Source organism: Gracilinanus agilis, chromosome 5 (assembly GCF_016433145.1).
Source record: "Gracilinanus agilis isolate LMUSP501 chromosome 5, AgileGrace, whole genome shotgun sequence".
Lineage (NCBI taxonomy): Eukaryota > Metazoa > Chordata > Mammalia > Didelphimorphia > Didelphidae > Gracilinanus > Gracilinanus agilis.
In genome coordinates this window covers 180,881,788-180,953,876 of record NC_058134.1, presented here as the reverse complement: position 1 = coordinate 180,953,876, position 72,089 = coordinate 180,881,788, and the positions used below count along the sequence as shown (strand labels likewise).

Below are 72,089 nucleotides of genomic sequence, written 5' to 3'. Positions count from 1 at the left end.
AGTTCATTTTTTTGGGGAAATAATATTTTTACATTTCCCCTTTTGCCAGATTGTCCTGCGGTGGTATATGGGACACACACTGCAGTACTTTTTTTTCTTTAAAAACCCTTACTTTCTGTTTTAGAATCAATATTATATATTGGTTCCAAGGCAGAAGAGTAGTAATGATAATGATGGGCAACCTTTTGAGCTTGGTGTGTCAAAATTTGCCAAAAAAACAGAGCATAGCTCAGGTGGTGTGTCACTTCGAGAAAAAAACCATAATTTCATGGTATTTATAGTTTAAATAACAAAAATGTATAATTATAATATGTAACTATTTAATAAACCAAAATCAGTAAATTAATATGGGTAGAATTGTCATCTATAGTGCACAGAGTGTCTACACTACACTACAGCAAATGTTTCATCCTCGGCATGCAGCCCCTAACTTCTCTGTACACGGCTGTATGTCATCGAAAATGGCTACGTGTGTCAGTGCTGACACCCATATAATAGGTTTGCCATCACCTGGCTAGGTAATAGGGGTTAAGTGACTTGCCCAGGGTCACCCAGCTAGGAAGTGTCTGTGGCTAGAACCACTCGTCTCTAGGCTTGGATCTCAATCCACTGAGCCACCCAGGTGTCCCCTGCAGTACTTTTAAAGAAAAAAATGGAATGATTCCAAATTTGTATTTGGACAAAGTGATGTAATAGTCTTTTGCAAATGAAGTTAGATTTTTTTTTAAATTTAAAACAGACAGCACTTTAGCTCCTTCTATACCTAGTGCATCTGTCTGATAATTATTCTAGTAATTTGGGTGGTTACAAAGCTTTCTTTGTAGAAATAGATTCACTTCAAAGTTCTGAAGATCTTAGGTGAGACCCAGATGCCTAAAAACAAAACAAAATTGATTGGCAATGTAATCTTGAACTAACAAAAGGTAGCAAAAATATGTTTGTTAGTAGCCTTTCAACTCTAATCAAGAAAAATTTAAACTCAAAAAGGAAGGGAAGGAAAAAACAGCCCTCATAAACTTGCCAATTCAGATAGCAGAGAGAGTAACAGCATTAAAAAAAAAAAAAGGAAGAAGATTATCAGCAGAAAGGACTAGTAATTCAGAGGGGACCATAGCTAGAAAGATCGTCAGTCATAAAAACCCAAATGGGCTCATTCTGGTCATAATCAGAATGATCTAGTCTAGACATTTTAACCCAAGGAAGAAAATTCCTTCTCATAGTTATTACTAACTTGAAAAATTCTAAGAATGTAAAAATATAATTTGAATGAGTAAGGAAGCTGACTAGAGAAACTAATGTGATCTATCATCTAATGTAAATTTTAATTAGACATACATAAAAATATAGAGCAGCTAGGTAGCATAATGGATAGAGTATCAGGCCAGAATCAGGAGGACCTGAGTTCAAATCTGATCTCAGACACTAGCTTTGCGACCCTGAAAAAATTATGTACCCCTGTTTACTTCAGTTTCCTCATCTGTAAAATGAGCTGGAGAAGGAAATGGCAAGCTACTCTAATATATTTGCCAAGAAAACTCCAAATGGACATTATCAGGGAGAGTCTGACCCAACTAAAATAACTTAACAATGATAGCATAAAAATATAGATACAAAAAAGAGATGGCATAATTGTGAGTCTTGAAACATAATAAACTTCAAACGATCAAAGTTGTCAATGGCCCAAAAGACAAGGGAGAGATTCATAATGATACCTAATCAATAGGAAAGTTCATGGACAATTTTCTTTTCTCTCATAGAGAGTCAGTGTATAGTATAGTGGATAGAGCTGACTACATTGTTGTAGTTGTATAGCTTGTTTACCTGTCTGCTTATTTCACTCTGCATCAGTTCATATAAATCTTTACATGCTTTTCTGTATTTGTATTTGTTATTTCTTACAGCACAGTAATATTCCATAAAATTCATATAGTACTAAATTTGTCAAGCTATACTCTAATTGGTAATCATCTATTTGTTTCCAATTTGCTTCCACTATACACATGCTATAATAAATATATTGGAACATATCTTCCCTGGGGCTTAGCAGTAGAATCTCTGGGTCAGTGGGTGTGGATATTTTAGTGACTGTCTTAGTATAGTTTCAACCTGCTTTCTGGAAGGTTGGAAACTACATGGTTCTACCAACAGTGTATTAGTGTGCCTACCATTCTCACAATCCTTCAACCTTGGTTATTCTCTTCTTTTCTCATTTTTGTCTTTTTGCTGGGCATAAGTAAAACCTAAGAACTGTTTTATTTGCATTTCTCTTACTTTTAGTGACTTGGAATGCTGTTTCATATGGTCGTAAATAGTTGGCAGTTCTTCTGAGAATGTTTCACATATTTTGAACTCTTATCCATTAGGTAATGAATGTTCGTCTTACATATGTTTTATTTCCTTATTCACTTTGGATATCAGATCCTTACCATAGATATTTGAAGCAAAGATTCCCCCCCCAAATAGCCCTTCTTATTAAAATTGGATTGATTTTGATAGCGAGTTTTTAAAAATTATGTAACCTATAAGATGAAATCTAATTAGAAGAAATAAAAAGTCTTATAATTCATTTGAGGAATCGACTTCTTAGGAACAAGATCAGAGAGGCATGGTTAATTAAGCAGCAGTTTGTCAGCAGTTTTAGTGAACTACAAGCTCAATAGAAATTAATAATAATAATAATAATAATAATTAATATTTATATAGAACTTTACATTTTGAAATGCACATCATATAGATGATCTCATTTGAGCCTTCAAATAAATGTACAAAGTAAGTACTACAGTCATAATCATCCCCATTTTACAGATGAAGAAACCAAGTCCTAGGTTAAGTAACTTGTCCAAGGTCACTCAGTTTGTAAGTGTCAGAGACAGGATGTACATTCAGTTCAGCCAGATTTCAGGTCTAGAATTCTATCTACTATGTCACTGCCTGCTAACAGTATCATCTGGCAGACATAAAAGGCAAATGCAAAAAGCAAATATTGGACTACACTTAGAGAAGCATAGTTTATAAGAATAAAGATGTTGTCCTTCCCTGGACTCTGCCCTCATTAAACTGCATCTTCAGTATTGTCAAATGTGAGTGTCACATTTTAGTCTCACCATGGCCCTTACTTAATAAACTCCACAAGCTCCCTATTACCCCTAGGTTAAGTTAAAATTCCTCTGTTTCTTATTGAAGGCTCTCCATAAACCTCCAACCTATTATTATAGTCTTATGATATATTACTCTCCTTTATACACTCTATGATGCTGCTAAACTGAACTTCCTGTTTCTCACACACAATATTCCATCTGTACTCTGTGCCTTCACACTGACTGTCCTCCATATCTAGAGTGTAATTCTTCCTCACTTCCCCCTCATATGTTCTCTGGTTTCCTTCTTAAGCACCACTTTCTACAGGAGGCTCTTCCTGATCCCTCCCACCTAATAGGGCTTCCAACAAATCACCTGATATTGATTTTGTGTGCATTTACACACAGATATATGTACATGTACATACACGTATGTACATGTATTCACATATATAACTTTGACTTATATGTACATTTTTTCTCTAGCCAATCAAAGATCTCTGAAGGTAGAAACTATTTTGTTTTCATATTTGTATACCACATAGCAAGTGCTCGATAAGTACTGGTTAACTACTTATCTCAGACACTCTAAGCAACAGTCTTATCTATTCTTTGATTCTCACTATTTCCCAAAATAGCTCTGAAAAGAAGAGAAAAAATTCTGGCTTTGCTGTCCTTGGACTTGCTTACTAGCCATTGCCCATTTTGAGCTGGTTTTAAAGGATCACACTATACTTTTTTATGTTTCACCTTTTTCAGTTGATTAAAGCATAGGCTTGTGACCTGTTCTTTCTTTCATCTTCTGTATATAGCTTTTAAGAGTTTAAGTTATTTGGTGATTCCGGCGTGCACACACATCAATATTTTCAGACAAATTCCATTTTTTTCATCTTCATTGAAATTGTTTTCCTTTGTGTCTTCCACATTTCTTATTTATTTGTTTGTTGGGTTACAATTTCCAGCTGTCTCTTATCCTCTCCCACCCACACTAGAGAAGGCTTCATTTGACAAAAGGATATGTGTATATATAAAACTATGTCTTGCTTGTTTCTATTTTATCAATTCTTTCTCTGGAGGTAGACATACCCAAGTCATTTTTCAAACAATTTTTTTTTTGTTGCTGTATGTAATATTCTCTTAGTTTTGCTCATAACTGCATGTAGGGTTTTCAGTGTTGATTTTTACATTAACCTCATCATTTCTCACGGTGCAGTCATATTCTATCACAATCTTACTCCACAACTTGTTTCACCCTTCCCCAACTGATGTGCATCCACTCAATTTCCAGTTCTTCCACAATGAGAGCTGCTATAAATATTTTAGAACATATAGATTCTTTTCTTTTCCCCCTTATCACGTTAGGAAATAAACCTCAAAGTGGTATTGCTTTGTGTCTTTAGAATCTCTTGATTTGTCCATTTCTCTTGGTTTGACTTCTCTAGAATTGTAGTATGTGATGTAATAGTTAAAATTAAAGTAGACTGAGGCATAAAATCCCAAGCACAATTTATACAAATACACAAATAAATAGGATCTCAATCAAAGACCCCAAATGAGGGAGACGGGTCTCTTCTATTTTGAGCTAGTATAGAAAATAGGAAGGCTAGCATCATAGATGGAAGCAACTATGATTGAATGAAAACTGGAAAATAAGGACCTGTAACAAACCCTTCCTTCCCTCCTCCTCTGACTAAGAAATGTTCGTTGTTTGAGTCCAGCTGCATCAGCAAGGACAGAGATAGCAAACCAGACTTCTATGGATAAAAATCCAGACATCCTTGAAGGCTATTGGTGGTAAAAAGATACTAGACCAGACTCCCTGGTGTCCACCTGCCTCCTTCAAGGATAATCGGCTTCCTTGACACAAGAATAGAACAGTGATTAATTAATAAGAGAACTAGATTTCTAAACTTTACTCATTATAGAACAGCTGAATTTTTGGACTAAGTTCAGAGACAACAACATGACTTAGTTACAGGACAAAATCAATGAACCGTAAACAGGAACAATAAAAAAGACAGAATCTCTCTGATTGTTTCAATGAGACCCTATTTATCCTTTTTCTCAACTTTAAAAGGTACGGTCCTCAAATCTAGGGTTTAAATCAGATTGTGCCTGCCTTACTTACTGATCACAAATTGAGGACAGTGTGCTCACTTCCTCCAAAAGTTCCCAGCATTTCTCTTAGCAAACAATTCTTCCAGTTGGTGAAAAATCGGATGGAGAAAAGTTTGTTATAGAAAGCCTGATGATTTTTTTCATTTTTTGTTTCTTTGTTTTTCTTCATCCAATTTTATCTTTAAATGCCTTTGCTGTGATCTGGTTTGAACTGATCTCTTGCCAAGCTTGCTATTAAAGTTGTTTTTCTCTCTACTGCTTCTTATGTTTTATTAGGTGATACTGCTCACAATCTTCTACCATCTTCCTCCTTAAAATTTTATAAACGTATTTATATTCTAAGCCAGTGCTGCCCCAGGCTTCCTTATCTGTCTACTTGGCAAGAAAATTGAATTTTGCAGGCTGAAATAGTTTCTGGTCTACTTTCTTGTCTCTCCTCATGGTAACTGAGCTAGATCAGTTGCATGTCCTTAGGAAATGAGGATAACCAATGTTGATGTCTGTTATTTGAGCACTTTTTTTTTTATATCAATAGTTTGATGACTCAGTGAGCTTACCTGTGAATACTCCTTCCAGAAATATAGATCAGCAGCTCCTCATTCTGCCTATCGCCTGCAATAGTTTTCCTTTGAAATTGTGCTTTCCCCCAATAATGTCACACTGAATAATATTATTGGGGGATAAATCTATGCTATCAGACTGAAAGTGTATATGCTGTTCCTATTTGGAAATAAAAATTGGAGTAGATGATCATTTGCTTGATTATCTCTGATTATTTTTACTTGAACCCACCCCAATATTGCCTGCTTGCACTATGCTTTAAAACAAAACAAAAACCTCTTACCTTCTGTCTTGGAATGAATACCAAGGCGAAAGAATGGCAAGGACTAGGAGTCAAGTGACTTGCCCAGGGTCACACAGATAGGAAGTGTCTAAGGCCAGATTGGAACCCAGGCCTTCCTGATTCCAGGTCTGGCTCTCTGTCCACAGAGCATTGCACTCTGCTTTTGAATACGTGACATCAATCCTCCAAGGATCTGTAGTTCATCCTCCACCAGGACATATTATACCTCCTCTCTGACTTCACAGATGATCTTCAAGAGTTCCTATGGCCAAAGAATTCATCACCCTGCAGCCAAGCCAAGGCCAATCTTCTCCAAAATTAGGTGCGTGTGTCCTTGGCCAAAAGGGATATAGTCCATCACAAGGAACCTACTCAAAGCTTTCCTGGCTTTGGGAGACTTGCCCAAACGTACAGCTCACTGGTATAATCTTCTAGAACCCAGCGTCACTTCCACAAGCTACTAAGGTATCAGAGTAGGGGATTAGTAATGCAGTCACTAAATATTTGGTAATAGTTTTAGTCCAGTTCTGTGACATCATGTGTGTAGGGAACTCCCAAGGGAACAAACACCCCTTCCAACTCAGACATACACTTGCTCTACAATTAGTAGTCTTAGGCAATGTGACTGGCCCAGGATCCTACAGCCAGTATGTGTCAGAGGTAACTCTGAGGCTAGCTCTGCAACATTGCTTCTCTTGAAAATAATATCAGTTGTGAAAATGTAACCGTTGCCTCCACCCCTTTCTTTGAGTTTTAAAGATTAACTTTGTATTCTAAAAAGGGGGAGTTTTGATATTAAGTTTTTAGTTACAATGTGCCCCCCTCCCTTATTGAATTAAGAATGCAGACAAAGCCTCTTCTTTATCGTTAAACAATCTCTTAAAAGAGTGGGTAAAGGAAAGATAGTGGGGGTAGAGAGGAGTCCTGGCATGTGCCCTCTGTAGCCATTCTAAAGGTCTCATGCCTCCCTGGCATCCACTGCCTCTGGCCTAGAGTGATGTTGGAGGTCTCCAATTGGAGGGACTTTGGAATTCGATGCCATGAAAAAGTATAGAATTGAGTGTGGAGAAGTAAGGGCTTTTTTCCAAGGAATCCAAGGAGAGAAGGTGTGCATAGCCCGGTGCTTGGCTCTCTACTGGTCCTTTGAGGAGACTTGCTAAGGAAACAGCTTGCCACATATGGCTGGAGGCCTTTTCTTTCTCTGGCCCACTTTTTATTATTTAATAAATACTTATTGATTAGGATATTGATTAATAAATACTTATTGATTAGGATAGAGTCTCCAGAGAATTTTAATCTTAAAACAGTTTAATATCTGAATATTCTTTTCAATCTTTTATAGAATGTCCTTTAGAATCTGTTGAAATTCAAGAGTGATGATGCCAGAGGGAGCTAGGTGGCAAGTGGGTAGTGCACCAGGCCTGGAGTTGAGAGAACCTGGGTTCTAATCTGACCAAGACACTTCCTATCTGTGTGACGCTGGGAAAGTCACTTTGTCCCATTTGCCTAGCCCTTGCCCTTCTGTCCTAGAGTTATTATTACTAAGATAGAAAGTGAGGTTAAAAATAAAAGTGATGGGGGCAGCTGGGTAGCTCAGTGGATTGAGAGTCAGGCCTAGAGATAGGAGGTCCTAGGTTCAAATCTGGCCTCAGACACTTCCCAGCTGTGTGACCCTGGGCAAGTCACTTGACCCCCATTGCCCACCCTTACCACTCTTCCACCTAGGAGCCAATGCACAGAAGTTAAGGGTTTAAAAAAATAATAAAAAGAATGAAAAATAAAATAAAAGTGATACTGCCCCTCAGTGTGTTATAACTGCAGCAGTTAATATATTAATTTTGTTTTGTTTATAACTTAGGTGGCTATGTAAATTCAGCCATGACGGCCATATTATGCCATTTTATATTTGACTTTGTTGTGACTTAACGCTATGTAACTTGATCTACCAAACACTTCACTGGCCCTGTTCCTCATAATCACGGTATCCATCTCCATTCAAGTGGCCAGACCACTGCCTAATCCCATCAAATTCTGGCTCTTGCCCTCTGATGGTTCCCTGGAACTTAGTCTATTAGTCTGACAGATCTTTTGTCCCTTTAAGACTCAGCTAGAATTTTTTCGTGAAAGACTTCCTTCACTGCATCTGTCCAAGATGGCCCTTTGCAGAGTTATTTTATCTGCCGTGTGACTTCCAAGATGGGCTGTTCTTTTCATTGCATCCTGAGTGACTACAAGCTTATACTCCCTAAATTCGGGCATGGATTAGCATTTCAGTATACAAGAGATTGTTGTGGGCGGTAGTAAGAAGTTAATAATGTCTGTCCTGATCCTTAGGAGCAGTTTATTCATCACCAATTTCCACATGAAGCTGTCTTGAAACATAAGAATGGTCAAATGTATTGTAGACCCCTAGTGAGCACAAAGTAACTGTAAAAACCAAGAGAAAATCATTTACAGCAACCGAAATCCTGTTTGAAGAATGACTTGTATATGTCCACCTCCAGAGAAAGAACTGATAGACAGAAATCAGTAAGATATCATTTTATAAACACACCGATCTTTTTGTCAGATGATGCCTTCTCTAGTGAGAAGAGGGGAGAGAGGGAGAGAGTCACCTGGGATCTTCATGTAACAAACAAACAGATTTTTAAAAAATAGTACTACAATCTCTATACTTTTATATCAGTGTTAGTCTCCCAGAATCACATGTTGACTGAGAAGATCTTCTGCATATTTTGTAAGATGAAATGGTAACAGTAGTTAAATGGATATAGTGTGTGAAAACCCTAAGAAATAACAGAATTCCTTTATCTTTCTTCCTAAATCTTCTCTTTACCTGCTACCTTCCCTGGTACTATAGAGAGTAACGTCATCCTCCCAGTCCCTCAGGATCATCACCTAGGAGTCACCCTCAATTCCTCACTTTCTCTTACCTCCATATCCACTCGGTTGCCAAGGCCAGGCAATTTTCCCTCTGCAACATCTCTCAAATAGACACCCTCCTCTCCTCTGACATAGCCAGATCCTCTTCACCTAAACCTTGGATTATTGAGCTAGCCTGATGATAGGTCTTCTCAGCTCCACTCTTTCTTCCATTCAGCCACTAAAGTGATTTTTCCTGAAGCTTAAGTCTAACCAGGCCATCCCCCTACTCCATAAACTCCAGTGGTTTCCTATTGCTTCCAAAGTCCAACACAAACTTTCCTCCTTTGTAGATTGATTTGGCATTCAAAGCCCTTCATAACTTATCCCCCTCCTACCTTTCAGTCTTCTTATGTCATTCCCTGTCACGTAGTCTTCAATCCAGTGGTACCATTCCAGGAATAAGCCACTATCTCTCAGCATTTTCTCTGGCCATCCCCCATGCCTAGAATACACTCCCTCCCCTCATCTCCACCAATCTACTACCTTGTCTGACTTCCTATAAATTCCAATTAAAATCTCTTTTTCTGTAGAAAATCTTTCCCGACTCTCTTAATTCTAGTGCCTTATATTATGAAATTAACAAAGTATATGTGTTTTTGTCTAGCAACGGATGAGATGGATAGAGTGTAATAGAAGTATCGACCATGAACTTGGGCAGGCATCAGAGGATAGAAATGCCTAGTGTGCTATGATCCACAGGATCACAAAGAGTCTGACACAACTGAATGAACAACATGTGTTTTTATTATGGCTACTAGATGGTAAATTCCTAATGAGCCAATATCGTATCTTATTTATCTCTAGTTTTTCCAATATTTGTCTATAGTGGACCCTTAATAAATGTTTTTTGAATGAATGAATGATAGATGATTCTTTTTTTTTTTTAAACCCTTACCTTCTGTCTTGGAACCAATACAATGTATTGGTTCCAAGGCAGAAGAGTGGTGAGGGACAGGCAATGGGAATTAAGTGACTTGCCCAGGGTCACACAGCTGGGAAGTGTCTGAGGTCAAATTTGAATCCAGGACCTCTCATCTCTGGGCCTGGCTCTCAATCCACTGAGCCACCCAGCTGCCCCCAAGATGATTCTTTTTTTTTTTTTTTTAAACCCTTGTACTTCAGTGTATTTTCTCATAGGTGGAAGATTGGTAAGGGTGGGCAATGGGGGTCAAGTGACTTGCCCAGGGTCACACAGCTGGGAAGTGGCTGAGGCCGGGTTTGAACCTAGGACCTCCTGTCTCTAGGCCTGACTCTCACTCCACTGAGCTACCCAGCTGCCCTGATTCTTTTTTTTAAAAAAAGCAGAGTACATGAAAGTCTTCACAAACACAGCAAGAGAAGAATATGGTGTAGCAGAAGGAGGACCAAGTCTGGTATGGGAGAACTTGGATCATTTCTGTCTCTGCTACTTATTTGTGTGAGTAGGCAACTAGGAGATATAGTGGATGGAGCCCTAGAGTCAAGAAAAACTTTAGGTCATATCTTCCTCAGACACTAAGTAGTCATATGTGGGCAATTTCCTCAACTGTATAATGGGAATGTTAATAATAATAATAATAATAATAATACCCATTTTACTGTGAAGATTAGTCATTGTAACATTCCTGGCCCATGGTAGATGCTGTTAAATACAGTTTTCAGAAGAGTCTACCTTGACTCCAGTGGGCTCTTGGTTGGAGTTGAGCTTGGTGACATCTCTGGAAACTTGCTCCTCTTAGAGCCTTTGATTTTAACCCCTTTGATCTCTTCACTCCTTCCTGTTGCTACAATCACATATATAGCCTTTAATCTCACTAAATGTAAGCCACTCTTCCCATACCTGCCTCTTCTGATCACTTTTTCCCACTGAAGTTTACTTAAACCTGAGGTCCCTCCACCTTGTGGGGGCATTCCTATATGCTCCAATGCTGTGACCCTAAAATGCATCCTCCACCCTGATTAAAGACCCTTGTTACTTACTATTCTGGTAGTACTATTTATTTTCAGGATGATAGTGCTGAATAAATGCTTATTTTCTTCCTTTCTTTGGGCATGCCACAATCTCTCTGTGCCTCCATTTCTTCATTTTATAAAATGAGATTGCTGAACTAGATGACTTCTTTAGGTCATTTATAACTCTAAATCCTATGATTTCAGTCATTAAGTGCCTTGACTAGAGAGGGAGTCCTTTCAAAAGAGCCTCAAGTTCAACCAGAAATGCCTTGCCTGTCTTGTCTAACAGTTGTCTAGAGTTCCAGATTGCCCTAACTATTAGGAATACAAAGAAAAAGAAAAGACAGTCCTTGTTCTCAAGGAACTGTGAGGATTAAAATAGATTTTGGTCAAAATAAGAGTTACAAAAAGTTGTGGTTGCCACTTATAATAATTAAAAATTAAACTATGAGTCTGTTAGCAGCTTTAGTAGTTTTATCACAGCAAAGTAGAGATAGTAAAGAGAGGGAAATGTAGGAAGGAGATAGGGAATTGTCCAGCCTACTACTCTAAGTCTGCTCCGAAGAAGCTCACTATCCCGACAAAGTTCCAAACTCTGGCCAGAAAAGTGGGAGAGTCCCAGCCTCCAGGTTCCAATCTCCAGGTGGAAGTCCGTGAAAGTCTCTTCCACCTAAGTGAGTCACCAAAGCTGAACTCCTCTTTCAGCAAGAGCCACCTATGCAACAGAATGACTCAGAATGCCCTCGGCTGGCTTTTATAAGCAGTTTTCTCCAGGTCACTTCCTGTCTCTCTGGTTTCTACTTCCTTTCACAGTAGGCTGGTCTATCACATCTCAGGAACCAGTCATATTTTCTTAATTTACCTGGCACTGCTTGGGATCTTCCTCTGTCCTCTGAGGGTGTGAACTTTTATCAAAAGGATCCTCAAGTTCCTGACTAAGTTAAAAGGGTGGAGCACTCCAAGTACTTGATTGATTAAGTTAAAAAGAACAAAGGGAGTTTAAATTCCCTTTTTTAGAGCTTATAATAACTCAAAATGGGAAAAGTTCTTCTCTGTGCAAAGCACTGTGCTAGGCACTTAGAATCCCAAACTGAAAAACAAAAGAGGCACCATGCTTAGGGGATAGGGCACTAGATTTGGAGGGAGAAAGACTTGGATTTGAACTCTGACTCAGACATTTAATATTCTTGTGACTCTGGGATAACCACTCAATCTCCCTAAACCTTAATCTCCTTTTCTTTAGAATGCAGATTATAAATTGTACTTCAAGTGGTTTGTTGTGAGGATAAAATGAACTCATATATGTAAAGAGCTTTGCAAACCTGTGCGGAGAAGCAATAAATATATAAGAATGATACACTATAATGTGGCAAAGGGGAAAGATAGTTATAAACAAAATATTAGGAGAAATATTATAAAATATAATATAATACATAGCTATATTACACAAAAATATAAATAAAATATAAAAGCTAGTAACAAATTATATGTCTGTTTACTTAGCCCACAAACTCACTAAAACAGCACTACTCAGTGTATGGTCTGAAGTCCCCTGGCAGTCTTTGACCTCTTTTTAAAAGGTCCTCAAGGTCAAAAATATTTTCACAATAAAATTAAGATCCGGGGGCAATTAGTGGATAGAGATTCAGGTCTGGAGATAGGAGGTTCTGGGTTCAAATTTTACCCTAGACACTTTCTGACTGTGTGACCTTGGGCAAGACACTTAATGCCCATTGCCTAGCCCTAACTGCCCTTCTTCCTTGGAACCAATATTTAATAATGGTTTTCAATGGAAGATAAGGTTTAAAAATAATAATAAGGGGGGCAGCTGGGTAGCTCAGTGGATTGAGAGCCAGGCCTAGAGACGAGAGGTCCTAGGTTCAAATCTGACCTCAGACACTTCCCAGCTGTGTGACCCTGGGCAAGTCACTTGACTCCCCATTGCCTACCCTTACCACTCTTCTGCCTTGAGGCCAATACACAGTATTGACTCCAAGATGGAAGGTGAGGTTTTAAAAAATAATAATAATAGTAAGATAAGTCATTACTTACCTATTAAAATATTTTTCCCTTTTCCAATTACATATCTACATGAAGACAGATTTTCTTCATATACTTCAACCAAAATGACATATCACAACAGATTGAATGGAGAAGCAGATATCAGAATCAAGCTGTCTTCTATGAAGCCAGACATTAAAAATATTTGCAAAAAATATGTAGACCACTTTTCTTACTATTTTTTTCCATTTAGGAAAAGAGTTCTTTTCATAAAAATATGTTATTTATGTTAATATGTAATGGATTTATTATGTGAACTAAGAAAAGAATATTTTCTTAGTTTTAACTTCAAATACAGTAAATACCAAGAGATATAACCTAGATGAACAAAAGCTCTTTGGAGTCCTCAGTAATGTTCCTGAATCCTGAGACCAAAAAGTTTGAAAGCTGCTAGCCTAAAATAAAGGCATAATTAACAAGTGAGAATGAGCTTAGGTTTCAGTACTATGTGTTTGTATTTCAGAGTAGAGTCATATTCAGCCTGAACTTCAATATATAACAACTATGATGAAAGCCCGTATTTGTTTAATTTAAACAAATCAACATTTATCTTTACACACTGAAGTCTTCTTAAGTATGTACGAGTACACAATTCCAGCCAGCCTACTGGGAAACATAATCTGTTTGTAGTATTATTCATTTTTTTTCTGCTTTACTCCCAATCATAAAATCAGTGTAAAAAGGAGAGAAAAGAGTACATTTTAATTTGTCCATCCTTTTTTATTTCTGCAGAGAAGCTGTTGAAATTATTATGGACCATCTACAAAGCAGGTAAACTATCAGCTATTTTCATACTAACTTAGTTATTTCTATGAGGCAAAAGGAAAGTTATTCTCATTAGCGTGCATGTTGTTTATGCTGCACTGTTCCTCTTTATTTCTGGAATGCGCAGTAATTTCTTTAAGAATACCTTCATTAGAGGATACTGTTAAGTCTCTTACAAGTAGAGATTGTTGTATTCATTGTAGGTCCTTAATAAATGCTTGCTGATTGATTAAACCCGACTCAAAAGTCATGTAGCCAATAAAATATTTAACACTGAGAAAGTGTTTTAAATTCATTTCATATTTGACTAATATTCTGATGGATGCATTTCTGATAGATAAGAGCATTAATAACTGAACCAGTTCAGCATCGATGCTATAGAGACCATTGTTTCACTTTTTATTAAAACTCTTATTTACCTAGTGATTTATTTTAGGCTTAATTCATTCTGTGGGTCAATATATTTACTGTTAGGTTAACTATTATTATTACGTTTTGAACTATCCAAGTATATGAAAGTGTTTGATAACCTATAAAACATATATATGATGATGTTTGTGAAATTAGCATTTAAAATTCCCTGTTAACTTTTTCTGTTGAGAAGATTCATTTCTAATACTGTATTTCTAAGTTTGAAATTGAGGCTTGGGTCTGTCCATCAGATCTCATTCCTCATTCCTTTGTTATTAATAAATCCAAGGAATGCTTTTCATATCCCTTATCCCATAGCATCTTCTAAATTAGGGCAACTGAAAAGCAAAATGGTGGTTCTATACTGCCCAGTAAACAAAAACTGGCTCAAGCCAAATATGTCTGCTTAGCAGGAGAGCCTCACTGGTTTCCTCATTGAAATAAGGTCGAAAAGGGCTATTTGAATCTTATGAGCAGGTATGACTCTCCCATTATCATGAAGGAATAGTGGAGAGACTGAGAGAAAAATTATTTCTCCTCCTTATTAGATATTAATCAGTTAGAGATGTCTTGGGCTATCTAGGGAGAGAGTTGAATAATGAACTTCCAAACTTGTATTCAGTGGCTCAGGATGCTCATATGTCTTTGTCTCTGTTCACCAAGAGAGAGCACAGACCAATTAATTTACTGGTTATTGCTACCTTGATCAATAAATTGATGGAAAACCCAGTCTCTCGCAATTTTAATTGTCAGACTATGAAACCTTCCTCTGCCCCCACATCTTACATTTCCTTCTCACTATGATAACGCAAGCTCATGTAGATATTGAACTTTATTTTATTGATTAAATATATTTTTTTGCCACTTTGCCTTTAGAAATAGTACCTCTTCTTAATTATTCTGTTTCCATTGTTGAGATTATAAAGTAAGTAGAGAATACGGTCTTTTAAGATTTGTAGGAACTTAAAAAGGCAAAAAGAAAGCTTAAAAAAGATTTCTGAAAGTAGGATAAGTTTGGCATGTAGATGTTAAGTCACTGTAATATTGTTTTTGTCCCTGGGAGGAGATTGGAGAGCCCTATGAGAGTGTTAACTGGAGGGTAGCTCCTGAATGTGACAATACATCAGAGACTCTGTTTGTCAGGGCATGGCTTCTCTAACCAAGGACTTAACAGGATTCAGCAGATTAGACTTGATTTCATGATACTTAAGTATTTGATTTCCAAGACTAAGAAGAAAAGCTTTTTTCATATCGTTTTATGTTTCATCCTATTCTCTTCTAGAATGGAAGATGGTGAACAAGTCAAAATGAAGTCCTTCAGGTATATTAATATGTGAGTTGGTCGATGTTTTGGTAATATTTGTTTCTAATGATGTTCTTGGAAAATGTCAGAAATGGATTGAGTTATTGACCTTTAACTTGGACCTTTTAATTCTTGTTAAGGAAGAGGAAACACTGAGCAGTATCGATTATCTGTTCTTTGCTGCTCTTCTTGATTATCTTAGATATCATTTCAGTTAAAATATTCAATGCCCATTATTTTTGCTCTTTAAAAAAATTCCTTTTGAACAGCTCTTGAAAGTGTATTATTATTTGGAATTTATAGTGGAAAATAGATCCAGGTTATATAACTAGCCCTTAAATATCCTTGGGAAGAGAAGTAAAATACTTACATAATACCTAAATATTATTTTAGTCATTAGTTTTGACCTTTTCTTCCATCAAACCGTAAGCCAGTTTTATAACACCTATTAACTGATAGGACTGAATCATTTCTATTTTATTTCCCCTCCATTTTGCTTCAGGATGGCGATGGTAATAAACACCTAACTGTTCCAGAAAAAGGCAAGAAGAAAAGCCATGGCCTTGATAATTCACAGAATAGTTCATTCATTTTTCTTTGAGGAAATCTTCCCTAAGTCTTTTTGGTTGACTGCTTCCCCTGGTTAATGGACTTCAGAAAGAAGCAGTTTATTCCATGCTTTCTTCTCAAAGCAATGATCTTAATCCTGCTCTGTAGACTTTCTGGTGTCCACCTTCTTGGGCCATCTTAGTGTTAAGGCTAATGTATAATCATGAAAGCAAAGAGGAAAACCAATGAATGGTAGCCATAAAGACAAGAAGAGTGTTTTAGTTCTGAAATTTCCTGGTAAAAAAGGCTAGAATTTTTGTGGGATATACAAATATTGAGAGGCACCATGGGATGGTGCAATGAAACTCAGACTGAAATAGAATGGGGGGGGGGGGGTGGGCAGGCATTAAACAGTACATAAGGATCCCTGTAGGCTGAATATTGGCTAAGGAGACCACATGTGAACATTATCTGTGTTTTATTACATTTTTATTTTGTTAGGTATTTCTTAATTATGCTTTACTTTAGTTCCTGCAGCACTTGGGAGTGTTACAGCAGTGAGTTTTGATACCTATGTAATACTGGATAGAGAATTAGCCTTGGACTCAGGAAGATGTGTTCAAGCCCTGCCTCTGTGGCTAGGGGAAGTGCTCACTGCCTTACCTACTGTCTAAGACAATGATGGTGAACTCTTTAGAGACCGAGTGCCCAGACTGCAACCCTCATGCCACATTTGAGCCCTTCTCCTTATCCCAGACAGGGGAAGGAGGAAGCGCTTCCATTGGGCTGCTGGGCAGAGGGGCGGGTGATAGGAGAAATGTCCTCAGGTGCCCGTGGACAGGGGGAAGGGAGCAGCCCCCTCTGCCACTCTAGTATGCATTCCATAGATTCACCAACATGGGTCTAAGACAATGAGTATCTATTCTATAATGGTAGAAAGCATTCCCACACCAGAAGTTACCTATAGTGATAAAGTCACAGGTCTGAAACCCACCTTGAAATTCCATTTCCATCATCATTAAATACCTAACATCTATATAGCACTTACCATGTGCCAGGCTTTGCAGATATTATCTCATCTGTCCTCACAACGCTGGGAGATAAGTGCCATTATTATTCCCATTTTATTGAGGAAAATGAGGAAAACAGAGATTAAGGGATTTGCCCAGGGTCCCACAACTTGTAAGTGTCTGAAGCCAGATTTGAACTCAGATCTTCCTGACTCAAAGCTTAGTACTCTATTCACTGTGCCATCTAGCTGCCCATGGCAATATCTTGGTGGCCATTACTTTTCACTTGAATATGAACTACCGGCAAATGCAGTGAAGTTCCTAAGCTATTGGGAATTAACATGTAGAGAAATATGGGGATAGAAAGAAAAAAGGTTCAAAAAGATTTTGTGAGTTTATAGCAATCCCAAGGAGTTTTTTTCTGCAGCCTGAAGTATAGAGCTCTGGACTTTGAGTCTAGAAGATCTGGTTTCAGATCCTACCTCACATACCAGCTGTACTTAGCAGACCTGGACAGGTCACTCAATCCTCTGGACTTCAGTTTCCTCATTTATAAAAGGAAGGAATTTGACTCAATGGCCTTTCCAAATCTAAATATATGATTCTATAATCCTGTTGTTGTTCAGTCATTTTTAATCATGTCCAACTCTTTATCACCCCATTCAGAGTTTTCTTGGCCAAGATACTAGAGGGGTTTGCCATTCCTTCTTCAGCTCATTTGACTCACAAGGAAACTGAGGCAAACAGGATTAAATGACTTGCCAGGGTCACATAGCTAGTAAATGTCTGAGGTTAGATTTGAATTGAGGAAGATGAGTCTTCATGACTTCACACCTAGCTACAGAAGAAAAGGAAAAATTCAAATAGTTATACTTTCTGGACTTGTCCTCTAAGATAATTCTTTTTTTTCACCCCAAAACCCCTCACCTTCCATCTTAAAATTAATACTCTGTTTTGGTTCCAAGGCAGAATAGCAGTAAGAGCTAAGCAATGGGGGTTAAGTGACTTGCCCAGGGTCAAACAGCTAGGAAGTGTCTTGAGGCCAGATTTGAACCCAGGACCTCCTGTCTCTAGGCCTGGCTCTTGATCCACTGAGCCACCCAGCTGCCCCCTGAGATAATTCTTTAGTCATTTGGGTTATTTTGAATCATATGCTGAAATGAAATTCTTTCTTTCCAGAGAAGCTCATAGTCAGACAGAAAAACGGAGGAGAGATAAGATGAATAACTTAATTGAAGAACTATCTGCCATGATCCCTCAATGCAATCCTGTGGCCCGTAAACTGGACAAATTGACTGTATTGAGAATGGCTGTACAGCATTTGAAGTCCTTAAAAGGTGAGTGTAAAAACTTTTTTTCAGTTATATGGCAATTTCTTGATCTGAATTAGTGGTATCTGCTTTACAGTCTCTAGTGATACATAAAAAAAATGGGCATTTTTAAGACTAGAAGGAAAGTAACTGTCAAGGGGATGGCTCCAGTGGGTGTGGACTAGGAGGTCCTCCTATAGAAAGTGGCATTTGGTCTGAGTCTTTAAAGAAGCCAGTGATGTCAAGAAACAGGGAAGAAAAGAAGAAGAGAGATAGTAAGGTGGCTCAGTGATAGAGTGCTGGGCCTCGAGTCTGGAAGATCTGAGTTCAAATCCTGCCACTGACATTTACTAGCTGTGTGACTCTGGGCAAGTCACTTGACCCAGTTTGCATCAGTTTCCTCATCTGTAAAATCAGCTTGGGGAGGAAATGGCAAACTACTTCTGTATCTTGGCCAAGAAAATCCCATTCAGGGTCATGAAGGGTCAGGCATTGCTGAACAACAACAAAAGGGGAAGAACATTCCAAGCATGAGGAACAAGCCAAAGGGATGGATGAGGGATGGAGCGCCATATTTGAGGCATGACAAGTAGGCCAGTATTCCAAGACTATTGGGTATGGAAAAGAGTCAAGTGTGAAGTAGCCAGCTTTCAAAAAGCCTTAAATGCCAAACAGAGAACTTCATATTTGATCCTCAAGATGTCTCCTCCCTTGCATTACAAAGTGCCCTTGGATCAAATACAAAAGCAATTTGTCAATAAAATCACTCTGAACACTGAAAAAAATAGGGAGTTATTGGCATTTATTGGGCAATTAGGTGACACAGTGGATAGAATGCTGAACCTCAAGTCAGAATGACCTGAGTTCAAATCTGGCCTAGACCCTTACTAGCTGTGTGATCCTGGGCAAGTCACTTAACTCTGTTGGCCTCAGTTTCCTCATCTATCAAGTGAGCTGGAGAAGGAAATAGCAAAAATACTCCAGTATCTTTACCAAGAAGACCCTAAATGGGGGTCATGTTAGATTCAGACATGTCTGAAAAGACTGGACAACAACAAAGTGGCATGGTCAGTTGGGTTTTGCTTTAGGAAAATAACTGGCAGATATGTGGAAGATGGATTGGAATGGGGAGATAAGTGAATCAGGGATACCAAATAAAAGGCTATTACAGGGACTGCTAGGTGGCTTAGTAGATAGACAACCAGGCCTAGAGATGAGGTCAAATCAGGCCTCAAGATACTTCCTGGCTGTGTGATCCTGGGCAAGTCATTTACCTCCAATTACCTAATTCTTACTGCTCTTTTGCCTTGGAACCAATTCTTATTATTGACTCTAAGACAGAAAGTAAAGATTTTTTTTAAGACCATTACACAAGTGTAGGAGAGAGGTGATGGGGGCCAGAGTTTGGTAGCTGTTGTTTAAGTATAAAGGACATTAAAAACTAATGTTGTGAAGGAAGAATCAACAAGATTTGGCAACTAGTTGGATATATGGTGGTCAATGAGAATAAAATTTGAGGAGGAAGCTGAGTGCCTGGAAGGATGTCGGATGCTCCATACAAATATGAAAGGTAGGATTTGGAGAGAAATATAACGAGATACATTGGGTTTCATATGCTTATGAGACATCCAGTTGAAATCATTCAATATGCAATTGGTGACAGTGGTCTGGAGCTCAGGAGAGAGACTAGGGATGGATATATAGGTCTGGGAATCATTTTTATAGAGATGAAAACTACACTCATGGAAACTGATAAGATCATAGAGTAAAAAAGAAAAGAGGGCTTAGAACAGAGCCCTGGAATACAATTAGTGGACATACTCTGGAGAAGACCAGAAAGAGTAATCAGACAGGTGAGAAGAGGTCCAAAAGAGAGGAGTGACAGGAAAACCCAGAAAGGAAAGAATATCTAGGAGAAGATGGTCAGCAATGTTAAATGCTGAGGAGAGATCAGAAAGGATAAAGGCTGAGAGTGAGCGATTAGATCTACAATTGAGAGAGAATTGGCAACTTGAGAAAGGGCACTTATAGTTAAATGATAAGATTGGGAGTCAAACTGAAATGGGTTTAGCAGAGAGTGGGAGGACATGAAGTGGAGGCACTTAGAAAGAGGAGAAGTAAAGGACAATAGCCAGCAGAAGTAATTGGATCAGGAATCCAAAGGAAGGTCCTAGGTACAAATTTGACCTCAGACACTTCCTCTCTGTATGACCCTGGGCAAAGTATTTAACCCACTTTGCCTACCACTCTTCTGCTTTATAACCAATACACATTATTGATTCTAAGATGAAAGGTAAGGATTAAAAAAAAAGTTAAGACTACAGTCTCACTTCTCTTAAGCCTTCTTTTGTCTAAGTTAAAGATCCTTGGTTCTTTTTAATGACTGACAAAACCTGAACTCATCTCCAATGTGACCTCTTCCACAAAGCCTATTCTGATCTGCGTCTTAATTCTTGATCTATAAAATGAAAGCATTGGGCTAGATATCCTCTGAGCTCCCTTTCAGCTCTAAATTTATGATGATGTTAGTTGAATTATTTAGTTGATGTTAGTTGAATTAGTTCAGGGGCAGGAGGTCCTCTTGATTTTACTTGGAGCTGTTGTTCAGTCAGTCTTAGTCATGTCCAACTCTTGGTGACTCTGTTTGGGGTTTTCTGGGTCCTCTGTCCTCTGCACCAAATAGAGCCTTTACTGGAAGCCCCACAATCTGGAAAATAGCATCCACCTCTGTAGTACTGCTTTCCTTTGTGATATTTTGAACACAGAAAAACAGTGCACCCAATTTGTGTTGTGTTACTTCCTCAGTCAGGCAAACAATATGAGAAATAAAAAAGCTGCTAGACAAAATTTTAATGCTTGCATATTGAACAAGGAAAAGAACACGCTGTTATTGATCACCTACTAGGTGTCAAACAATGACTATTGAACTATTTTCTTTGCTTATGAGTTAAAGAAATAAGTAATTAGTTCCTTCCATCTAGGAATTTGTCATCTGAAAACAAATAAATAAGAAATTCTCATAAAATAGGAAGAAAAAAGGATGACTTCAATGAGACATCTAGAGCAGGGGTCGGCAACGTATGGCTCTTTCTGCAGGAGCCATAAAGTCAATTTTTTTTCAGGCACTGTTACAGGAACTCACACTGTGAGCACTGTACAGCTCTCACGAAATTACATTTTAAAAAATGTGGTGTTTATGGCTCTCACGGCCAAAAAGGTTGCCGACCCCTGATCTAGAGGGTACAATATATAAAAAGTTGGGAACCTGAGTTCAAATCCTGATCTAGAAACTTTCGAGCTCTGTAATCCTAGACAAATCAGTCAACCTTTTTCAATTTCAGCTTCCTCATTTTTAAAATGAGATGGTTAGATTTGATGGCCTCTAAAGTCCCTTCCAGCTCTAAATCTATGATCTTTTAGAGACCACACTTGGTTAAAAGGAAACTCCCAAGTCCTATCCTTAGATAAATCATTTCATTGTATTTTTGTTGTTCAGTCATTTCAGTCATGTGAGATTCTTCTTAAGCCCATTTGAGGTTTTCTTGGTCAAGATAGTGAATTGGTTTGCTGTTTCCTTTTCCATCTTACTTTCCAGATGAGGAAATTGAGGCAGACAGAATTAAGTAACTTGCCCAGGATCAAATAGCTAGTATGTGTCCTGAGGCCAAATTTGAACTCAGGAAGATGAGTCTTTCTAACTTTAGGCCTAGTATTCTATTCACTGTACCATCTAGCTGTTGCACCCCAGTCATAGTTGCAGATTAAGTCGTTTATATTCCCTTCATTTCTGATTAGGAGGGAAAAAACAAGTTTGCCTCTAGGAGCAGAATTCCTTTTACCAACTTCTACTATAAGTGCTAAATATATTTGTCTATAAGTTTTCTGACAATACATGGTTTTAAAAAGATTTCTGGAAAAGAATATATCCTCAAATGTATTTTTAGGACCTTTTTATGTTTGCTGATTTTTAGGTTCAACCAGTTCTTATGCAGGAGATAATTACAAACCTACATTTATACACGATGATGAGCTGAGACATTTAATCCTTAAGGTAAGTCAAGACAGACATTTCTTCGATTCTTGCCATTATTTACACTTCCTTTTTGTTTGGCTAGTGGGGAAAAGGTCTTTAACTGGCTTCTTCTTTGGAACACTAAGCTTTGGAAGTACTTGGTAAAGAAAGGGAAACAGTATATGAGTTTCAGAGTCAACAGAGTATAAAAGGAGTGTGGGTAGACAAGGCTGGGCAAAATTGTGATGGCTGACCTTCCTTTTTGATTAGCCTAATATTCTACCTAAGAGATATGGTGCTTTTATACTTCCTTCCAAACTGCCACTCCACCAACTGCTCCACTGCTCAGATAGCTTTCCTGAATGTAAACATTTTGCAAACATTAAAGCAACATGTAGGTATCTATTATTATTATTATCTCTCCATTCCAGGGCCCACTCTCTCAAAACTTACACATGATCTATTTTCTATTCTTTCAAGACTTATATCTCTATAGAATCTCTGATTAAGTCATTGTCAGCAAATGGCTTGGGAGATTCACTATCATCTTTACTTCCTGTGTTTAGAATTTCAGTTTGCCTTTCTCAGAAGTTACCCCCCTTGAGTTTTCCCTCAAAACTCGACCTTATCTATGATTAGGGAACAGCATCACCAACCTGGCCATCTGTGTCGAGAGTTGTTTTGGCCCATATGATCTGAACTACCAATTTTCAGCTGTATCGATAATTAAGAAATTAGTCTGCTTTTCTAGTAAAACATTACTATGGAAGCTATTAAACAATATTCCTTACCGAACCTTTGAAGAGAGAGAGAGAGAGAGAGAGAGAGAGAGAGTTGAAAGAAGATAATGTAAGGGCAGCCACATGGAGAGAGAGCCAGGCCAAGAAATTTGAGAACCTGGATTTAAATGAGTACTTCTTAGTTGTGATCTTGGGTAAGTCACTTAACTCCAATTGCCTAGCCCTTACTGCTCTTCTGTGTCTTAGAACTGACACACAGTTTGGATTCTAAATCAGAAGGCTTTAAAAAGAAGAAAATATTATTTGATACCATTCTCACTAGTTCTTACCTCTTCTTGTCACAGCCTAATATCATGCTGATCTTGCTTACCAAACTCAAGAAGGCCTTCCAATTTGGGCTGAATGTCTTTCTAATTAGAAAGTATTAGCTATGTAAGTATTAGCTATGTAGGAATCTGATATGAGGATGCTATTGCTGCTATTGTCATTCCAGTCATGTCCAACTCTTCATGACCCCATTTGAGAATCTTCCTGGCAAAGATGCTAGAGTGGTTTGATCTTTCTTTCTCCAGCTCATTTGACAGATGAGGAAACTGAGGCAAACAGGGTTAAGTGTCTTGCCCAGGATCACACAGCTAGTAAGTGTCTCAGGCCACATTTGAACTCAGGTTTTCCTGACTCTAGGCCTGGTGCTCTATCCACTAAGCCACCCAGATACCCCTTCAGGTTAACATTCAAGAGGTTTAGTCACTCTTTAGACTGTGAGCCTGCAATAAGAATACATTGTCCCTAGAGGGTAGCAGGTGTTTTATTCATGTAGTATGAATAGCCAGGGTCAAGTTAACTACAAGTGTTGTTCACTGAAAGACTGGCAAACTTTTCAAACCCCTTTTAAAATAAAAATCTGACCCTCAAATGGGCATCCCTGACATTAGAAATGTCATCAGGATAATTGTTATGAAGAGAAACGTGATCATCTCTGAGACAAGACCAATGTATTCCACGTCTGAACTTTCTATATTCAGAAGCATGAGTCTGAGCTTAGATTTGGTTTGAGGATCTTCTACATGCTGCATTTTTGGAATTTTTCTTATGGTACACACATTAGATAAATGAAGACTCAGTTTATTCTATGGGCCACAACATGAAAAAAAACTATTTGTGACATTATTATTGTTGTTATTATTATTATAGGTTGCAGATGGGTTCCTATTTGTTGTTGGATGTGATCGAGGAAAAATTCTCTTTGTCTCAAAATCAGTCTCCAAAACACTTAATTATGATCAGGTATGCCATACTGCTTTTTTACTTTTTTTAATAAATATGTTATATCTAATGAATTTACCCCCCCCACCACCACCACCAATGCCAAAATTCCTAAAGCAATATTCCTTTGGGAAAAGTTCCTGTTCTAATCTTGAATATTACTGTTTCAAAAAATGCCCTTAAGTTAAGGACTGTGATAATGGCAACGGCTTCATTCCTAAAGGACTAATCTAACCCTTTGGGTTAAATTACTCACTAAGAAACTATTGTATTTAAAAAAAAAACAGGGAGTTCTGATTAATGGGAATATAGACGAGTCTTTTTTAAAAAAAAATTTATTGTCATGCAAAGCACCCTTCCATATTCATCATTGTTGTAAGGGCACACTCATACATAGTCAAAACTCCCAAATAAAATCATAAGTACACTGATTTGAAAGACAACTCCAATAGTTCTTTCTCTGGAGGTGGATAGCACTCTTCATCAGGTTTTTCAGCATTGCCCCAGATCATTGCATAGCTGAGAGTAGCCAAGTTTTCACAAATAATCATTATTCAATATTGCTATTACTGTGCTCTCCCAATTCTGCTTATTTCACTCTGCATCATTTCCTGCAGATCTTTCCAACTTTTTCTGAAATCATCTTGCTTATCATTTCTTATAGCACAATAGTATTCCATCACCAACATGTACCACAATTTGTTCAGTCATCCCCCAACTGATGGACATCCCTTCAATTTCCAAATCTTTGCTACTACAAAAAGAGCTGCTATAAATATTTTTGTACAAGTAGGTCTTTTCCCCGTTTTTATTATCTCTTTGGGATACAGACCCAGTAGGGGTGTTACCAGATCAAAGGGTATGAATAGTTTTATAATTCTTTAAGCATAGTTCCAAATTGCCCTCCAGAATGGTTGGATCAGGTCACAACTCCACCAACAATGCATTAGTGTCCCAATTTTGTCATATCGCCTCCAACATTTACTAGTTTCTTCACTGCCATATTGGCTAGTCTGCTAGGTGTGAGGTAGTGGTACCTCAGCATTGTTTAATTTGCATTTCTTTAGTCAAGAGAACATTTTTTTCATATGATTATTGATGTCTTTGATTTCTTCATCTGAAAATTGCTTGTTCATATCCTTTGACCATTTTTCAATTGGGAAATGGTAACAAGGAGTCTTAAAAGAAATAAATCATTGTGGGTAGAAGTGATTGGGTAAAGTAAAGAAGTGGAATCGAAGCAAATAGGAATTAAACAGAAAGGATGAAATCAGAGCTTTCCAGGTTTCATGAATGGTGTGAGACAAAGGTATGGAAGAAAGAATTTGTATGGCACACTCAATGGACAGCTGAGTTGCTCTTTTGGTTGTAGATTTGGTGTGGTTTGTGTATGGCCTTATACATCAACTTGTTCTTTCCTGGAAGACTAAATTACTATATAGGATTACTGCTATCCTTGTCTGTCACATTTTAATTAATAATATTTTTCTACTCTTCTGGGCTAAATGACTTTAGTGCATATCTTAGTATGATTAGAATACAAGTATATGGATTGGGAAATGCTTGGTACTAAATTAAATATATAAGATCTACTGATTTTGGAGGTGGGAGATAGAGTAGGGAATGGAGAGAACTTGGGAGAGGATAAAAAAGAAGTGAATAGTATTTATAGCAAATACAAAATGGATTAGGTTAAGGCCATACTGCATAGTGAAAATCTTTGGCTGCTATGAACTTCAACAAAGTGACAATATTTATTTTGTGTACGTGGGAGGGAAAGTAGGAATAGGACTTTATTATACTGCTTTGAAATGAACGGCCTGTTTTACAATTAGGCAACTTTGACCGGACAAAGTTTATTTGACTACTTACATCCAAAAGATGTTGCCAAAGTAAAGGAACAGCTTTCTTCTTCTGATATTTCACCAAGAGAGAAGCTGATAGATGCTAAAAGTAAGTTTAATATGATTACTGTTTTAAATGACTATCATTAGTTGTTAAAAAAAAGTTCAGATCAAGTAATCATACATCTCTGTACCAACTTAATCAAATATTCATATGCTATAAGGATATATTTAAACCTATAAACATTCTATTAAAAGCCATCTTATGAAAATTTATCTTTAAAAGCCTCCTTTATTTTGCATAACAAGGAGTATTTTCGCTGTTCAAATATTTTCTCTCCAAGATGAGATAATATTGTTTAAGAATCAGAGTCCTAGACTGTTGCCATACCCAGTAAACAGCTGTGATCTTATATTTATTTACCAAAAGATAATGATTTTCTCACCCACCCACAGCCACACAGTCTTATGTAGTAAACACCTATCAAAGATTTCTTCTGATGCCTTACTGTCTCATGTTGTGGAGGTGACCAAGGATTCATTAGATCATATGACATTCATGCCTTTATAATAAAAATATGAAAAGGATCGATAGTAGATAGAGAGTTGACTTCAGTTATAAAGATCTGAATTCAAGTCCCACTTCAGACACATACTGGCTGTATGACCTTGGGTAAGTCTCACTTCCCCAGGATACTCTAACACTGTAAGATGCAGAGAAGTTGCCAGTCTGTGTTGGTAGAGGAAGTTTTTTACTGGAAAATCCTGATACTAATGATACCATAGGCAGGAGAGAAAGAGATAGATACATAGAGAGACAGAGAGGGAGAGAAAGGAGAGAAACAGAAATGAGAGAGATAGCAACAGAGAAGAGAGAGAATGAAAGAAAAGAGAGAGACAGAGAGATGGAGAGAGGGGAGATAGAGAGAGAAGGAAGAGGGAGAGAAAGAAGGAATAGAAGGGGAGAGGAGAGAGAGAAGGATGAAGAGAAGGAAAGGAAGAGAGGAAAGGAAGATAGGATGGAGAGAGGGAGGAGGAGGGAGACAGACAAGAGACAGAGATGGAGGGGAGAGAGGCAGAAAGGAGAGATAGATACAGAGAGGAAAGAGAAGGGGGAGAAGAAAAGAGAGAAGGGGGCAGAAGGAGGAGAGGGAAAGAGGAAGGGGAGAGACAAGGAAAAAAGGAGAGAATAAGGGGGAGGGAGAGAGAGATCAAAGGACAGTTTATTGCTTCATGAGGTGGGGGTGACCATGGATTCTCAAAGGTTATGCCAGTAGAACATTAGCAGACCTTATCAAACAGAAAGGTTTTATATTCAGGTTTGGTAATAGACTATAAATATGTGGTGTGAGGAGCAGCTTGGCTAAGTTCAAAGAGGCTTCTCAACTGCAGTATAATAATTATCATATGATTTATTATGTTAGCCAAAACAAGTCATTAAACAGGCTCATGATCAAGTTCATCAGGTAACTGTATATTATACATCGCTTGATTTATACTTTAATTAATCATGATCTGCATCAATGGGGGAAGGCTCCACACTGATGAAATCATAGATCCCTGAAGTAAGAAAATGTTGGTGAAATATGAAATAGGCAAACTATCAAAGTTAGAAAATGATGGGGATTTTCTTTAGCTGATCATTGCTTTCTATCTCTACTGGGGAGTTTTCCCCTCTCACATTTGAAATATATTTATAAATGTTAACTAATTATTTTTTCCATATCTCAAAACAATTCAAAGAAAAAAATTAAAGCTTTTCAAATTCAAAATGAGATGACACAGAATTTGAATAGATTTCTCTTATAATTGCCATTCTTTTTCAAAACCCTTACCTTCTGTCTTAGAGGCAATACTGTGTATTTTTTCTAAGGCAGAAGAGCGGTAAGGGCTAGGCAATGGGGTTTAAGTGACTTGCTCAGGATCACACAGCTAGGAAGCATTTGAGGCCAGATTTAAACCCAGGACCTCCTGTCTCTGGGCCTGGCTCTCAATCTACTGAGCCACCCAGCTGCCCCCTATAGTTGTCATTTTTGACTCTATCTTGCAGTTAATTTGTTATTTTTGTTTGTTATTATTTTAAACCACAAAGGCAATTTTTGTCATTTACTGTAAACAGAGAAATGTAAGAAATAATTAGAAAGTATTAGAGAGTAAAAATTTCATTATTACTTACATTTTCTCCTAATTCTCTCGCCCATATCTATTGTGAAAGCTGGCTTTCAAGTCCAAGCAAGTTTCCCTCCTGGAACAACTCATCTATATTCTGGTGCAAGACGGTCCTTTTTTTGTCGGATAAAATCTTGTAGACCATCAATCAAAGAAGAACAAGAATGCTTATCCAACTCAAACAAGAAAGGTACCTTTGAAATGTCAAATGATTTTGGTTTTGAAAGTAAAATTAATGTTCCCAAGTAATAACCACAGAAAATGAGGTTTTTATCTAAACATCAATTCTTAAAAAGAGGGGAAACAATATATTTAACTTAATTATTCAGGTGGCTATCCCAGACTCATCAAATTCACTCCAGAATTAAATCAATTAAATAAAATTTATTCTACTCCCCACAATCTTAAAAGAAGTGGTGAAAACTTATTCATTTGAATCATCAGACAATAACTGGGGAAGGAGAGGAAATAACCATTTTATAATCATCTCTTCAAGTCACCTCCGTAGTCATCTGCTCCAACCTATAACTCTACAATATCCCCAGCAAGTGATCTTTGCTTATAAACTTTTTGTTAAGTAGAACCTACTACCTCCCAAGGAAGTTGAGTTCACTTTGGTTGCCTTTGTTTTGAAGATTTAATTTATACTGAGCCAAAACCTGTGTCTCTGCACCTCTGTGCCCCACTCACTGGTCCGAATTTTGGCCTTTGAGGCCAAGGAGAAAAAGCCTAACCCTTTTCTCATGTGACAGCCCTTCATATACTTTGAAGACAGCTTTCATTTACTCTTTTGTACTCTTCTTTTCTAATCAAAAATCCATTATTAGCCTTTTGATGGAATTTAATTCCTTTCAAAAATATATTCAATCACGATTCTATTTCACTGACTTTCTTTTAATGTAAGTTTTCTGTTTCATAATAAGGCCTATTCTTTGGTTAAGTTTCTGGTTACATTTCCTTGTGATTCCCTGATGGATTTTCTTTGTGGGCATATCTTCATATTGAATTGTTTTTATTCTTATCCATGAAATTGTGTCTGGAAAATTAAGGGCCTTCAGAGGTCCTTTGGCTTTTGGCCATGAGTATACTAAATACATTTAGCATAGAATTCCCAATTTCCATCAAATTGGTTTGTTATCAGAGTGATTTTATTCTGGGTAAATTCTCAATATCATTGTTATGTCCTATATCAGTATACAAACAGAGACATATGTAGGAATTCTATACTAGGTTTATCTTTTTATACCTTGATAAAGTACAAATGATCATAATTTATCAAGAAACACACTAATGCTGTGTGCTACTGTAAGGGTTAAAATAGGAGTTTTGACAAAATAAGAGAGCAGCTTTTAATAAAGTTTTAATGAGAATATAATAGAGTTGTAAATTAATATCCCTTTAAGCCAGAGAAAAGAAAGCTTCCAGTGGCTTTTAACAATGAACAATTTAGTTTAATTAAAATAGAGATAGTAAAAGAATATAGTAAAATGAATATAGTAAAGGAGAGAAATATAGCAAAGAGGTAGAGAAAGGAAATTTCCTACAATCTATACTAGTTATGCTATAACTACCTATAATTACTATCTAAAACTGCCTGTATCTACCTATAATAACAACCACCCCAAAAAGTTCCAACCCAATCCAGCTCAATCAAAATCAACCCAATCAGTGTTTAATCCAATCCCAATTAGGTCTGTCAATGAAGACCAGCCACCTTTCAAAAAAGTTCAAGAAAGAAAAAAATCCAACAGCCCAAACGCCAAAAGCCAAAAAACCTTTTAAAGGCTAAAGCCAAAAGCCCTCTAAAGGCTAAAGCCAAAAAGCCCTCTCCGTAAGCTCAGGCCCGCTTTTTATATTCTAGCAACTAAACGCCAATCACCAACTCATGCCCAGCAGCCAACTTCCCCACAACTGCCAGTCCTAACTGTGTACAACTAACAGTTCCAACTGTCCACAACTGACTCCTTTTATCACCTTTTCCTGCCTTACTTCCTGTCTCTATGGTTCTTCCTTCTTATCTCTATGGTTCCTCCTTCCTCTCTCTATATTTTCTACTTCCTGTCACTGTGGACTGATTAATCCCAAACATCTCTATGATAAGAGGACCTCCAGGTCCCCCGTTAAACTAAAAAAAGAATAAAGAATTCTGTTTTACACTACCAAACTGAATCCAATGGGAAGACTGGGCCATGATCATTTTTATGGTACCCATCAATATGGCAAAACAAAAAATATAGCAAAACAACTTAGAGTGGAAACAATAAATGACTATGGGTACTTATTTGTATAGAATATTAATTAACTAACTTTTGAATCAGTAGCCCCTCATCACTTTCTAAAGCACTTATATGAAAATACTTGAGAAGTATGGGAAAAGAGTACCTAGATGGTGGTGGCACATGCCTGTAATCCTAGTTCCTAAGAAAGCTGCTACTGGCAGATCCCTTAAACTCAGGAGTTCTGAGCTGTTGTGGGGTGTATCCATTCTGTGTTTACACTAAGAATGGGATTGATATTGTAGGGTTTGGGGTGGGGAGGGAGACAGGGGTGTGGCGGAGCACCAGGTTGCCTGCCGAGGAACAAACCTGCTTGGGTTTGAAATGGAATAGGCCAAAGCTTGAAAGACATTTGGAAGAAGTCATACTATATATAGTACTGACTTTGTCAACTCTAAATTTATAGCATCTAATCTCAACTGAACTCTCACTGTTACAAAATAGCCTTTTTATTCTTTGGTGATTAACAATTATATTCTCTGTAATGGCTATTCTAAAACTTCTTCTCCCTTATTAGATCTCCTACCCTGCCCCTATACTTATAAAGTGACCTCTTTCCTCCTGTTCTACACTTCAAAACTTTTTTTTTTCAATTGACCTTTCCCTCATCCTCAGACTCTCTTTCTTCAATTCTTCATGGTGTCCTCCTACCTGTCTGATTGTTTCTTTTCCTTTCCTAAATAAAACTCCAAACCCTTCCCCCTAACTGTGGTTGTCTCTCAAGATTCTGTTCTGGGAACCATTTTTTTTCTCTTTATATACACTCAATGATTAATTTATATGTTCTCTTTTTTTTTATAGGTTTTTTTTTTTTATTTTAAACCCTTAACTTCTGTGTATTGACTTATAGGTGGAAGAATTGGTAAGGGTAGGCAATGGGAGTTAAGTGACTTGCCCAGGGTCACACAGCTGGGAAGTGTCTGAGGCCGGATTTGAACCTAGGACCTCCCGTCTCTAGGCCTAGCTCTCAATGCACTGAGCTACCCAGCTGCCCCCTATATATTCTCTTGTCTCATCGGCTTCCATGGGTTCAAGTATCATCTCATTCTAACGACTCCCAGAACTTTAGACCCAGCCTTTTTCTGTCTTGCGCTCAAACCTCCTGAGAGGCTTCTCAAAATAAAATGTTCAAAAAAGTTATTACCTTCCCCCTTAAATTCATCCTTCTTGGAAATTCCTCTGCTTATTAAAAAATACTACAATCCTCTCAGCCATCCTGATTTTTTAAATTTAATTTTTTTTGGCTAATTGGTGTAAAAAGTGGATTTGGGAAATGTATAAAACTACATTTCCCGTGATCCAACATGGTCCAACTGATTTCCGTCTCCGAGGTCTTGACGCAGGGGAGAGCTTAAATCTCGTGGGTTAGGAGGGAGTGGTCTCTTTTGCCAGTAGGCTCTTTCTTTTGCGAGTAGGCCATGGCCAGGAAACAGGAGACAAAATGGAGGTGGCGGCAGTTTTGAATGCTTACAAGCGCGTGGTCTAATGATTTTATCTATCAACATGGCTTTAATTAAAATACTAATTTATATATTTATACAAGCATCTGTCATTTTTAATTCTTACATTGGTTCCTCCCATTTCATCTTCTCTCAATGAAGCACATTTTAAAAAAAATCTAAATACATAATACATAGTGTGGCAGGGAAAAGTCCCACATGAGCCAAAATGTGTGTTTCTGAATTTTAAGTTCATCATCATCTCTCTTGCCAAAGGTGAGCTGCATATTTCATCTTCATTCATGGAGACCTTCCCTATTTTCTCTAAAATTATCCATTTAATAATTTCTTATGGCTCAATTATAATCCATTACATTCATATACCAAAATTTATTTGACCACTCCCCAATAGAAAAACATCTCTTTAGTTTTCAGTACTTGACTATTGTGAAAAAAACAGCTGTTACAGAATTTTTTTGTACATATAGATTCTTTTCCTCTCTGATTTCTTTGGGGCATAATCCTAGTAGTCATATAGCTGGGTCAAGGGAATGAGCAACTGAGTACTTTTGGAGGCATAGTTCCAAATGCTTCCTAGAATCAAGCCACTCTGTGTGACCCTGGGCAAGTCACTTAACCCCAATTGCCTAGCCCTTACCATTCTTCTGCCTTAAAAGCAATACCTAGTAATTGATTCTAGGACAGAATATAAAAGTTAAAAAAAAAAAAAAACAACAGATCATTTGTAACCTCAGAGAGAGTGGTTTCCATGGCATGGTAAGATCAGAAGCCCAAGTATAAGGAGATGATAGGTAAGGAGGAGGTAAAGGCAAGGAATTGATGGCTTTATTCTATGTATTTAATAATAAAATCAGAGAGAAGGATAAGGAATGATCCATCAGGATCCATCTAGCCATCTAGAACTCATTGCTAGGTATTCAATTTCTCTTCTGCAAATCTAATCAGATGCTAAGTCTACTTCCACTTCTACTTTTCCATCTATCTACTTTCCATTCATTTAGCCCACACCATGAATCAAGTTCCATCATGTCTCACTTGGACTATTGCAACAATAGCCTCATTCTTGTACTTCCTTCTAGTCTCTTCTGTCTCTAACCCATCCACCTGTCCAGCTTTCAAAACAATCTTCCTAAAACAAAGGTTTGAATATATCGCTTCTTTGCTTAAGAATATTTAGAAATTCCCTATTGCTTCTAGGATAAATACAAAATTCTTAGACTGGCATTTAAAAGCCTTCAGAGCTTGGATGCAGCCTTTCTTCCATACTCATTTCATATTACCAAAGCTTGTGCTTCTGTAATTGGTGGCCTTCCTTCTCTTTGTTCCCTGATAAAGCATTACATCTCCAGCCTAAACCATTGTAGGTTATTCTCCGTGTCTAGAAACTTCATGTCTTGGAATTTTAAATTTTCCTTCAAGGTTCAACTTGGGTACCTCCTACAAGATATCTTTTCTGATCCTACATAAGTAAAAATAATGTTTAAATTGCATCTTTTATGAAAAATAACCAATTTTTTCCAAAAGAAAACAATTTGATAAGAAGAGGAGCATGTTTTTTTATAGGCTTGCAAATCTCTTTCATAGCTAATCTAGACTTGAAGACAGTTGGACTCTCATATCTGATTCTGCATTCAATCTCTTGTAAGATGTTGCTTTGGTCAAAGTATATAATAAAATCTGACCTTTCTCAAATGTGTTGTTGGAAAATAGACGAGTATTTTAATAGGCAAATAACATTAGTGTTAGCATGAAAATTGTTTTAGCTTCATGGATTCCCTGAAAAAGTCTTGGAAACCTCCAAATATTCTCAGATCACATTTGATGAACTGCTGGCCTAGATGATCTCTGAGGTTCCAGTTCTAAAATTCTATGGGTTTTGAATCAAGAAGTAATAAAATGTAGTTTTATTCTTCAGGAATTTATAGTCTATGTGGAAAATTCATGAGAAAGTAAATAAGAATGTGATAGATCTATGATTCTGAGATGTATGTCAAGAGACTATTCATGCTTACCAGCCAAATGAATGGGTCCTATAATAAGTGTGATGAATTCAAAAGAGGTAGAGACCACTGTATAGCCTGGAGAGTTATTTGAAGATTTTGTAAAAAAGGAGGGAGTTGAACTGAAACTGGAAATAAACAAAAGTAAATAAAACAAAGCCTGCAAAATGCCTCAAATAAGAATACATGATTTTTCTTAGTATATTATTTTCATCAAATATTTTTGGTAAAATAGATAAATTTTCTAGTTCATAACATTAAAAATATATTTGTCTCATGGGTAGAAGATAGGAGAGGGAGAGAACTTGGAATTCAAAATAAAATGTAATTGAATGATTAAAAATAATTCAAAAATTACCATCAAGCCTCATTGAAAATCTTGTTGAAAATGTAAAAATCAGTGGTTATTCTCCACCCTGATTATTTGATGGACTAGACCCAGAATCTAATAACAGACAAAGACAAAGTGTGGAACATTTTTTGGCTTTGGCACTTTAAATGGCACTGCAAAGTACCATTTAAATGTGGACAATGATTAGTAGCAAGGGGATTGATAATTATTATAGAGAATTAACCACTTTCATCATTTATAAATTTTATATAGTTATACTATTTTAGATAAGTATATATAGGTATTGTATGCAATTTATAATAAAAACATTCAATGAGCTATATTTTAATCTACATTATAATATCAACAGCACAACAATATCCTTAACTGTCTTGTTGCCTTTGGAAATGTCTTTCCATTTTAATCCCACAGAATTGTGGAGAGATTAAAGTTAGACCAACAGAATTTGTTCCCCACCATGTGATAACTGGAATATTTGTGTGGGCTAACAACAAACATATCTATAGACACTAACAATTAGAATTCAGAGTATTTTTGAAGGCTCAAGCATTTTTGGTTCTGACTGCAACTTTGTTCTTGTTAATATGAATCTGAGAGATCTGTGAAATGTTTAACCCAATTCTGAGCCCTTCTGTCAAGGATTTGACTAAGTCAGATAAAAGGATTACAAGTCTAGCTGTGTTGTCAGACCACTGAAAAGAAATCTCTTTGCTCCTCTATTTTAACTATATCTTTTCACTTTTAATTAGTTCCCTAATGCCTCTGGGATAAACCCACAATATATTCAAGACTCCACCCCCCAAAAAAACCAAACTAAATCTGATAAATTAATGAAAAATCCCTGAATGCATAATTAATAGGATGGGGGATGTGTTGTGAAATTATTTGTAATACATGTTAGTGACCTTCATTTTTAAAATTATATTTGCTATACGATCAGAAAGAGGTGCTTATAATAAATTAAAACAATATATTGGCTGGGTTTCCCCACCTCTTTTGATGTGGAGAGCATAGATAAATTTTCAGAAAGTGAAACAGAATCATTTTAGTTATCATGACTATAAGACAGAGAACTGGAACACAGAATTTAAAAAAAAAAAAAAAAAGGTCAAACACCTGCCATTTTCTGGTTTATTTATAGTTTCAAAGCACATTTATTACTGCTGCAACTGAAAAAGTTTTAGAATTTATTCCTAATGCCTTAAATTCATTTTTTCCTTCTCTCTCTCTCTTTCACTCCCTCCCTCCCTCCCTTCCTTCCTTCCTTCTTTCCTTCTTTACCTCCTTCCTTCCTCCCTTCCTTCCTCTTTCCCTCCCTTCCCTTTTTCCTTCCCTCCTTTCCTTCCTCCCTTCCTTCCTCCCTTTCTTTCTCTCTTCATCCCTCCCTCCCTTCCTTCCTTCCTCCTATCTTTTTTCCCTTTGTTCTTTATGCTTTTAAAATTAGATCACAGGAAGTTCTGTACTGTTCACTGCATGGGTTATTTGAGAAGTTGGCCTTTGAGTGTGGTAGGCCTGGAAGAAGAGAACGACAACCAGAAAGACAGCAGTAACTTTAACTGCCTTGTGGCCATTGGAAGATTACATCCTTATATTGTCCCACAGAACAGTGGGGAAATCAAAGTCAAACCTACAGAATTTATTACCCGCTTTGCCACAAATGGAAAGTTTGTCTATGTGGATCAACGGTAATGTAGGCAAAAACAATTAGAACTCCAAGTGCTAGTGAAGCTTCCAAGAGCAATTAATACAGTGTTCAGTAGCCCATCTGAATTTATTTAATTTGTAAAGGAGAGGCTTGAGTAAAATGTTGTGACACATATTGATGTGTCAGCAAACTTCTTAACCAAAGCATGATCACTACAGTGTATCTGTGTCAATGAAAAAGAGGCAGTCTGTAGCCATAATTTCATTGCCCTGGGAATAACAACTATGTCTTTGATTAGGTTGGGACTCTTAAAAGATCTGGGTCCTACCTTGAAATTTTCAGTTGTACTCCAACATTCCAGCATGGAATCTGAGAGTGTAAAGAGCCCAGAGAGTACTTGTGAAGAATGTGCCTGTGTGACCTTGGGCAAGTGACTTAACTTCCCTCAGTTTCTTTATCTGTTAAGTTAGGAGGTAGAACTGTATGATCTCTGAAGTCTTTTCCAAAGCTAAATATATGATATTATATCCTCTGAAAGTCCTGAAGGTCCTTACCTATTACTCTGTCACTTTGTCCTACTGTGGTTCTCTTTTAACCAGTGTAGGGGGCAGGAGGGAGAGAACAAGCATTTGTTAAACACTTAATATGTGCCAGGCACTTTATTAAAGTGCTTTACAAATATTGCTTTATTTGATCCTAACAACAGTCCTGGGAGGGATGTCAATATTATCCCCATTTTACAGTTGAAGAAACTGAGGCAGACCAAGAGGTTAGGTGACTTGCTCAGAGCCACACAGCCAGTAAGTATCTGAGGATGTATTTGAATTTAGCTTTTCCTGACTTTAGACCAAGAACTCTCTTCATTATGACATCTAGCTATCTCAATAATAATATTATTAAAGTAGTATAGACCAGTGACTGTCAAACCCAAATAGAAACAGATCCCTGACCACTGCATATTGACTTAGAAAACCACAAATTAACATTATCTACATTGAACTGTATTTTCATTTATTTTTTTAAACATTTCCTAATTACATTTTAATCTAGTTCATCTGCATTTGGGAGTTTTGTGGGTTACATGCACAGTGAGGTGAATTTGACACCCCCACTGTAGACTATTATTTAGAATAAATGTAAAATGTACTAGGAAATTTTAAATTTCATTTTCTCTGTTAAAAAAGGGCAACGGCAATCTTAGGCTATCTTCCACAAGAACTTTTGGGAACTTCTTGTTATGAATACTTCCATCAAGATGATCACAGTAATCTAACCAACAAACACAAAGCAGGTACGCAATTAATGGAATTTTTCTCTGAAAAATCTTTTCCTCAGTTTTTATTTTGTCAGTATCCTCCCAATTTTTTTTCTTCCTTCTCTCAAATAATATTGAATCTTAGTTTATACAGAACCGTTAAGTTCAGAATCTTGAAAGAAAATGATAGAAATTGATTTTATGACAGTAAGTGACCTATTACTTTTAAAATATATAATATTCTGATTTTTTTCTATTTAGTCTTGCAGAGTAAGGAGAAAATCTTTACTGATTCTTACAAATTCAAAGCAAAAGATGGCTCATTTATAACTTTAAAAAGCCAGTGGTTTAGTTTCATAAACCCTTGGACCAAAGAACTGGAATACATTGTATCCATCAACACATTAGTTCTGTAAGTAATTTTTAAAATAATTATATTCACACCTTAATCTTCTCGAAACCCCAGTTCCTTTGATGCTTCCTTCTCTGATATATAGTAGTTAGAATAATAATAACTAGAATAATAACTAGCTTTAAGGTTTGCAAAGGACTTACTTATCTCATTTGAGTCTCACAACAAATTTATAATATGGATACTTTTATTATCCACATTTGATGGATGAGGAAACTAAAGCGCACAGGGGTTAAATAACTTGCCTAGCCAAGGTCACAGAGGTAGTGTGTCAGAGGTCACAGTTGAACTCAATTCTTCCTAATTCCAGGTTCCGTATTCTTATCTACTGCACTACCTAGAGCCATGGTTTCAAGCTCTCTCCCAATTCTGTTGTTTCTTCTTTGAATGTTCTCTAGTTTGTCAATCTTTCTCTTAAAATATCGTGCCCAGGACTGAATACAGTATTCTAGGAATAGTAAATTGCCATTGTTATGTCTTTCCAACCTCTACTTGTTCAATTATTTTTTTAAATTATATACAAGATATTTTATTTACGAACACAGCTAACATTTACATAGTGCTTTTTAGGGTTTGCAAAGCATTCTACATATTTACAACAGAGAAGTAGATAATACAATTTCTGAAATTTGTATATAATGGAATAAACCTTCAGCTGTTTCAGAAACTCAGCTGTCCAGAATGATATGCTCCTTGAGATTTTCAGATGTTTGCGGTATTACCTAAGGCCCTCTTTGACTCATGTTGTCTGAAAAATAATTTTGATGCTTTTGTCTTTATATTATATTCATATCTGAAAGTAGCTCTCTTCTACCTAGTGAGATTTCATGGAACAAAGATAAAAAAGAATAAGAAAAATAGTCATTTGTGCTTTTCCTTTTCTCCCTAATTATGTGTGTAAGGGATGGATCATTGTGTATATGAGGGGCTAAGATGGGATATTTGTGGGAATTTAATATAAAGAGATCAATAAAAATTTAATACAAATTCAATAAAATCAAATAAATTGCAAAACATATGTAATATTAAATATCCATCGTCCTCTACTTTTGCAGTAAAGGGAAGAGACTTCTTTTCTCGAAGGTCAAACTTGACCATCTTTTGTATATGGTTTTCGTGGTTCTACTTACTTTCATTTTGCATTTATTCATGTTTTTCTATGCTTTCTAAATTCTTCATATTCACAATTTTTAATGTTGGAATAATATTCTATTACTTCACACTATTTTATTATCTATTCCCTAAATGACTGGCATCCCATTTCTAGTTCTTTGCCAATATAAATGTTTTAATATATTGAACCTTTATGCTTTGATCCCCTTGTGGTTTGTATCTAGCAGGATCTGAGAGTATTTTAATCATTTTTAAGAAGAATAGCTGAAACAGATCACAACTCCACCAACTATTTTATTATCATCTTCCCACAGCCCTTCTGACATTGACTAGCCCCATCTTTTGACATCTGAAAACTTGCTGATTGTGAAATGTCACATTTTGATTTCCATTTCCCTTATTAGTACTTGGGATGATTGCATATGGAAGAGAACTTTTATGATTCTTGCTCTTGGTTACTTGTTTTATTTGGGTCATGAAGTCATTTAAGAGATTTGATGCAAAAACTTCTCAGTGACAACTTCCCTGCTTATCCTTTCATTGATTTTGTTTATGCAAAAGCTTTTATAATTCATATAAACAAAATTATCTATTTTACCTTTACTGACTCTGTCCTTTTTATGAGTAAGAAATTTCCCCCTAGCTATAGCTTGTTTGAAAGGTAACTATTAGGGTTCTAATTATTTTTTTAATGATATGACCTTTTCAATTCAGGCTTCATTTTAATTCTGAGATTGTTTAATGTGTAGTTTAAACCCAATTTCTGCAAAACTGCCTTCTACTTTTCTTGTCAAATATGGTGTTCTTCCTCAGTTCATTTATATTCTCAAATGTATGGAACTTTCAGTTGAGTTTGTTTTTCATTCACTTTTTGCTTTTAATAAATGATTACAGGGGCAGCTGGGTAGCGCAGTGGATTGAGAGTCAGGCTTAGAGACAGGAGGTCCTAGGTTCAAATCTGGCCTCAGACACTTCCCAGCTGTGTGACCCTGGGCAAGTCACTTGTCCCCCATTGCCTACCCTTACCACTCTTCCACCTAGGAGCCAATACACAGAAGTTAAGGGTTTAAAAAAAATGATTACAGTCTAGTTAGTATGTTTCCAGAGGTCACTTTACCTTTACTGTACAATATTTCTAGCCCCTTCCCTCCACTACAATAATAATAAAAGCCCTTGGTCCTCAGAAAATGAGACTGTCAAAGAATTGTTTGCAAGACAGAAAATAAGGCACAGTTTACAAGGTCTTTTAAGACTGACTATGTATTGAAGACAAAAGGCTGAGTATATTTCTCCCCCCATCCCCACCCCAAGATGAGATGATGATTCAGGGCAGCTTTTCTGGTAGGATGTTTATGTAGGAGCAAAGAAATGGGGGAGGGGGCAATTGAGTTGTCAGAGGAAAAACATGTCTAGTAGGAAGATGTGTTCACTACAAGAATAGAAACTCAAATATTCCAGGTATCTTGCAGAAATTGTAGGAGGGCCTCCAACATGAATGAAGAAACTCAAGCCTGCATTTCTCCCACTGGGGCTGATTCAAACTACTGGTACTAAAGTCATCAGTATCTTAGGCTCCTGAAGTCTCCACATTCTTCGGGGTTGCATGTAAAATAAGCAGCTACTGGGTTCATCCAACAAGAAGCCACAACTTTATTGATAGAAGTAGTACAAATTTTAAAATCAGGTTGCATTGAATCTTTTTAAAAATCTTTATATTTTATTTTATTTTTAATTTTTCCCCCACTGCTACATGATTCATATTGTCTTTCTCCTCTCTTCCCTCCCCATGCCTTGAGATGACAAGCAATTCCACTGGGTTACACATATGTCATCACTCATAACCTATTCTCATATTATTTATTTTTATAATAATCTTTTAAAACCAAACCCCCAAATCATATGCCCATATAAATAAGTGACAAATAATATGTTTTCTTCTGTATTTCTACTCTCATAGTTATTTCTTTAGATGTGGATAACATTCTTTCTCATAAAGTCCCTTAGAATTATCCTGGATCATTGCATTGCTTTTAGTAAGATTGCATTTAATCTGAAATACTGAAAAAGATTGGAGGGCAGAGCCAGGAGGGTAGAGTAGAAGCAGAGAAGCTAAAAACCATTATGAGAATTCTCTCCAACAAATTTTAAAATAATGCCATAAAAATGAATACAAGAGTAAAAAAACCAATAAGGAGACAGAGTGAAGCAACTTTCATGCAGAGAACAACTTGAAAGTAGGCAGAGAATATCTGGGGCAATGGGGTGAATGGGGAGCACAGCAAGCAGGAGCATACAGCAAGAAGTAAGGAACAAGCCAACAGCAAGCCCCAAAGGAAAATATGAATTGCGCTCAGATTCTGGAAGAGTTCAAAAGATTTTGAAAATCAGTTAAGAGCGGCAGAGGGAAAATGGGGAGGAGAAATGAAAAGCAATGGAAGAAGAAATGGGCCAAGTGAAATGAAAAAGGAGGCTCAAAAGCTGATGGAAGAAAATAATTTTTTAAAATTTATAATCGGGCAACTAGAAGCTAATTACTAAATGAGACATCAAGAAATAATAAAATAAAATCAAAAGAAGAGAAAAAAGAAGAAAACGTGAAACACTGGGGGAAAAAACGACTTTGTATCCATTTTGTTACATCATTAATTCCATAATAGCATTTACAATATCATTACTGTTGTGCTTTAGAGCTTGGGAAGCCTTTGCTCTGGATACATTTTTTTGGGATGTGACCAGTTCTACATCCTTAACTTCCACATCTGTTTCATCAACCTATTCTGCTTTACTTTCTCCTTGTACAATTGGAGTTTATGTCTTTTCCTGTATGTTTGAGACAAATTCATTCTGAATTTTGAATTTTTCAGCAGCAGTAGCTAGATGTGCCTGCTGAGAGATCCTCAATCTTGACTTCCCCAAAGATGATGTAGGTCTCTGAAGTTGGACTCTTGTAGACATCTGGCTTTGTGATACAATGAGGATATTCTTGGATTTCTGGATGGTGACTCTAATAACCCTTGTTACTTGTCAAAGTCTCAGTTTAGAGAGAGATTTTTGTGTTTTCTTTTCACTTTGAGTCTGTTTTGCTTTACTGATTGTTTTCTCATTGATCTCAGAGGCTGCTGCCAGCTGGGCCTGTTGTGTAGTTACCTGCTCCTCACACTCTGGTACTGATTCATCAGTGTCAGATTTTGTTCCAGACTCTATCTTAGGCTGGGGCTGTGACAACCCTTGTTCTGTCACTTCACTGATCACTTTGTAAGAGGTATGTGGATCCAACAGCTGCAGAAAGAGATCTGGAGTGAGCATCTGTTCAATTTATTTTTTAAAAAAGCTAAGTGTGACAATTTATGTTAATTTTGATTAATTTTCATCTGGTTAATATCAGTTTCTCATTCCAACATATTCATATCTTTTGGGATTGTGACTCAATTGTCCAACTTATAAACTGTCCCCATTCAGAGATTTAACAAGCATATTTTCTTGATCTTCATCCAAATCTTTGATAAAAATATTGAAAAGAATGGAACCAAGAATCCCTCCAAAGTAATAGTAGGTTATATGGGATGTTCAAGAAGGAACTTCTGGTGTGAGGGCTTGCTGAGCCCTTTTTAGGGCCACTTATTCACTTTTGGTGTCTACCTGTCACTCAATTCTCAACTGTGACTCCAAGAAGGTATAGCATGCACAGTAGCCACACTCTGCTCAAATCATCTTGTCATTTGGGCTAAACCAAGTTGAGGCTAACCAAAGGTCTCAAACCCTTCAGTGAGTTCAGGGTAGGGGCATCTACTCCAAGTATATAAAGACTTCTCCTTGGTGCAATGGGGAGATGAAAACAATTCATTCTAATAGCTATGAAGACAGTGGGAGCAGGAACTATGGAGTTCTTAGAACTTTGTTAGACATTGAAGATGCCAAGGTCTGCATCCTGGACCATTGCCATTGTAAGATTTAAATTAATATCCAATAACTCCAAGTATTATATTTTATAAGATTTATTATCTTAAAGTAGAATCACTTGAAGTAGGTGAAATAAAAGAACAGACGTAAAAGCCTGAGTAAAACTGCGTGAGTAAAATTCTCCTGCCTGGCTCTCACCCAACTACCACAGCCGCATTCCCAGGAAAAAAGAGAGCAGGCAGAACTACCCACACAACTTTATCTTGAAAATCTAAGCATGTAACGTGAGAAGGAAAATGGGAAGCTGGAAAGAGAGTCCCTGGAGTGAAAAATTCTAATTATACACCATTCATCTTGATTTTTGTCCTGCCATTAGACTTTGATGACTGGTAGAGAGAGTGAAATCTCTGACTTTTATTTTTGAACCCTTACATTCTGTTTTAGTATTAATTCTAAGACAGAAGAGCAGTAAGAGCTAGGCAGTCAGGACTAAGAGACTTGTCCAGGGTTATACAGCTAGGAAGTTTCTGAGGCCAGATTTGAACCTAGGTGCTCCCAACTCAAGGCTGGGAGCTCAATCCATCATGCTATTTAGCTGCCCCTAGGCATACTATGGCTTTGTGCAAGAATATCTCACTTAAATCCAACTCATGTGCAAGTCAAGATATCACCATGATATCATTGGTCTTCTTTGAAAACAAAGGACAAACAGCAATCATTATTCTTGGCAACAGCTCTTTAAACTATTATGCATTCATCTTACTATTATATCAGCCAGACTATCACATTTGTCATTTCATCCAAATAGATACTATGAGAGTTTGTGAAATATCTTGTTGAAATATAGACATACTATATCTATAGAATTTGCCTGATAGCACATATCTTTCATAGATGGAAATTAGGTTTGCATCCTATGACTTGATCTTAGTTAAACCATAATAGCTCCTTGTTATCATAACTTCCCATTCTGAGTGACAAACCTTCTATAAGAGAACTTTGTTATGTAATAATAAAAAGAACCAGTAAGCAATGTTTGATAGAAGGGAGAGATAGAGAGAGAGTCTATGTATGGTGAGTCTCTCTTTCAGCTCTCCTCTGGGGCTGAATATACACTGGGAGACTTTAAGGGGATGTCACCCTGAAACTGGGTGACCTGGGTGGTTATGCTGCCCCACAAGAGTTGGGGGCGAGGCTTCCCTATAAGATGAGGTATGTGGTATCCCAATCCAATTCTGAATAAGGATGGGGTTCACACAAACCTACCCCCATCAGTTAATTTCACAGCAGGTGATCTGGTTTCAAGATGGAGGCAGCCAGACTAAGCTGTGGTTGCCCTCTCCCTTGTTGTCTCTCAGGCACTCTGAAATGCTATCTGACTGATGAATGGCTTTTAATATTTGCAATTCAGGGATTGGGGAAAGGAGTGAAGAGCATAGGGATTTTGGGGTGCCCTCTTCTCTATTTCTGTGGGGTCCATCATCTGGGTGGGAAACTTTGGGGTTCCCACTCCTAAGCGTCTCCCCTTGCCCCTTCTTCTGTTTCTATCCTCTTCTATAATTGTAGTTTTGACTGAAAGGAGGTCTCTCAGCAAGGTTGGGTAATGGAAGAAGGAGACTAAGAGATCACTCCCAAAATGAAGTCCAAACTTAGCTGACTCAATGATTGAAGTCTTGAGTGGTGAGATGCAAAGGAATGGCTTAGATCAGGGAATCAGAGTTTTAATTTCCAAAGAAAAATCCTCAGGAAGCCCTCAGGACTAGATCTGAGCTGGGATGTCCACCTCCTCCCTCTCTCTGCCTAAAGACCTCTCCTCTCCTTCTTCCTCTGAGAAATTCCCAGAATTCTCTGTTCCTCTCAACTGTCAGTAACTGTCACCAACTGCCTTCTTCTGGCTCCTTTTGTCCCATCCCCCTTGCACAAATCCCATCCTTACAGTTATGGCGCAACATAGAAAATACCAACTGTCCAATCTCTATGGAAGTTCTATCAGAAAAGCCTCCACCACTGAGCCTGGTCATTACTGATGAGTTTCTTATTGGCATTCTATGTGTCAGGATCCCTGGGAATCTCACCAACATGGATATCAATCAATCATTAAAGATTTATTAATCACCTACTAAGTAACATAGTAAAGAGCTAAGAGGGGCTAGTCTAAATACAGTTCTAACCAATAAAAAAGAGTTCATATTTTTAGCAGCTAGAATGGCCTGGTGGTCAGAGCATTAGACTTAGAGTCAGGAAGTCCTGAATTCTAATCTAGCCTCAGATATGTTAGCCATATGACCCTGAGCAAGTCATTTAACCTCTGTGTATCTCGTTTTCCTCAGCTATAAAATAGAAGTAATAATAGCACATCTCTCTCAGGGACCAAATGAGATAATATGTGAAGTGCTTTACAAATGTGAGAGTACTACATAAATGCTATATTGATTATTGTTTGTACTTTCTTTATAAGATTCTTAAGACACTTCTAACTCACTCTCTATTCCCTTGCTTTTGGCACTCCTCAACCATCAACATAGCATGTGGACACTTGATTTTAGGTTTATTTTAAATCATGTACGATAATTTATTATCTAAAAACTTATATCCTTACCTCATTTCTTGTACTTTTTATCCTATAAGCCTTTTGATTCTATAAATGTCTCTTTGAAATTGCAGTGGGATTCTAAAATAGTGATCATTTTCTTTATCTAGAATAAGTGGTGGAAAATGAGTCTAGAATTTAATACCTTCTGTTCATCTCTAGTCACCCACATATTATTTCTTAATAATGATATTATAGTTTAGAGCAAGTATGTAAAATTAAATATCAGGGCATGTGCTGTACTTAAACTAATCTGCATTGATCTAGTATTGTTTAATAGAATGACATATTCTCTCAAAAATATTACATACAGCTTAGCTCAAAACAATCACAAGGGACCTATGAGAAAGAATGCTGTCCACATTGAGAGAAAGAACTGTGGGAGTAGAAATGCAGAAGAAGAACTTATGATTCATCATTTGTTTATATGGGTATAGGATTGGAGGTTTTTTGGTTTTTAAAAGACTATTATAAAAATGAATAATATGGAAATAGGTTTTGAGTGATAATACACGTGTAACCCAGTGGAATTGCTTGTCAAAAGTTAAAAGCCTTCCCAATAAGATCAGAAGTGAAGCAAGGATGCCCATTATCACCTCTATTATTTAATATTGCACTAGAAACACCAGCGGTAATAATTAGAGAAGAAAAGGAAATTGAAGGGATTAAAGTAGGCAATTAGGAAACTAAACTATCACTCTTTGCAGATGATATGATAGTCTACTTAAAGAACCCTAGAAAGGGGCAACTAGGTGGCTCAGTGGATTGAGAGCCAGGCCTAGAGATGGGAAGTCCTAGGTTCAAATCTGGCCTCAGACACGTCCTAGCTGTGTGACCCTGGGCAAGTCACTTAACCCCAATTGCCTAACCCTTACTGCTCTTCTGCTTTAGAATCGACACAAAGAATTGATTCTAAGATGGAAAGTAAGGGTTTAAAAGAAAAAGAATCCTAGAAAATCAACTAAAAGGCTAGTGGAAATAATGAGCAACTTTAGCAGAGTTGCAGGGTACAAAATAAATCCACATAAATCATCAGCTTTTCTATATATTTCCAACAAAACTCAGCAGCAGGAGTTAGAAAGAGATACTCCATTTAAAATCACTCTAGACCAGTGGTTCCCAAACTTTTTTGGCCTACCGCCCCCTTTCCAAAAAAAATATTACTTAGCGCCCCCTGTCACATACTCTCACTGCCCCCTTACAGTTATTCACCACCCCTAAATGCACCTGTGGCCATCACCGCCCCCCTGGATCGCTGCAGCACCTACCAGGGGGTGGTGGCACCCACTTTGGGAATCACTGCTCTAGACAATATAAAATATTTAGGAATCTATCTACCAAGACAAACACGACTACAACACACTTTTCCCACAATTGAAAATGGATCTAAATAATTGGAAAAACATTAATTGCACATGGGTAGGCTGAGCTAATATAATAAAAATAACAATCCTACCCAAATTAATTTACTTATTCAATGCCATATCTATCAAATTACCAAAAAACTTTTTTATAGAATTAGAAAAAATTATAACAAAGTTCATCTGGAAGAACAAAAGATCAAGAATATCAAGGGAAATAATGAAAAAAAAATGTGAAGGATGGAGGTCTAGCAGTACCAGATCTTAAACTGTACTATAAAGCAGTGGTCATCAAAACAATATGGTACTGGGTAAAAGATGGAAGGGAGGATCAGTGGAATAGACTTGGAGTAAATGACTTCAGAAAGCTAGTGTTCAATAAACCCAAAGACCCCAGCTTTTTGGGATAAGAACTCACTATTTGACAAAAACTGCTGGGAAAATTGGAAAATGGTATGGGAAAAATTAGGTCAACATCTCACACTCTATCCCAAGATAAATTCAAAATGGGTAAATGACTTAAATATAAAGAATGAAATCATAAATAAATTAGGTGAACTTAGAATAGTATACCTGTCTGATCTGTGGAAAAGGAAGGAATTTAAGACCAAGCAAGAGACAGAGAACACTACAAAATGTAAAATGAATGATTTTGGAATTGCTTGTCAACTCTGGGAGAGAGGGGGGGAAGAGGGGAGGGAGAGAATATGAATCATGGAACCATGGGAAAAAAATTAATTACATTTTTAAAAGAATAAAAAAAGAATAGGATCATAAAGCGTTAGACATGACTAAAATGAATGAACAACAACATATAGACATAGATATAGATAGTCAAACAAGCATACACACACACACACACACACACACACACACACACATATATAGTTAAACATATACATATGTACTTGTTACAAGGGATTTTTTCCCAGTGGGGAAAGGGTTGAATAGAGAAAATAAATGCTTATTAATTGAAAAAATAAGAACCTTTTTTTTTTTTTACTCTAACCAAATACTTATAAATTTGGATATACAAAATAATTGCATATAAATTTAATCCCTTAGAATTCAGAACAAGTCTTGTACATGGTAGGTACTTAATAAATTATTTTTATATTGTTTGTTGAATCAATTTTTCCCTTTAAATTTATAGCATTTTTTAATTTTAGGGGATGTAGAGAGTCCAGAGAAACAGCATTGCTTACTTGCAGCTCACAGTCATCAGAAGGTAAGATTAGGGGTTTGGGATTTGTTTTTTGGTCTGGACCTGTAATTTTATTGCTGTAGGAATCCTCTGTGAGGAAATCCCCTCCATGAATAAAATCAGCACCTTCTCTGAAATGGATAGTTTTAGGTAGTCATTCAGGGCACTGAGTTGTCAGGGGATTTGGCTAGGATGACACAGTCAGTGTGTTTCAGAGGCAGGACCTCAATCCAGATCTTCTTATCTCTGAAATCAGTTTTCTATCCATTATGCCAATTTGCTTTTTGGTTTAGTTTTGGATCTTTTCTCTGTGCTGAAGAAAAAATATTGATTTGGAGTTTGGGATATTATATATTGAACTATGAGGGGGCTAAACTCTTAATATTAAGATAAGCCTGAGAAGCCAATATTCTGCTTGGAGACAAGCTTTTTAGATCCTGGAAGTGTTACCCAAAGAGTAATAGAAAAAAGAGAATGATGATTCTATAATTTAAACTATTTCTATGTCAATCAATCCATCAACAAACATTTATTAGATAATTAATATATATTAGCCACTCTGCCAGGGAATGGGAAATCAAAGGCAAAGACAAAATGGTCCATACGCCCAAAGAGTTTACATTCTATCCATCAATAGACATTAAGTGCCTCCTATGTGGCAGATGGAGAGACAGTAGGGTATAATAGTTAGAGAGTCAGCTTCAGCATCAGAAAGATCTAGCTTACATTCTGCTTCGGACATAATACATATGTGTCCTTGGGCTAGTGATTTAAATCTTTTAGTGACTCATTCAACTTTCTAAGACCCTAAGTTGCAGACAAGGTGCCCATGCCTATCAAATGAGGAAGTTCTTTACCTGGCTTTCCCCATGTCCCCTTTAACTAGGAGAGGATGGGGATAGAAAGACAAAAAATAAAAAGTCCTTGCCCTCAGTAAGTTCATAGACCATCAAAAGAGATAATTCTGTTCCCATATGAATATGTATATATGAAATAATTTGGTAAGGGGAAGACAGTAGAGCTGTGGAGCCTAGGAAAGGCTTCATATAAGAAGGAGATGACATTTTCTGAAATATTCACATTGGGATATTTCACAAATCTTACCTGATCCATGCATATATCAAGATCTTCTTAGGAAGAGCTGTGACCACAAGGTTTATTTGTTTTAGGAGATGCAAAGAGCATATTATCACTTCCCTAAGATTTTGGCTCTTGCCTTCAGGGGATCACTAAAATGTAGCCCAAAGAAAGGCAATCCTACATCTTGGGGAGAGAGAGATCCAGGGAAGGAAAACTCCAAAAGACAACAAGATTCTTGGCATGCCTCCCAATGAATTATAGAATGTTGGGATAGAATTGTCATACTGTTGATTGGAATTTCCAGTGGGAATATGGGTGACTCACTTCCTTCTGGGACTGAGGGAAAAGCCTTGCCAAAGTCAATTGTAGATTAGTTAGAAGGTGTATTGGGAGACAGTGTTCCTTGTAAAGTCTTTCTGTGAAGATCTCCGAGTTTGGCTCTCAGTTATGACCTTGGATGGCCTCAGCAAAGCAGCTTATTTCTTTGCTTCCTCATTCCCTTACTCATAAAATCAAGGGATTGGGCTGGGTGGTCTCTGAAGTCCCTTCCAGCTCTAAGCCTATGATCTTTTGACAATTTTGTGTTCAACTGAGCTACCCACTTTTAAAGAGAAAGTGTTATCATTTTCACCATCACTTTCCTAAGTCTTGACAGCCAATAAAACAATAAATCAAGACCTAATTTGTAGCATTTGCCAATTTGAATGCTCATACCAAAAGTTTAATAATTTCCTCTCTTGAGCCTGTTCAGGCTAATTCCAACACATGCTGTCTTACTTCTTTCAAGACCACACACATTTGGGCTGTTAACTCTTGTCTACTTTGTGCCAGCTGTCTGGAGATGACACTTTGCCTTAGATGGCACCTTTGATAGAGTGCTGAGCCTAGTGTCAGAAGGACCTTAATTCAAAACCAGTCATACTAGCTGTGTAACCCCAAGCAAGTCACCTAAAAAAATCCATTTGCCTCAGTTTCCTCAGCTGTTAAAATGGGGATAATAACAACACCTGCCTCCCAGGGTTACTGAGGATCAACTGAGATAATAATTGAAAAGAACTGAGCATAGTGCCTGGCACATAGTAATCACTATATAAATGTTAGCTATTACGATGATTACAATAATCATATACCATATATAATTAACTCATTTATGAATTAGGTCAAAATAATATTTCATCCTCCTTAGTTTTTTAAAGTATTAAAATAATTGCATCAAATTATATTCACTGTTGCACACTGGCCAGGCACAAAAGGGTAACTAGTAATCTTTCTATGGCTTGACCCTTACCCAATCAATTCCTGTTTATTCTTTTGAAATATTGAAGTATAATATTATAACTAGATTTTGAACCCAATGGTAAAACACATCTTAAGGCAGGTGGGTTGCAGTTTTTTAAAGTGCTATGGGAGTTCCATCTGAACACAAAAGGACCTTAAAGTGAATCTAAAAAAGATGACATACTTGTAACTGGAGTCTTTTCCCCATTTCCCGATGTTTTTATTTGTGTTTTCTGTGGCTTTAGATGCTTCCAGACAGTCTTTTATTAGTGTGCCTGGAATATCTACAGGAACAGTCCTTGGTGCTGGTAGTATAGGAACAGAGATTGAAAATGAAGTCCTCGACTTGCAGAGGTAATTCTATACGGATTCAAAATTCAAGTGTGGTATGTGGTGTGTGTGTATGTGTTTGTGGTAGTAGTGGCAGTCGTGGTAGTATTGGTGTTATTATGAAGAGAGACCCTGGAACTGTAGTTGTAACGGATGGCTAGGATTTGACAGACCTAGTCTGACAGGGCCATCCCTTGGAAGACTGAGAGCAAAGATGGGGGCACTCTCAGTCCTGGACCAGCATAGATTGCATCTGGCTGCGTGCTGAAGAAGAAGGTTTCTTTAACAAAATATCAGAAAGGGTCATTAGGAAAGTGGGTTGTAGGAGAGTCCCTATCGCTAAAAATGTCTACCTTGAGATCCCCAAGCTGACTTTGCAGTACCTGGCCAGGCCAGGCCTGCTCTCTCTTCCTCTCTCTGTCTGTAGATCCCTCGGCTATCTCCCTATTCCTAAACTAAACCCACACAAGGCTTTGAGTCTTTTAGAAATATAGATGGAGTAGCTGGGGGTAACTGGAGTCCGAAGTAATTGGGTTCACCTCAGAGAGGAAATCCCCACTGAGGCAAACTTGACAGGTTAATCAGCTTCTCTTCTCACTTTATCTATCTATCTATCCATCCATCTATCTATCTATCTACCTATCTATCTAGATATTTGTTTGTTTGTTTTAAACTCTTAACCCCCAGAGGCAAACTTAACAGGTTAAGCAGCTTTCTCTTTGCACTTTATTTTTTTTGTTTGTTTATTTTTAAACCCTTACCTTCTGATTGGCTCCTAGGCAGAAGAGTGATAAGGGTAGGCAATGGGGGTCAAGTGACTTGCCCAGGGTCACATAGCTGGGAAGTGGCTGAGGCCTGGTTCGAACCTAGGACCTCCCATCTCTAGGCCTGACTCTCAATCCACTGAGCTACCCAGCTGCCCCCCTCTTCTCATTTTAGATCTTCTTTTCTGTTGACAGAGATAAATCCTACAGCAGCTTCCAGGTGATGATAATAACAGGTCACAGGAATGGTTTGGGAAGGGTTAGAGATCTGCAGGCGGTCAGAGACAAATCCCAGAGCTGGCTTCAGCTTCACTGCTTCAAACCAACTTCCCCCTCCTCCCCTCCAGGCTGGCAGTTAGAACCTCCAGACCTGCTCCTTCCACATTCCAAGCAGGTTTACCCCTGTGTCTGCAGTTTCATCAAATTCTATTTCTCTTTGCTGCAACCCTGTTTCTCCATTCCAAAATTCCCTCTCACAGTAGTAGTAGTAGTAGTAGTAGTAGTAGTAGTAGTAGTAGTAGTAGTAGTAGTAGTAGTAAAGCAGAGACTGTGAGCCTTGTGGCTTCCTGACACGTGGCTTTGATCTAAAGGCAGTTTGGCATAGTAAATACAACATGAGTCTTAAAGTCAGGAAAACCTGGATTCCAATCCTGCCTAAGTCACTTATTAGTTGTGTGGATCCTGGACATGTCACTCTGTGAAATGAGGATAATAATTACTTTATCACTTATATCACAGAGTTATTCTAAGAACTGAAAGAGAAAATGTATGTTATAAAGCTCTGTAAATCTTAGAGTACTATATAACACTTGGTGTTATTTTTTTATCTTTGACATCCAATTTTCAAAAAATATTTATTAATTGCTGATTGGGGGCTTAGAATTCTACTGACTACTTCAGAGAGATACAGAACGAATATAATCCTACCTGTGTGACCCTCAGCAAGTCACCTCTCTAAGCCTTGGTTTCCTCAGCTGTAGAATGAGGGTGGTAGAATGCACGGCCTCGGATGTTTCCTGTAGCTCTACATCTGGGATCCCATGTTCTAATCACAAAATAATCTCTTCTTACAGACTCACTGAGGATATAGAACTTTTGAAACATTACTTAGACTTTGGGGCATTTATCATATATAGTGTATTTCAGTAGCCTGCTCAACTTTTATTAGTTATTTATTGGTCTGTGTGTGGTTTCTCTAGGAGGCCCTTTTTTTTCTCATCCACCTTTCTCCTTGTTGACTTTTTTTTTTTTAAACCCTTGTACTTCCGTGTATTGTCTCATAGGTGGAAGATTGGTAAGGGTGGGCAATGGGGGTCAAGTGACTTGCCCAGGGTCACACAGCTGGGAAGTGGCTGAGGCCGGGTTTGAACCCAGGACCTCCTGTCTCTAGGCCTGACTCTCACTCCACTGAGCTACCCAGCTGCCCCACCTTGTTGACTTTTGAAGGCTGTATCAGGGGCCTAGTTCTCTGCATCTTCTCAATTCACCTGGTTCAGTCCTCATCAAGCATGAGGCTTACACCTCCTGGTGCAGGGAAAATAAGAGTCAGAGACTTGAGTCTAGACCTGGTTGTGGCACTGACAATCTGTGAGACTTTGGGCAAGAAATTCACTTCTCTAAATCTCCATTTTCTCATCTTCAAATGGCAGAATTTGGATTTGATTATCTCTAGGGTTCCTTCTGGCTCAGAAATTTTATTATTTGTTTCTGTGACAAATGTACTCCAAAGGTGAGAAAAGGAGAGAAATCAATGTAGCCAGAGAGGTTTTTTTTTTTGTGAAGGAAGGAGAAGCTGAAGCAGATCTTGCAGGCTAGAGAGGCTTTGAATAGTTAGAAAGGAAGTGGGGTAGGGCATTTAGAGAGAGGAAGAGCCTGGGCATGAGATGAGAGGCCTGTGAGTTAGCTCAAGTAACCGCAGTGAAATGAACAGATTGGAGGAGATAAATCTGGTTAAATAAGGTAAAATCAAATTATGGGCTAGGTGGTATAATAGAGCCTTGGAATCAGGAAGACTCATCTTCCTGAGTTTAAATACAACCTCAGACACTTACTAGCTGTGTGACCCTAGACAAGTCACTTCACCCTGTCTACCTCAATTACTTTTCTGGAAAATGAGCCAGAGAAGGAAATGGCAAACCCCTACAGTATCTTTGCCAAGAAAACCCAAATAGGGCCACGAAGAGTTGGACATGACTGAAACAACTCAACAATAACAAAAATCAAATTATGGTGGGCCTTGGATTCCAAGATAATAGATTTGGATTTTATCTTACAGACTATAGGAAACTAATAGACTCATAAACTGTTAAAGCTGGAAGGAACCTTAGAGATCAGCTCCCATGTTACATGTGAGAAAACCGAGGCTCCAAGAAGTAAAGTGATCTGAGACTAGGTCTTCTAATTCCAAAATCAAGACTCTTTCTAATCTGCTCTGTTTCTTTTCAGCTCTGTAGATTTTTCATCAGGGAAATGAGATGGCAAAAGCCATGTTGTACGAAAATTAATACCTGTGTATGGAATGGCTTGAAGCATTACTAATCTTAAAACTGAAGCACATGTACATTAGTAAAGGATTAAAGATATAAATCAGTAGGGAAGAATATCTAACTATTATGCTGTTCACTGTGAACCACCCAGAAAGCAGACTATAAATCGAACATTTTCCTTGAATATTCAAGTTATCCTCAGCTCTTTTTTTTCTCCATTAATTTCTCCCTCTGGAATAATTCCTCAGCTTTCTCTTGTTGTTCTGAAGAGGATTAGTTATTGTTTCTAAAAGTGCTTCAAGGCATAGAATAATGTTAAGTTTCTATGTAGGCTTTGTAGTTGTAAAGAACATGGGCCTGTGTTGAGGAAGCAAATATTACAATCAAAATTTGACATGTCAGTGATTTCCTCTTTTTTTTCCCAACAGCATGTAAATCTTTTCTGAAAATTCTATTGTACCAAGATAGTAGCCTTACAAGTTATTGATTCTAGACGTAGATACCCATTATTAAAACATTACTAACATAAAGCTTCTTATATTATGATTACTTATTTTTCAGACTAGTCTTGTGATCTTTGTGACAATAAATATCTTCCTATTTTGTATTCTACTAAGATGGATGAAATTAATTGTTCAAGTTGCTAGTGTGTGATATTTATATTTCTGCCATAACCAAGTGAATTTTGTCCATATCCAGTTTGTCTTAGGAAAAAAAGCTAAAAGAAAAAGGCCTAAAGAATGCCCTCCTAATCTCTAGGTCTTCAAGGAGAATGTTTCCCTTTATAATAAAAAAAGCCAACCTAAAGTCTTTAGTATAAAAAGGGGAGAAAAAGATGTAAACAGACAGGGCAGGAATCGTGATCTACATTAGAAGGATGGAAGAAGGATAAATGAATGAAGCAGTCACTTTCCATAGGTTTTCTTGATCCTCACCCTAGTTGCCAGAACATCTTTGTGGGTGAGAATCAGTTTGAGAACAAATCTTCCTTGTTGGCTCCTCTACTTATGGAAGGATGACATTGTTATTATATGCTGTTAATAAATTATTGGTTGGAGGCATCTAGGAGACTCAGTGGATTGAAAGCTAGGTCTAGAGATGGAAGGTCCTCAAGTCAAATCTGACCTCAGACAATTCCTAGCTATTTGACTCTGGACAAGTTATTTAACCACCATTGCCTACCCTTGCCACTCTTCTGCCTTGGAACCAATACACAGTATTGTCTGTTAGATGTAAGGTGAAGGGGAAGGAAGGAAGGAAAGAAAGAAAGAAGTAAAGAAGGAAGGAAGGAAGAAAAGAAGGAAGGAAGAGAAGAATGGAGGGAGGGAGAGTGGGAAAGTTTTTTTGGCAGGATTTGTGATAGAAATTGAAATACCAGACATATCTTGAAATTCACCTTAGACTTGGGAAGGCAGTTTTCAAAGGGTTCAAGGGTTCAAGGAAAAGACAGGCAAGATTTCATGGCCTAAAGTTCTTCAGGGGAAGTCTGTTTGGGAAGTTTGGGATTCTCCCCAAAACCAAATTCTGAAGACACAAAGAGAAGTAGTTCCAATGAAGAAGAAAGAATTTGTCAAAAGAGACTGATATGGATAAATAGGGAAATCATCAATTAACTTGGATTTTTAAAAGGCCTGTTCAGAAGATGGAAGCAAGAACCATAATGGAGAAAGATTATAAATAGCACAGTTCTTTGAGAAGAATGGCAAGAATGCTAAGGCTTGAAAAGAACTGATGCTGTTGAAGAAAACAAAAGATAACCAAAAAGGATCTTTGCCAGGATTTGTTTTTGCCACATTGGTGACAAGAAGAGAATCAATGACACCTGCTCAAGGTGGATGAAACAATGCTAAAAGACCACAAGAAAAAAACGCAGAACTGCTGCTGGTCTCTTTTTTGTTTCAGTTTTTTTTCTGCCAAAGAGAACAACCTTTGGATTCGAAAGGATAGAACAAAAATGACTAATGTGCAATTCATAAGCTTTCACTATCTATTGACTCTTTTTCTGCTACTTACAAACATGTCCAGGTCTCCCCAACCCTCAAAAAAATCTGTTTCATTTCATCCTGCCATACCCTAAAGCATAATGCTTCCTTTCCTCCCTTTCAAAGCCAAAATCCTAGAAAAAGCTCTTTGCCTCCTGGTTACTTCCATTTTTTTTCTCTCCCTCATTTCCCAAATATTTGCAGTCTGACTTCCAAATTAATCACTTACCAAAAACTGCTGCTTCCAAAGTTACCAGATGATGCCTCCGCTACTAACTCCAATAACCTTTTCTCAGTTGTCATCCTTCTTTTTTGCTCTCTTTGTTACTGAACATTGTTGACCATTCTCTCCTCTTAGATACTCTCTCCTCTCTGGGTTTTCATGACTCATCTTTCTTTATCTGTCTGGTTATTCCTTGGTCTCTTTTGCTGGATCATCATTAACATCCTCCCTCCTTACTATAGGCATAGCTCACAGTTCTCTCGTGGGGCCTCTTTTTTCTTTCTCTATGCTCTTGTGAACTCATCAGATCCCATGGATTCAACTAATAAGAATATGTATACAACTTACAGATCTATATGAACAGCTCTATTTTGTCTCCTAAAATCTAGTTCCCTATTAGTAACTAACTACTAGACATTACAGATTGGATATTCCACAAGCATTTCAAATTCTATATGCACAAAATTCAACTTATAATTTCCCCCCAAAAATTCTTACTTCCCTCCTTCTGTCCAGAGTAAGTCAGGTAATAACTGGTAAGTCAAATAATAAACATTTTTTAAACCTTTACCTTCTGTCTTAGAATCAGTACTAAATATTGACTCTTAAGGCAGAAGATTGGTAAGAGCTAGGCAATGGGGGTTTAAGTGACTTGCCCAGTGTCACACAGTTAGAAAGTATAAGGGGCCAAATTTGAACCCAAGATCCCCTGTCTCTAAACCTGGTTCTCAATCCACTAATCTAACTCAATAAGTGTTTATTAAGAACCCACTATATATAGGAACTATACTAAGTGCTGAATAGGGGGTACAAAGAAAGTAAAAAAAGACAATCCTTGCTTTCAAGGAGCTCTGCCAATCTAAGGGAGACTGTCGAAAAAAGCCTATGCTTACACAAGATATATATAACAGATGAATTGTAGATAATCAACAAAGGGAAAGTACTAACATTAAAGGAGATGAGAAAAGGCTTCTCACAGAATGTGGGATTTTAGCTGGGATTTGAAGGAAGCCAGGAGATTGAGATGAGAAGGGACATTCCATGTGTGAAGTTCCAACAGTGAAAATGCCCAGAGTCTGGAGATGGAATGTCTTGTTTGATGAACAGAAAGTCTACCGGTATTACTGGATTGAAGAATAAGCAGAGAGAAAAAAAGAGTAAGGTATAAGAAGTCTGGAAAGGTAGGAGGGGGCTACATTGCAAAGGGCTTTGAATGCTAAAAAGTTTTTATATTTGATCTTGGAAGTAATAGGGAGCCACTGATTTATTCAGTAGATTGTTTGGGTGGGAGGTGACATGGCTAGATTTGGGCTTTAGGAAAATTAATTTCACAGTTGAGTTAGAGTAGAAGCAAGGAGACCACTACCACCATTCCAGTTACAAAAGTTTACAGCCATGGCTTTGTCTTTACCTCTTCACACTCTCATGCTGTCTTCTATATTCATTCATATATATTACCTTATCAATTCTAGTTCCACAACATCTCATACCTACATTCCTGGCTCTTCACTCTCACAGCCATGACCTTAGTTCAGGCTCTTATTTCTTCTTATTTAGACTATTCAACTAGGTCCATGCTGACGAACCTATGGCATGTGTGCCAGAGGGGGCTGCTCCCTTCCTCCTTTCCACCACTCCTGAGAACATTTTATCACATCACCCACCCTTCTGCCCAGCAGCCCAATGGGAGTGCTTCCTCCCTCCCCTCTTTGGGATAAGGGGATGGATCACATGCAGCATGATGGTGCAATTTAGGCAGTTAGTCTTTAAAAAGTTCACTATCACTGTACTAGGTGGTCTAGTGGATACAGTCTGAGGGTGGAGGGAGGGTAAGGGTTGGAACTGGAAAGACCTGAGTTTGAATCCAACCTCAGACATCTACTTCTGGGCAAGTCATTTAACCTTTTGCCTCAGTTTTATCATCTATATAATGATCGGGAAAAGGAAATGCCAAACAACTCCAGCATCTTTGCTAAGAAAATCCCCCTAAAAAAAGGAGATCATGAAAAGTCAGACATGATTGAAAATGAGAAACAGACTATACCAATAGTCTCCCAACTAGTCTCTTGACCTAACCACTCCCTTCCTTCTAATTAATTCTCTACCATAGCTGCCAAAATAATGTTTCAAGCATAGGTCTGACGTGTCACTTCTCTTCTCAAAAAAGCTCCAATGTTTCCCTATTGACTCTAGGATCAAATTCAAGCCTTTCTGCTGGCACTTGAACCCTTTGATAATTTGGCTCCAGACTACCTATTTACGTGAATTGAATATTATTCTCCTTCACTTCACTCCCTCTTTTCCAGCTGAATTGGCCTACTTGCTGTGCCCTATAAATGAAAATCCACCTCTGTTCTCTGCCTTTCATAGGCTGTACTACCTTACCTCTGCCTCATAAAATCCCTAGCTACCTACATAGATTAGCTCAAGTGCTATCTTCTTCATGAGAATTTTCTGGTTCTTTTAGCTTTTAGCACCCCCTCTTCAAAATTACTTTGTATTCTATGTAGTTTCTCTTTTTAGAATGTAAGTTTTTTGAAGGCAAGAGACTTTTCTGATTTTTCAACTTTTGTATCTCCAGGCTAGCATAATGCCTCATCCAGGGCAGGTGCTTTATAAAGTCTTATAGAGATATTTATTGATATATGAGAAGGTAGTAAAAAAGAAAAAGTTCAAAATAGGAGGTCCTGGGTTCAAACCTAACTTCAGACACTTCCTAAATGAATGAACTTGAACAAGTCACTTAACTCCCATTGCCTACCCTTTACCACTCTTCTGCCTTGGAATCAATACACAGCATTAATTTTGAGATGGAAGATAAAGATTTTTTTTAAAGAAAAGAAAAAGATCATGTAAGTCACTTGGGCTCAGTGAGCCAGGATCCTGGAAGATATGAGTGAGCCCCTGCCATTGGTCTTTGAAAGATTGTGGAAAACAAGAGTGGTGCTTCAAGATTATAGGAGGGCAAAATTTCCAGATTTTCTAAAAAAATGCAGAGAATGGGGCCTGAAAACCATAGTCTAGCGAACTTTACCTCAATTCCTGACAAAATGAGAGAATTTCTATAAGAACCACTGTCTCAAAGTGGAAGGGGCTACTTTGGAAAGCAGTGAGTTCCTTTTCATTGGATGTCTTCAAGCAAAGGCTGAACTTGCTGGGTACATTTGAAGAGGGACTTTTGTTCTGGTATAGGTTGGAAATATCTGGCCTCTGAAATCCCCTCCAGCTCTGAAATTTTCTAATACTGTGACTGTAAAACTAGTTTTTTTTTTTAATTTTATCTTTTTTTCCTCAATTGCATGTCGAGACAATTTTTGACAATTCTTTCCTGACATTTTTGTGAATCAGAGTCTCTTCTTTCCTTCTACCCCTTTCTCTGAAATGGTAGATAGTCTGATATTGGCTTTAAAAAGAACAAGTTTATTCAAGTTCTATACTTGGAAATCAGTGTAGCTAATAGTTTCCCCACTAAGGTGATCTTCTATCTACTTTGTGTCTTTATTTATGTATATGTTGTTGCTTCTATTAAAATGCAAACTCCTTGAGAGCAAGGATTATTTTTCTTTGTGTTTTATATGATAAAATTTGAATAAATATTTGTGGATTGATTTTTTTTTTGCTTTCTGATCTTGAAGACTGTAATCATGATGGTCTTTTCCTTACTGTAGTCTTATCAGTTTAAGAATAAATTGCCTAGAGTATGTATTCTGGAAAGACTTCATTAAATGTTTGTGACTTATGACCAAGGCCTCTCCAAGGTTTGGATCGACATGGCTTACACAAACCAGGTTCTAGCCTTTCCAAAGACTTCCAAAAGAATCATCTCTTCTTGGTTTCTAGTCACTTATCTAGAGTGATCCTAGAAAATCTTTATAATATATTCATGGTATAGTTCATGTCTAGATTTCCCCTAATGATGACTTTTGCAGTCCCTAACTCTTACAGAGGTATCCAGGAGAACAACGCATATGAGGAAGACAGCATTTATTTTCTCTCTCAGAAAATATAAAAGAGAAAAAGGAATCACTACAATCTACCAACTGATGCCAAAGTGCAGACTCAGGTAGCTCATAAGCTCTCCTTGGAAGGCAGCCCTTTGACATTCTAGTGAACCTCTCTCACATATTGTACATAGTACTTCGTAGTCTCATAGAATCTATGGTCTGGAATTCCACCAAAAGGCAAAGATGTTTTAGGGCTATTGACCAATCTTCTATCAGCCCTTACTCAGATGATGGGAGAAAGCAAGGTCTAGATCTGTAACTCCCTTTGTCCTCCACCCCCTGTGACATAGTCCTTCAATCCTAAGAGTCACTTGGGAGATTGTCTTCTTTCTCTAAGAAGGGCCACAACATAAACTCTTGAACTTTATTATTCTCAAACTTGGGGTCAATTATGAGACAGCCTAAAAGCTAGTACTACCTAGGAAATCTCTCTCTGACTAGGAGGCTAGTTGTTGGGATCACACCGCTTTGTGATTTCAAAATAACCTCTCCTCTCATGTGATGGACATGAACATATCCTATGATCCACCCTCTTGTGTTACATGTGTCAGCATCTATATGTTTCTACCATGAGCTTCTACAGGAAATCTTTCAATGTTCTTGTTACCATTTCTTGAACTGAAAATTCTATTCCCAGTCTATCTATTAGGCTTTCTACAAATACTTGTAATTCTCATATGCTTCTCTTCCCAGATTGAAGACAAAACTATACATGAACACAGGCTTCCCTCATTCTAACATCAGGCCCTCTTTTCAATAAGCTGACCTATTTTCTAGATAAAGCTAACATTTACATAGTGCTTACTATTTGCCAGGTACTATGCTAAACACTTTAAAATTATTATCTCATTTGATCCTCATAACTACTCTGGGAAATAGGTGCTATTATTATCCCCATTTTACAGATGAAGAAACTAAGACAGACATTAAATTACTTGCCTAGGGTCACATAGTAAGTATCTGAGGCCAGATCTGTACTCATGTCTTCCTAACTCCAGGTCCAGTGCTCTATTCTCTAGCTAGCCTTTTAAATAAGGCAATATGAAAAGAAAGAACAAAAATTTGATCTGTCATACCCCTCTTATAAACCACAGTTAAGGGTGGTTTCTCCCAGTCCCAGTCAGTCAACAGTCAGTCAGTCACCCTGGATAGTGAATCTTTGAGTCTGTGAATGTGTGTCATTAAACTAATAATGGGCCCTGGGGATCCAACTAGATCCAATCAGTCCTCTAAGTAAGCCTATGTCCTCTTAGTAAATTACTGGTGAGGCATTCCCTTAGATGCCTCCAGAAGAAAGGTAACATCTTTTCATCTCATCAGGTTGACTGGGGAAATCATCAGACTTCCAAACTGCCTTGATCAATACTCACTTACACTCTCACTCACACTAAATAATTGATGTCTCAATATACCAAATGGTGCTTATGGGAAAATTGCTACTCTAAATCCGGATAGTTTTCTAGGAATGTGAGAAGATTACAAAAGTTTTCTTTCTTTCTTTTTAAAAACCCTGACCTTCTGTCTTAGAATCAATACTAAGCATTGGTCCAGGGCAGAAGAGTGGTAAGGACTAGACAATTGAGATTAAGTAACTTGCCCAGGGTCTCACAGATAGGAAGTGTTTGAGACCTCATCTGAATTCAAGACCTTCCATCTCCAAGCCTGGCTCTCTTCTACTGAGTCACCTCGATACACCAATAATTTTCTTCTTGATTGCCTTTTCCAGTCTCTTGAATTGATTCTTGGCAATGTTCATTAGTCTACAAGCATTTATTAAGCAGATACATGTGCCGAGAACTCTGCTAGATACTGGCAAAAAAAATAAAACAGCTTCTGCCTTTAAGGAGTTTACATGCTGGAAGTAGGGGAGAAGGAGGACAACATGGACACTTATAAGTAAATACAAGGAGATATTGGGAAGGAAGGAGGCACCGGTAGCTAGAGGATCATTAGGTATAGTTCTAAGATACTCCCTTAATCTCATGAAGTCCACAGTTCCCAGGTGAGATTAGCCTGGAACTGACAAATTATCCCTTGGTTCTCAAGTGGGCTTGTCCCAACCCAAACCAATTAAAGAAAGAAAAAAAATCGGTCAAAGTGAAACTATAGGAAAGTAGATAAAAGAAAAGGAAGCAAACTTTTCTTTATAGAGGGGTATAACATAACTGTGTATTACAATCTCGAAGACTCTCTCTTGAGCTGTCCTGACTCCTGACCCCTAGGATCCAAAAAAATTAATTGATCAATCAATCAGTCTCAGACGAGACCCAAAGTTAATGAGGATCTCTCAAATATTTGGTACTTGAGGTTGATCAAAAGTCAATCCAGAATAAATGTCTTTCTGTATTCCTTTTTAAAGGTTACATTCTTCTCCATCTCTTACTGATTCAAGTCCAACAAATGCCAGAGAATCTCCAGCAGTTAACTGCAGTAATGTAAGTATTGATACTTTGATATCTCCATGGTTGTGAGTTCTTTGATAGTTGTGTTCCCATCCTCCATTGAAGATCACAAACCACCAATGTCATTCCATAAATTCCCCATATTGAGGTTATGCCCAATGTCCTGGGGACCACAGTGGGTTCTTTTAATATTTCATGGATGTGGGAATCTTGAGAAAATGGCAAAATGAGCAACTCTCCCTCCAATCCTCCCAAAAATATAGGCAAAGGGGCCCAAAATGCAGAAAACTCAAGAATGATAGGAAGAGAAAAAGCAAAGGAACCAAGTCTAAGGTAATACAGAATTAAAAAAATAAAGACCAGCTTACTAGTCCATTAACCCTCTTGTTCCCATTCCTATTCTCTTTCTCTCTCCCATAGCCCAGAGTTACATTGGCCCTATAGGACTCACTTGACTAATGACATTTTGGACAGAAATGTAGGTACTCAGTTTCCAAACTGATGATCTTAGTAGTCTTCCTTGGAGAAATTTAGGTACAATCTCTCTTGGTACTCCTACCCTGGCTCCTCTTATCCTTCTCTGCTCTCATGGCCTGTGGCCCGCAATTTTAGGCACTGGAAGTTCAGTCCTTGATGATATTCCAAAAGAACCTCTGCTTCTAAGTTCGATTAAGCTCTGAATCAGATAGCCCCCATGATAGTGCCTCAAGAAAGAAAAAAGGCATCTGTGGAAGAGTGTGGAGTCTAAGGAACAAGATTGTGAAAGAAGGAAGTTATCCAAAGGGTAGTAGTATTATGTAATAAAGTACAGGACAAGACAAGCATATGGCAGGATTAAAAGAAAGATAGTTTGCAAAGGAATTCAAAGGAAGCCAAGAGAAGAACTAAGAGAAATAGAGAAGAGTCCCAAGGGTAAAGGCTTCACAGAGCACCTAATTCATCAGTTTTGAAAGTCACAAACTCTTTTTGACCAGCTCCCAAGGACCAATCTAGGAACTGAAGGTTAGCCGAAGAGAGCAAGATAGAGCCCCAAAGGAGGCACTGGTAAAGGTAGAGAATAAATCCAACTACAATAGCCTCTAAGAGTCTCACTGAAGCAATTGTTCATTCTCACTCTTTGAGGGACACAGTCTTTATTCGACCCTACTGGTCTGAGAGAACAGAACAGAACCAGTGAAAGTTGAGAAAGGGAAGTAATATGCTTGGCTTTCAAAAGAGGAAAAGAATTGGAAGCAAGAAGCATGGTTTCAGCAAGGTCACCGCAGAATGATTGATAGAGATAGGCCAAAGCTAACCTAGGAATAGAAATGAACAAATAGTTGAAGGAAAGAGTCATCTTAATATACAAACTTCATAAATATAAGTAATATACAATACTTCATAAATAAAGGGAAATTATGTCAAAATCTCTTGAGGTAGTTGAAAATATTACAAGTTCTGTAAGGCCCTGAAATGGCATTGGAGAATATTTAATAAACTCCAGAATAATTCAGAAGAACAATCAAAGGCTTAAGATAAAAATAACAAAGAAATAAGGAGAGATATTAGGATTAGTGAGGGGGGAAATCTATATCTAACAAGAAGCTAATTTATTAGAACAAAATAGATAGTCCGTTTTCTATGTAGACTCTTTGAAAAAAGAGAATGAAAGATTTGGAATGCAAAAATGTAAAGGCAGAGGAAAAATAGTAGAACAAAATTTTTAAATATTGAAAGAATGAGGGCCTAAAAAAAGCCTCAGAGACATTAAACTTAAAGGCAGGACAATTTCTCTAAGAATTGTAGATATTCCAGGACAAAAACTGAAAAAAGGGAAAATCTGAAAACCATACTCTAAGGAGTCAAACAAAAACATTTCCCAGAAGTATTGGAAAACAAAGAGCGAAGTACAGATTGAGAAAATCCATAGTATACAAACAGAAATAAACTCAGAGTTTAGCTTACCAAGAATCATCCTAACCAAATTTTATAGTTATGTTAGACAAATTAGACTGAAAGAAAAAAATGATGATAAGTTCCTAGATATTTAGTTTCCAAGCCTCCAATCAGAATTACACTCTGAAATATCAAACTATGATATTCTTAAAAGCAAAGATCAGTTGCACAGGAAAAAACCCCAACATGGTGCAAAGATGAATCTAAGCAAATAATAATAATAATGATTGGACAGCAGTAAAAAGGAAGAATTAAAATAATTTCTTTTAAAAAAATTCAAAGTTAACGAACTATGAAATGTGCAAACTGACCAAACAGCAGAAAGTTAAATACTTTTAAATAGGAATGAAAAAAATCACGAGAGAATTTTTTTCTTTTCCTAGAGATAAATAAGGTCATGAATATGTGATGAAAGAATATTTTTGTTGTTTGATACTTAACAAACCCTTTGTACATTATCTATGAGATAATGACAAATTAAAGAAAGCATTGATGGACTAAAGAATTAAAGAAATAAAGGATTTTTTCTTCTTTAAGGCAAGAGGAGAGCAGGGTAAAGAAGAAAATATATTTTGGTTGGGGGGCAGATCATACTTTCTTATTAATAAATCAGTAAACATTTATTATGTGCCTATCTGCCAGGCTGTGTGAAGTGCTATATGTCCTAGATAATACAGATGAATCCCTTTTGGATAAGGAAAGGAAAAGAAGGGATAGCAGGGTAGACACCCTCAGGTAATAACTGATCAGGTCCCAAGAGGGGAGGAAGATGAAAAACTTCCAGTCCAGGACTCCTGCTTTTGAGGTCATAAAAGAGTAAAGAGAGATAAAAACATATAAATGCTCTGTGCCCAAGCATTATGAAAAGTTTTTGATCATCCTGTTTCTTTCTCTAAGACAGCATTTCACTTTAGGAGGCTCATAATGCATTTGATTCTCTTATTACTTCCTGTCTTAATCCTAAAGTAATTGCCACTTGAAGCATTTATTATTCATGTTCCTTTCTATATTAATCTCAAACCACCCCCAATCTTCCCTTCTCGTTTCCCCTATCCACCCACCCACAATTATACTTCCATCAAGGTTTTGATTTCATTTAATTGCAAAGCTTACTTACCATTCATTTTTCTCTTGTCTTTCTAGGTGCCAAACAAAGAACTGATTCAGTTATGTTCTTCTGAAATAGGAAACCATGAGCCTTCGGGGCAAAGCCTTGGCATTATTTCTTTCTCCAGCAATGAACCACTTCTCAGTAAGTTGTCTTTGGCTCCTGCTGATCATTTTAATTCCACAATGACCCCTTATCCCTGGCTAAAACTTTAGGCTCGGCAGACTTCTCTAAAGGAGAATGTTTCCTTGAAAACTGAGATTAACCATTTACATGAGTCAAGTGGATAAATAAATTATAGAATATGATATTAATGGTATACCATGAAAGGTGGCTTACCAGAAAGAATTCAATCTGTGAATCTGTAAAGGTGTGCCATTAAACTAATAAGCAAAATAATAACCAAACATGTTTCCAGTTAGTAATAACTGGAAAGAAAGACACTTTGATTTGGCATATCCATTTTTGAGATTAATACAGTCTGAATACAGAGGAAAAAATCCTACATGTAATATAATTTTTTCGAAACTTCTGTGTAGAATAAAATTAGGTTGATTATAAAAATTAATTAAAAAATCTTTATCTTGATGTTTATTTGTATTTGTTTAAAGAAATGAAGGAGCTTATGATTATTCAATATCAAGTCTTTGCCACCAGAAATTGCATTGATCTAGAAAAAAATTTTTTTAAACCCTTAACTTCTGTGTATTGACTTAAAGGTGGAAGAGTGGTAAGGGTAGGCAATGGGGGTCAAGTGACTTGCCCAGGGTCACACAGCTGGGAAGTGTCTGAGGCCAGATTTGAACCTAGGACCTCCCGTCTCTAGGCCTGGCTCTCAATCCACTGAGCTACCCAGCTGCCCTCTGATCTATAAAATTTTAAGAGCATTTTATTTAATAATCACAGTCTCCAAACCACATGGAAAGAAAAGCTTTCAAAGCATAAGAACCTAATAGAAGAAATTAAAACCATGCAAGAATAAGATGAGCACATATCATTTCTGTCATCTTTTTGGCACTAGAATGATCCCAAAAGAAGCTTTTAGTGAGTCTACAGAGGCTGAGTAATATACTGATACTTGTCATTCAATTACAAAAAGCAATCTTTTTTCTACCTATTCAATAGTCACATAACATTAAATATAAAAGAATAATAAGAGAACAATTTCTTTCTAAACCTCATCAAAAAGAGATGAGAAAAAAAAAAGATGAGAATAAGACAATGACAATAATGATAATATTGTAATAATACAGTAATAGCTGACATTTATATAGTGCTTTAAAGTTTGTGGAGCACTTTGGAGAGCTATAATTCCATTCTGAGTATTACATCTGAGACCTTATATTAAAAAGTTTCCTTTGAATAAGAGAGTGTAAGAAATCATCCAAGCTATTCCTTCATTTCAGATAGAGCTATATCTAAATCATCCCAAACAAATTTTCAAAACTCTATTTTGTTTTTAAAGCATTCCAAAGGGTTTTTAAGAAGTCTATAACTTTCAAGTTATATATATATATATATATATGTATATATATATATTTAAGGTAGATAGATGAGTATATATATATATATATATATATACACACACACACACACATAATACTCTGTTCTTAATTCTCTAATTTAACATAATTCTCTGTTCTTCACTTATTAAATGACACAGATATTTGTGTGAGTAAACTGCAGGTCCTCCGATTTACCAATCTGATAACCCCCTTTGTCTGGTTTGACTAAATAAATCTATCTCGGTACTTCATGATCTCTGACTCTCTTTCTAAATGTCTATGAGTTATTCTTTTAATAATGCATCCTAGAATTTTGCCAAAACTTTAAATGGAGGGAAATGATTTCCTTTCTCTCTCTAAGTTGATATAGCCACAAAGGGGGCAGAATGTAAACAATAATCACAAGGTTTCAGTGAGGTATTTAACTATAAAAAGTTTTTCTGGCCTCCTTTTTTTTATCTGATGAAACTTGCAGACCCCCAGAACTAGCTCTGAAAACAGCAGCATAAAAAATCTAAAACTTGGGGGGCAGCTGGGTAGCTCAGTGGAGTGAGAGTCAGGCCTAGAGACAGGAGGTCCTAGGTTCAAACCCGGCCTCAGCCACTTCCCAGCTGTGTGACCCTGGGCAAGTCACTTGACCCCCATTGCCCACCCTTACCAATCTTCCACCTATGAGACAATACACCGAAGTACAAGGGTTTAAGAAAAAAAAAAAAGAAACTATACAAAAGAGAGATTTTTTAAAACCTGAAAGAGTTTGTGTGAACTGATGCAAGAGAACAATTTATATAATGACTATAATATTATGTAGGAAAATAACTGTGAAAGACAATAATTATTTTCAAAGAAATGACCAGTCGTAGCTCTAGAAAAGTGCTGCTGCTGATGATGTATACTTCCCACCTCTCAGCATAGAGATGATTGATTAGAGATGTAAGAGGAGACATAATTTTCAATTATAGTCAATGATTGCATTTGTATTGCTTGATTATATTTATTTGATACCAGGGAAGGCTTTTCTTTTTCTGGGGGGAGGAGAGAGGTGTGATAGTGAGTAGGGGTATAGTGATAATGATGATTGAATTTATATTGCATAAGTATATTTATTTGTTACAGGAGAAGACTTTTTATTTGGGGGGAAGGGTTATGGGGAATGAGTGGAGAGATACAACCAAGATGAAAAAGAAAAGATTATGAGTGAAATATTTAAAAGTACAAACACAGAAGAGAACAGGACATAATTCAGAAGGGGGCACAAATAAATAGACAGTGTTGAAACTGCCCTAACAATATTTAAATTTAACATATACTTTTAAAAACCTAAATATGCTAGTAAAACTAACTTGAAATAATTACAGTGTGATATATAACCCTCTTTTTCTTTTCTTCTTTGTATAAGATAATATTTGTGTTTGTTGATGTTTGTCAAGTATATAATAATAATAAAAAAGAAACCTTTTCAAATAAACAAATAAAACTCCCTTTTCCTCATTGGAATCATTTGTGTTTGAGTCATCAGAATTTCATTCTTAAAAGTATATCTTACCTCTTGAGCCAGTTTCCCATGAAGAATCTTTGCTAATGGAATCTATAGTATCCTTTCAATGCAATTTTGAAGCCTGCTCTCCCCCAGATTTGGAATGCAGAGCATTCTGTACCTGGCTTTTGCTCAACATGAGCAAAAGGAGAATGAGAGTAGTCTGTCATGTCTCCTCAAGGTTCTTTTCATTTCTATTTTAGAATCAGATTCAGAACAGTAGTTGTCTTTGTAGTTTTTTACATTTTCAGAAAGAGCTATTTCCACTTTTAAGGGGGATAACGTCCACATTGCTGAAGTCTCCCATCACTACCATGTCATTTCTTCATACCAGCCTTTAACTGTGCCTCTGGAATGCCTTATTTATTTTTTTCCTACCCCATAAAATTGCTTGTGTTCCTCCCCACCATTATATCCAGAAACTCTCTATCATGCTTCTTTTCTCTTCCCATTTGCAGACTAAATACTAAGAGCATATCTTCTTGGTATTCAGTGCTAACCTACCATGTCTTTTATCTAATTTCTTCCCCTTGTTGAATCAGATATAACCTTCTTTTGCTGTATTATTCATTTAACCCTCTTTATTTACTGTGTGTCTCTTTTAAAATTTGTTAGGTGACAACCCTCAGCTGGATTTTGATGCAATGTGTGAAAATGATGACACTGCCATGGCTGCCTTCATGAATTATTTAGAAGCAGAAGGAGGTCTGGGGGACCCAGCTGACTTTAGTGACATCCAGTGGACACTCTAGCTCTTGTCTTTCTCTACAAATGAGTAGTGTATAAAAATGTTTCATATACAACAACTGTATATTCCTCAGTACTGTATTAATGCTACTTTTATCTTTCATTCAAGTTATTGATCTACTGATTTGTACTGAATTGCAACTTGCTGATGAAGGAATAGGTGAAAAGCTGTAGTTTTTCTGCCACTGGAGAACCTCAGAGTTTATTACTAATCCTTTACAGAATGAGATTGCTTATACCCATGGATTGGCTATTTTTTGCTAAAATGTTCTTATCTCCCATTCCCCCAAATGTGCATTGTATTAAGTATCTGTGTTCTTTGTATGATATTACTTGGTTATTTCTTTGTGTGATATTTGAATTCATGGGATTAATTATATCACATATTTTTCTTTTCCTTTTGGACCATTGATAAGGGCAATCTTGTGTTATTTGATATATTTTTAATACTTGAATGTGTAGCTCTTAATTGATAATGGGGTTTACAAGCTATAAGGACAAGGTGAGTATCACAAAATTTAAAGGACAATGCTATTTGTAGCATAATCACACAGGATACAGTATGCACTCCTTATGGGCTAGTATATAAACAAAGTCAGGAGAAAGAGGCTGAATCTGGTGCTCTAAGTTAGATTCAGAGGAGGGGAGTACAAAAACACAGGATTTAGAATCAGAAAACCTGGATTTGAAACCCAGCTCTTCAATGATTTTGAGCAAATCACTTCATCTCTCCAAGTCTCCTTTCTCTCACCTTTAAAATGAAGGCTTGAGTTTGTCTCTAGCTCAGAATCCTAGGCTTCTGAGTAAAATTACTTCTTAATGAAAGCTTGCAAAAAAGTATAGAGACATTCGATGTTTTATTCACAGGGTTTTTTTTTTAAAGAGCCTTTTTAAGGTGCCTTAAAGCCAGGCTGTTAATTTCTTTCTATATGTAAATCAGTAGACTATGCTTTATTCAATATTCCTGTTGTCAGTTTTGAGTATGGAGTTATTGTTACATGAATTTTAGAGCTAGAAGGTATTTTAGTGATCCCTAAGAAGTAAAGAATGTAAAGTAAAGAAAGTAAAAAATATGTAAAGAAGTTCTGGGTCAGAGAGATTAAGATTAAGTTACTTACCTCAATATATATATATATATATATATATATATATATATGTATATCGAACAAGTCATCTTTTGAAAAATATTTGTACAGAAAGTAGTTACTTGTGGCTTTCCATATTGAGAAAAGAGCAGGCCTCATTAACCAACCCAGGGGCTGGTCATTGTCTTCCTTATATTCATGAGAATGTGTTATAACTCTTTCTCTTCAGAGTAACACAAAAAATAGGGGCAGCTGGGTAGCTCAGTGGATTGAGAGTCAGGCCTAGAGATGGGAGGTCCTAGGTTCAAATCTGGCCTCAGACACTTCCCAGCTGTGTGACCCTGGACAAGTCACTTGACCCCCATTGCCCACCCTTACCACTCTTTCACCTAGGAGCCAGTACACAGAAGTTAAGGGTTAAAAAACAAAAACAGAGTAACATAAAAAAAATAGTACCATTTTTAGATAATTGAAATAAAATGAATGAGAAACTCAAGTTTAACAAAAAATTTATCACATAGAAAAAAAGTGTGGCATAGTGGATAGATCTGGCCTTAGAATCAAAGTGACCTGGGATAAGTTCCACCTCTGACACATATTGTGACCTGGTCAAGTCACTTAACTTCTCCATAGTCCAGGCAACTCTCTAAGACTTTAAGTTTCAGAGCAAATGCTAATAGACCTTGGCAAAGAGAGTTTCTTCACTGGAAATAATTAAGTAATTAATTCATGTTCATTGATTAATTGATTGAAGAGGGGATCCCTACATGGATGAAATCAGAGGCTCTGACAATGGTATTGGCTTTCATTCAGAAGAGAAATGTTTAGGAATACATCTTTAACCTTTGAAGAGGAAATCGTGGAAAGTGACTTTGTCAAAAACCTCCCACTGACAGAGACAGAACCTTGATCTAGTTAGAATAATGGCTTGACCTCGTGTGGGATTTATATTCTTATATAGGCTCTCAATGTCCATTTTTATAAGGAGAGATCTGAAGAAAAGTAAGTTTCTGAGTAACAGTAAAGACTAGCAAAAACTCTTTTGAAATATAAAAGACATCATGCCATGAGGGGGAGGACAAGTCTACACATAATTCTTAGAAAAACACCTTGCTATTACCGGATCTTAATATGTGTTAGTAGGTATGCAAAGGCCCAGCCAATTTTCAGGCACAGAAAACTTCTAGAGGTGTGGGTTTGACCTGAGACAACCTGAACTATATTGTCAAGACTGAAGGTGGACCAAAGGATCCCATCTGCTTGGTGTGTTTATCCAGGGCTCCATGAGCTAATGACCCCAACGAGGGTATGGCTGGATCTGAATAGAACATGGCTGTGTAGCTTCTTGAAAGGCTCATGGAGGGGGCAGCTGGGTGGCTCAGTGGATTGAGAGCCAGGCCTAGAGATGGGAGGTCCTGGGTTCAAATCTGGTCTCAGACACTTCCCAGCTGTGTGACCCTGGGCAAGTCACTTGACCCCCATTGCCCACCCTTACCACTCTTCTGTCTTGGAACCAATACACGGTATTGATACTAAGATGGAAGGTAAGGGTTTTAAAAAAAAGGCTCATGGCACCAGACATGAAGTAGGGTATGGCAGATCATTGCTTTACCTATCTGCCACAAAACTTTTCCTCCTTCAGAAAGAGAGGTTTTAATATAGGCTTTTGAGAAAACAACCAGTTACTTTCTGGAGTAATTATTAAGGCTTGCAAAGCAC

The 72,089-nt window shown here is 37.2% G+C and overlaps 1 protein-coding gene and 1 pseudogene across 1 annotated transcript; one reads left to right on the top strand and one right to left on the bottom strand.

The window, feature by feature from the left end:
* Positions 1-15,416: 15,416 nt before the first annotated feature.
* On the top strand, positions 15,417-69,290 carry ARNTL2 (aryl hydrocarbon receptor nuclear translocator like 2). The gene is made up of 14 exons (XM_044677232.1): positions 15,417-15,454; positions 18,175-18,332; positions 22,277-22,356; positions 24,252-24,344; positions 26,159-26,276; positions 28,383-28,526; positions 35,869-36,109; positions 37,254-37,360; positions 37,586-37,736; positions 47,870-47,928; positions 50,508-50,616; positions 62,411-62,486; positions 65,532-65,640; positions 69,154-69,290. The coding sequence occupies exons 1-14, from the start codon at positions 15,417-15,419 to the stop codon at positions 69,288-69,290; spliced, it is 1,620 nt and encodes a 539-aa protein (XP_044533167.1).
* LOC123249223 lies at positions 41,484-42,155 on the bottom strand (annotated as a pseudogene).
* Positions 69,291-72,089: the final 2,799 nt, after the last annotated feature.

What these genes read in the sequence shown, in the direction of transcription:
- ARNTL2 (XM_044677232.1), top strand. Translation starts at nt 15,417, where the DNA reads ATGGAAGATGGTGAACAAGTCAAAATGAAGTCCTTCAG. An exon ending in GAAGCTGATAGATGCTAAAA is followed by an intron (nt 26,277 to 28,382) that starts GTAAGTTTAATA and finishes CTATTGTGAAAG; the next exon opens with CTGGCTTTCAAGTCCAAGCA. An exon ending in CAGCAGTTAACTGCAGTAAT is followed by an intron (nt 62,487 to 65,531) that starts GTAAGTATTGAT and finishes TTGTCTTTCTAG; the next exon opens with GTGCCAAACAAAGAACTGAT.